Raw genomic sequence first — 62,841 nt, forward strand, 5'->3', positions numbered from 1 at the left:
CAGTCATTCCTTTGGTCAACTCCTGGACCTGAAGACGCAGCTCCTCAGATGGATCTTTATCCAGAGTCTGTGCATCAGCCTCCACAGGGATGGAAGGGAAAGACGTTGCTTCCTGGTGGTAGGTGATCGCTGGGCGCCTCAGGGGCACTGGACGGCTGTCAGTGGGTTCCTGCAGTACCCGTATAGCCCTGTCCTTAAAATCTGCAAAGTCCAGATCAAGGTCTTGCAGGGTTATGATGCGCAACTGTCCTCTGTATTGGATAGGAGTCCTTCAATGAACTGCTCCTTTAACAGCTTATCCTCCTCCTTCACACTGTCAGGATCAACTTGCTTAACTGCTCGCAGCGCCTCCTGCAGGTTGAGAGCATAGTCCCTTATACTGTCCTGCGCCTTCTGTTTACAGCCAAAGAACCTCATCTTGATTTCAGCTGCAGTGCGGGTGTCAAAGGTGCTTCTCAGCTTGGCCAGGATCTTTGCAACAGTCTCTTTATCAGTGTCCTGCCAGGCTTTCACCTCTCTCTGTGCTGCACCCATTAGCTGTCCAATCAGGATATTCACTTTCTGGCTTTCAGACAGAGGGTATACTTTAAACAAACTGCAAAGTCTCTCTTTAAATTCACTCAGGGTATGTGACTCCCCCGAGTACTGCGGTAGCCAGGCCACTGCCGGTATGTAGGGCATGTGGGTCTCCCCATCATCGCTGGCTTTGCCCAGGGCTGTGGGGGTACTCGGTACCAGGCAGGTGTCAGGGGGATGATGTGGTGTCACAGCAGCGGTGACCCGGTCCGTGGCCCTGGGCGCACAATATCAGTGGCGGTGATGTTTGTAATGTAGTTTAAAGTTCGTGACACCACCTGTCGTGTTTGGCAAGTAAGATGGTAAGCCAACGCTGCTTGCAGATCCTCTGGGGCTGATGGTGTGTTGCAGCTTAGATGGTGTAGCTCCCCACAGGTAGAGCTGTAGCCCCAGGGCAATGTAAAGGTGCGCTGGAGGAGGAGGGCATGGGATGGTGTAGATGTTGATACCCAAATGTAGCGGTGCTGATGCGGGAATGAATGGAGGACACCAGAGCTTGCAGTTTCAAAGCTTTACTCACAGTTCGTAGTGCACACAGGTGCCTGCTTCGGTACCGTGTCCTCCGGGACAGAGGCCCAGCCAACCTCCAGACAAGATAGGACTCTCCCCGCCAGCACCCCGCCAACATGTGCCTTCCTGAACGACTCCTCTATTGCGCCTTTTTAGTATGAAGAGCTCCAGTACCGTGGTTCTCTGAAGTTCCTGCTGTCAGATGTTCCTAACAACTCTCACTTGTATGACAGACAGCTGTAGCCTGCTTCGGAGACTCCCTTCTCCTTAATCCCGGCTCTCTATCAGTATGCTGTTGTGTCCCAAGTCTTTGATGGGAGTAGTGCATTTACAGCCAACTACTCCACCGATGTCTGCTGCAGAACCATAAGTGTCCATACAACCATGGGGACCGTGCCCCGGCCTTGCACTGAGAACCTATAGGCAAGGTTCCTATCCAACCCACTCCTCCTCTCTGTTCTCTCTCCACTTCGTTCCGTGCTTGTCTTTCTCTCTCTTATGGAAATGCAGGTTACAGTTCTACGTCTCTCCTTCTCTTTCCTTTCCCGTGCCAGCTGGCTCAGGTCACTGAGGCAGCTGCAGCACTCTTTCCTCCATCCCTTCTTCCAGGGACCTCTGGTACTCACCCCAGACCGACCTTCTGTCAGACTCGCCCCTAAGGGACTGAACTCAGACTCTCCTCCTGTCCCCCTCAGGGACTGACCCTTCTCAGGGACTGACCTGTAATTCTATCTTCCCCTTCTTTTTATACGAACTCCACCCACCTCCCAGCACATCTCGTGTTACAAAGCAGGGTTCCACAAAAGTTGCTCTGCTGCACCCTGAGCCTAAAGCTGCAATGTGGCCCTGCTGAACTATCCTGTGTGTGGGATGCGGTGTTGGAGTGTGGCAAGGAGTTCCCACCTTACCTGGATGGTGGAGCACTACACCTTAGGAGAAGGTGCAGTACCTCTGTGGTGACTGAGCCTCAGGGGTACCACATATGGACAGCGGCATTATGGGGACCACTGCGGCGGGCGCTCCTCCTTGCGGTGCTGCGGGGTTGGCAACGGCATCCGCCGCTGCATCGTTGTGTGGCGCGGACATTCTCTCCCCCCAGTTAATATTTGCCAGGGCCGGGGGTTGTATGAGCTCACCGGCGGCTGCTTCGCAGGCCCGATGCTCTGAGCTGTAGGCCTCAGCTCCTCCCTTTCTCGTGCACTGTCCTCTCTTCCGCGCGGCACTTCACTTCTTTGCGCTCTGTGGCAGGCTCCGCCCATGAAGGCCCGCCCCTCTTTCTTCCCACGCGTGCCAAGCAGGGCTGCAATGGCGGCACTTGGCGCCAATTTCACACACAGTCTTTTTCACAAACACAGTCTTTGGTACACAGGACTCGGGGGGTACCGGGCTCCGTAATCCTGTTCGTGATGCCAAATTGGGTCGCCCTCCCTGGGCTGTGGGGTACTCGGTACCGGGCTGGTGTCAGCGGGATGTGTCACAGCAGCGGTGACCCGGTCCGTGGCCCTAGGCGCCCAAGTAATGGGAGAATGTAATGGTGGAATGTAGTTAGATGAATAGTTCGTGACTCCACCTGTGGTGCTCGGCAAGGGAGGTGTTAAGTCAACGCTGCATGCAGATCCGCTGGGACTGATGGTATGGCGCATCAGAGATGTAAAAGCTCCCCACAGGTGAAGCTATAGTCCCAGGGCAGTGTAGATGTGGTTGGCACGGGGATGTAGCGGTGCCGGAAAGGTAGGAAACAGACAAGACACAGAGGGGTGCAGTTTCTGTACCTTTACTTGATAAATGCAGTCCAGGGTCCCTGATTACAGATGGTATCGGAGCAGGCTAACCTGGAAGCAGCTCAGGATTCTCTCTCAGCAGAAGGGCTGTGCAATCTCCTTCCTAGCGTTTATTTGGATGAAGTACTCCTAGTACTGAGTTACACTGAAGTTCCTCTCAATTCTCCTCTACTCTCACTCCTTGTATGGCAGACAGCTGTAGCCGCTATTCCTCTCCTGGCTCACTGCGTGCTGTTGTGCCTCCGAGTCTTATATGGAGGTAGGGCATTTACAGCCTCCTACTCCTCTGGTATCTGCCGTAGGACCATCAGTGTCCATACAGCCGTGGAGACCAGGCTCCAGATCATGCGACCTCACTGTGAGGGAGCTCTCTTTCCTCAGCTCAACCTCCAGCTTCTCTCTACACGTCTGCACACTTCACCCTCCGCAGACTAACTAACCACTCCTTCCTCTTGGCCCTCAGAGAGCACTCCTCCCCTTAATTTCGGTTCAGAGCTCCCCCTGCTGGCCTGGAGTGGAACTGTGTTGTATGCATAGGTAAACTGCGAGAGAGACCCTTCACTGCCTCCAAGCCTGGCATTACCCTCCCCTGGAGGAAGGCAAAGCCAGTGTAGCGACCTTACTCCTGGGGGCGCCACAATAGTATTGGGGAGAATTGGAAGCTCCCTAGAGATTTTAGGAGGCTGAACTATTATCTCAGGCCCACTATAGCTTACACCTCAATTTAACAGGCTGAAATTGGCTGGTGTAGGACAAAGTACAAGGTGTGTATATAGTATTGGGGAGAACTGGAAGCTCCCTAGAGATTTTAGGAGGCTGAACTATTATCTCAGGCCCACTATAGATTACAGCTCAATGAAACAGGCTGAAATTGGCTGGTGTATGGAAAAGTACATGGTGTGTATATAGTATTGGGGAGAATTGGAAGCTCCCTAGAAATTTTAGGAGGCTGAACTATTATCTCAGGCCCACTATAGATTACAGCTCAATGTAACAGGCTGAAATTGGCTGGTGTATGGAAAAGTACATGGTGTGTATATAGTATTGGGGAGAATTGGAAGCTCCCTAGAGATTTTAGGAGGCTGAACTATTATCTCCGGCCCACTATAGATTACACCTCAATTTAACAGGCTGAAATTGGCTGGTGTATGACAAAGTACAAGGTGTGTATATAGTATTGGGGAGAATTGGAAGCTCCCTAGAGATTTTAGGAGGCTGAACTATTATCTCAGGCCCACTCTAGATTACACCTCATAGGTACATATAGTTACATAGTTTTGAAGGCTGAAGGAAGACCTTATGTCCATCTAGTTCAGCCTATTTTTAGTGGAGCTGTTCTGCATTGTTGATCCTGGGGAAGGCAAAAAACCCACAGAGTAGCAGCCAATTATCTCCATAGGGAAAAAAGTTTCTTCCCCTAAGCTGGGTCAACCATCTACCTATAATATTCTGTTATTCGTAACCTTCTATACTGTTGCTCACAAGAAAAGCATCCATTCCTTTCTTAAATTCATTCAGTGTGTTGGCCATCACCACTTCCTCAGGAAGAGAATTCCAGAGCCTCACTGCTCTTACCGTGAAGAACCCTCTTCTATGCTGGTGCAGAAATTGTCTTTCCTCCAAACGAAGAGAATGCCCCCTTGTTCTTGTCACAGTCCTTGGTACAAAGAGTTCATTGGAGAGATCTCTGTATTGTCCTCTGATATACTTGTACATATATATTAGGTCTCCCCTAAGCCTTCTCTTTTCTAGAGTAAATAGACCTAATTTTGATAACCTTTCTGGGTATTGTAGTGAACCAACTCTATTTATCATTTAGAACCCTTTCAAGCTCAGTAATGTCTTTCTTGAGCACCGGCGTCCAAAATTGCACACAATTCTCCAAGTGTGGTCTGACGAGTGATTTGTACAGAGGGAGAATTATGTTTTCATCTCGTGTCCCTAGACCTCTTCTAATGCATCCCAAGGCCCTATTTGCTTTGGTGGCTGCTGCCTGACACTGGGCACTCCAATTTAGCTTCTTATTGACTAAGATGCCTAAGTCTTTTTCCATGTCTGATTTCCCCAGCAGTTCCCATTTAGTAAGTAATTGTAGCATCTGTTTCTCCTTCCCATGTGCATAACCTTACATTTATCTGTGTTAAACCTCATTTGCCATTTTTCAGCCCAATTCTCCAATTTACTCACATCTGTCTGTAGTTGCAAACTGTCCTCCTTTGTGTTAACTATCTTACATAGTTTTGTGTGATCTGCAAATACTGATATTTTACTGTGTAAGCCATCCACTAGATCATTAATAAATATATTAAATAGTAGGGGGTCCAATACAGAACCCTGTGGTACCCCACTAGTAATCCTGGCCCAATCTGAGTATGCCCCATTAATAACCACTCTTTGTTTTCTATCACTAAGCCAGCTACCTACCCATCTACACACATTTTCCCCTAGCCCAAGCTTTCTCATCTTACTTACCAATCTTTTATGTGGGACAGTGTCAAATGCTTTAGAGAAGTCGAGATAAATGACATCCAATGATTCTCCTTGGTCCATTTGAGAGCTTACATCCTCACAGAAGCTGATCACGTTAGTTTGACAGGAGCGATCCTTCATAAATCCATGTTGATATGGAGTTAAACATTTATTAACATTGAGATATTCCATAATGGTATCCCTTAGAAACCCTTCAAAAATGTTACTCACAACAGATGTTAAGCTTACCAGCCTATAGTTTCCAGGCTCCCTTTTACACCCCTTTTTGAATATTGGTACCACATTTACTTGCCGCCAATCAAAAGGAACAGACCCTGTTTCTATAGAGTCTTTAAATATAAGGAATAGAGGCGTGTCTATCACATTACTTAACTCCCTTAATACCCGAGGGTGAATGCCATCAAGGGCCTGGTGATTTGTTAATTTTAATCTTACTAAGGCGGTTCTGCACTTCTTCCTGGCTTAGGCAGGTAATACTTAATGGGGAGTTTACATTATCACTCTGCATTTCCCCTGGCAAATCCTCAATTTAACAGGCTGAAATTGGCTGCTGTATGACAAAGTACAAGGTGTGTATATAGTATTGGGGAGAATTGAAGCTCCCTAGAGATTTTAGGAGGCTTAACTATTATCTCAGGCCCTCTATAGATTACACCTCAATTTAACAGGCTGAAATTGGCTGCTCTATGACAAAGTACAAGGTGTGTAAATGTGGCGCCCCCAGGAGAATGGTCGCCACAGTGGCATTGCCTTCCTCCTAGGGAATGTGATGTCATGCTTGGAAGCAATAGGGGATCTCTCTAGCAGTTAACCACAACACACAACACAGTTTTCATTCCAGGTCAGCAGAGGGAGCTCTGAACCAAAACTGGGGGAGGAACTGCTCTCTCGGGGCCAGGAAGGAAGATTGGGGAGTTCGTGTGAGGAGGGCAATGTGTGTGGACGTGGAGGAGAAGAGCTGGGAGTTTGAGCAGGGAGTTCAGGCTCATTCCCAGCTATAGCGCATGATCTGGAGCCCGGTCTCTAAGGCTGTACGGACACTGATGGTCCTGCAACAGAAACCGGAGGAATAGGAAGCTGTAAATGCTCTATTCCCACATAAGACTCGGAGGCACAACAGCGACGTGTGAGCCAGAAGAGGAAGGCTACAGCTGTCTGCCATACGAGGGAGTTCTAAAGAGAATAAGCAAGTGGAACTTCAGTGTAACACAGTACTGCAAGTACCTAAAAATAAGCGCTAAGAAGGAGACTACACAACCCATCTGCATAGAGAGATTCCTAAGTTGCTTCCAGGCTAGCCAGCTCCTGTGCCATCCGCAATCTGGACCCTGGACTGCATTTTCCAAGCAAAGTAAAGGTAAAGAAACTGCACCCTGTTGTGTCCTTGCCTTCTTCCTGCAACACCCTCAGCACTGCTACATCTCTGTGCCTGACACTGCACTATCTACGTCTTTCCCCTTTATCTTCACCTACACTGCCCTGGGACTACTGCCCTACCTGTGGAGGGCCACAACAACATTGCTGCACCACACCATCTGTCCCAGAGGATCTGTCTGCAGCGTCGGCTTGACATCTTTATTGCCGAACACCACAGGTGGCGTCACGAATCATTCACTCATAAACTTTATTCCATCACTTAACCCCGGTACCGAGTACCCCACAGCCCTGGGAGGGTGACCCATTTTGGTGTCACGAACAGGATAAATGGAGCCTGGTGTTCCAGGGTCCTGTGTGCCAGAGACTGTGTTGTGTGCCACATACTGCCGGCGCCATCACCGCCATTGCCCCGCTGCTTGGCGCGCACGGGAAACCAAAGGGGCGGGCTGTCATGGGCGGAGCTAGCCGAAGAGCGCGAGAAAATGAAGCGCCGCGTGGGAAGAGGCCAGCGCGCGAGAAGGGAGAAGCAGAGGCCTGCAGCCCCGGCGTCCCCCGATCATCCAGCCGGTGGAGCGGTAAACGGTAAGCCAGCGCAACCCAGGGCCTGGCCCATGTTAACTAGGGGGAGAGAATGTCTGAAGCAAGAGCAGATGCAGTGGAGGACGCCACTGCAAACCCCACAGCGCCACAAGCTGCAGGGCCCAGTGCCGCTGCGGCTCCCATAGCGCTGCTGCATCCAGCGCCACAAGAATCAGCGCCCACCACAGCAGACCGCATAATGCCGCTGTCCATGCCTTATATACCGGGAGCAGCCTGGCTACCGCAGTACTCGGGTGAGTCATATACCCTGAATGAATTCAAAGAGAGTCTGTGCAGTTTGTTTGAGGTGTATCCTCTGTCTGAAAACCAAAAAGTGAACATCCTGATTGGGCAGCTAACTGGTGCAGCACAGAGGGAAGTAAAAGCCTGGCAGGACAGTGATAAAGACTGTTAAAAAGATTCTGGCCAAGCTAAAAAGCACCTTTGACACCCGCACTGCAGCTGAAATAAAAATGAGATTCTTTGGGTGTAAGCAGAGAGTGCAGGACAGTATACGGGACTATGCTCTTAACCTACAGGAGGCACTGCGAGCCATAAAGCAGATTGAACCAGACAGTGTGAAAGATGGAGACAGATTGTTAAAGGAGCAATTTATTGAGGGACTCCTATCCAGTACGCACAGAGCAAAGCTTTGCATCATAGCCCTACAAAACCCTGATCTAGACTTTGCAGACTTCAAAGACAGGGCTATTCGGGTGCTGCATGTGGGTCGCCCTCCCAGAGCGTGGGGTACTCGGTACCGGGCCGGTGTCAGCGGGATGTGTCACCGCAGCAGTGACCCGGTCCGTGGCCCTGGGCGCCCAAGTAATGGGGGAATTTGTATTGTAGTTTGTATGAATAGTTCGTGACGCCACCTGTGGTGTTCGGCAAGTGGGGATTGAAGCCGACGCTGCTTGCAGATCCTCTGGAGCTGGTGATGTGTGGCAGCCAAGATGGTGAAGCTCCCCACAGGTGGAGCTGTAGCCCCAGGGCAGTGTAGGTGTAATGGATGAGGAGAGGCGCAGGCACCGTAGGTGCTGGTACCCAGATGTAGCGGTGCTGAGGGTGTAGGCGCGATAATGAATGGAGGACACCGGGGCTTGTAGTTCCAAAGCTTTACTCAGTCTGTAGTGCACACAGGTGCCTGCCTCTGGGCCGTGTCCTCCGGGTCAGAGACTCAGTCAACCTCCAGGCAAGATGGTAGGCTCCTCTCCAACACTCCGCCAATATGTACCTCTCTGACCGTCTCCTCTATAGCGCCTTAAAGTGTGAAGATCTCCTAGTACTGAGTTACACTGGAGTTCCTCTCATCAGATGTTCCCAAGAACTCTACTTGTACGGCAGACAGCTGTAGCCTGCTTCGGGGACTCCCTTCTCCTGAGTCCCGGCTCTCTAACCAAATGCGGTTGTGCCCCAAGTCTTAGATGGGAGTAGTGCATTTACAGCCAACTACTCCACTGGTGTCTGCTGCAGAACCATAAGTGTCCATACAACCTCGGGGACCGGGCCCCGGCCTTGCGCTTAGAACCTATAGGCAGGGTGCTTCCTTTCAACCCACGTCCTCTCTGTTCTATTCTCCTTCGTTCTGTACTATTCTCTCTTTCTTATGGATGCTTAGGTTACAGGTCAATGTCCTTCTTCCTTCCTTCCTTTCCTGTGCCAGCTGGCTCAGGTCACTGATGCAGCTGCAGCACTCCTTCCTCCATCCCTTCTTCCAGGGATCCCCCACTCCTCTCCAAGTGGCTTCCTTCTCAGACTTCCCTGATGGACTCCCCCTGAGGGACTGACCTCTAATTCTAAACCTTCCCAGTCTTTTATCTATCCTAATGCCACCCACCTCCCAGCACATCCAGTGTTCCAAGCAGGGAACCACCAAAGGTGCTCTGCTACTCTTTAAGCACTGAGCCACAATGTGGTTGTGCAGAACTACCCTGGTGTGTGGAGTGTGAGTGTTGGAGTGTGGCGACCGAGCCTCAGGGGCGCCACACATGAACCAAATGTCAGCCGTCCAGCGCCCCCTAGGCGCCCAGCAATCCCATACCATCAAGAAGCAGCATCTTTCCCTCTCAGCCTTGTGGAGGCTGATGCACAGACTCTGGACAAAGACCCATCTGTCAAACTGCGTCTTCAGGTCCAGAAGCTGACCAAAAATATGGCTGCACCTGCCAAAACTGTGCAGACCCTGCAGGTATCATCAAAGGAGAAGATCCAGCTGGCCTCCAGTCCAGAGGATGCCCCATGGCTACGGAAGAAGAGAATCCCGCCACGCCGAGGGAGAGACAACGATCGCTATGACCAGAACGGACGTCCCATCTGTCGTCACTGCCACAAGGCAGGCCACATTGCAAGGTTCTGTTATTTAAATGAGCAACCCCTGGGGCAGAGGGCCAACCCCCAGGAGTAGGTCCACAAGGCCCAAAGAACTGGCGAGCCAAGTTTGTTGGAGGACGACCAGTCCTCCCAGTGGTGATTGATGACATCCCCATGAACACTTTGCTGGACACTGGCTCTCAGGTGATAGCTATGCCATATATCCTTTACAAGCAGTATTGGGCTGACTCTGAACTTACCCGTGGCCCAAGTGATGAACTGACAGTAGTTGCCAGCAATGGTCAGTCTTTGCCGCAAGTAGGATGTAAAGAGATTACTACTAAAGTAGGGCGAATAGAGTTAAAATCTCAAGGTCTGACAGTTGTAGACATTGATCGACGAGAATGTAACCCAATGATGACGCTAGGTACTAATGTGATTGAAAATTGTCTTGCCAAGGTTATTGTTTTGTTGCAACAGGTAGCCGAGACTACTGGTTCCAGTGAACAACGAGTCCTGCAGAAGGAGATCAAGGCCCTGATGCAGAGACAGCAGGTAGAACTGTCTGGTGGAGAAATTGGCAGCATCAGAGTGAGTGATTCTTTCCCCATTGCGATACCCCCCCAGATGTGAAATGTTGATTTGGTGTTGGGCAGCCATAGGCCTCAGAGGAAAAGATTACCAAGCATTGGTAGAGCCAGTGTTCTCTGATAGTCGGCCCACTGTCCTGACAACCAGAGGGGTAGTCGATGTCCACAAAGGGAGAGTACCTGTATGCCTCTTGAATTGTGGGGAAGAGGAGGCCACAATACCTCGGTATGCCACAGTTGCTAAGCTGCTTACTGTCAGTAACAATGCAATACAGGCAGCAGAGCTCTTGGTTTCATCCGATCAGGCAGGGGACAATGGCTCTGTAAAGCAGCTGGAGGAGTGGTGTCAGCAGCTGCAGGTGGGAACTGACTCCACCCCTTCATACCAAAAGAGTGGGGTTTACCGAGTGACTCAGGAGTACGAGCGGGTATTCAGTAAGCACCCCCTAGACTTTGGGAAGGCAAAAGGGGTTCAGCACCATATCCCCACAGGAGATCATCCCCCCATTAAAGAAAGGTACCGGCCTATACCCCTAACACAATACCAATGTGCCAAAAGTATGTTGCAGGAAATGAGGGAGGCTGGGGTGATCAGAGACAGTTGTAGCCCCTGGGCAGCCCCAATAGTCTTTGCAAAAAATAAAGATGGTACCATGAGAATGTGTGTTCATTACCAAAAAATTAACAGCATTACACATAAGGATGCCTACCCATTACCCAGAATTGAAGAGTCATTAGCCGCACTTAAAACTGCTAACTATTTTTCCACCTTAGATCTCACTAGTGGGTATTAGCAGGTTCCCGTGGCAGAGGCAGACAAGGAGAAAGCAGCATAAACTACACCAATGGGTCTCTGTGAGTTCAACTACATGCCATTCGGGCTCTGCACCGCCCCAGGGACATTTCAACGGCTAATGGAGTGCTGTCTTGGACACAAGAACTTCGAGACAGTCCTGTTGTACCTTGATGATGTCATTGTTTTCTCCAAGGCTTATGAAGACCATCTGAAGTACCCGGCTGAGGTGTTTGAAGCCTTGTCCAACTTTGGCCTGAAAGTGAAGCCTTCCAAATGCCACCTCCTGAAGCCCAAGGTGCAGTACCTCGGTCATGTAGTGAGTGCTGAAGGTGTGGCACCGGATCCTGACAAAGTCACTGTCATCTGAGACTGGCAGAAGCCCAGCAACCTCCATGAGGTACGCCAATTTCTCGTGTTGGTAGGCTACTACCGAAGGTTCATCAAAGGCTTCACTGAGATAGCCACGCCTATGCAAAATCTTCTGGTGGGCCAGCCCAAGAAAGCCAGGAAAAAGAGTCCTACATTTGAAAGAAATGAGGAACTGGAGAGGTCCTTCACTCGACTGAAGATGGCTCTCACAGGAGATGAAGTTCTGGCCTACCCAGATTATGACCAACCATTTGTTTTGTATACTGATGCCAGCAACGTGGGACTGGGAGCAGTACTGTCACAGGTACAGAATGGCAAAGAAAGAGTGATCTCCTACGCCAGCAGGAAGCTTTGTCCCACTGAAAGGAACCCTGACAACTACAGTTCCTTCAAACTGGAGTTCCTCACCATAGTCTGGGCTGTGACTGAATGATTCAAACATTACCTAGCTTCCGCCAAGTTTACCATCTTCACGGACAACAACCCGTTGACTCACTTGGAAACTGCCAAACTAGGTGCACTGGAGCAGCGATGGATGGCCCGGCTGTCTAACTACGAATTCACCATCAAGTACCAAGCAGGGCACAAGAATACCAATGCTGATGCGCTGTCCAGAATGCCTAATATGCCAGATGCAGGAGAAGACCCTGAGGCACTCGAAGAAATAGAGTTACCTGCCTTCAACCGGCCAATTGCGGCCCAACGTGCCCAAGGAGTGAGAAACAGACGGTCAATCGTGAAAGAGGCCACCCTAAATCCATTGCCTCATTTTGACTGGGCAGAAACGCAGGATAGCGACCCCGCAGTCCGCCTGGTAAAGGAGCTACTGTCACAAGCTGACTCACGCCTGGATCCAGATGCTCCTGAAGAAACCCAGCAGTTGTGGAAGGAAAGAGGCCGGCTGTTCATCTATGAGGGAAAGCTGTGTCGGAGGAGTATCAATGCCCGCACTCATGAGCTGGTCTGGCAGGTGGTAGTCCCAAAGAGGGAGGCATGATTGGTCTTGGAAGCATACCACAATGGAGCTGGACACTTTGGATGAGTTGGAGGCCTTGGTCCGGGAGAGATTCTACTGGGCTGGAATGAGGAAGGCCATTGAAAATTGGTGCCGGGAGTGTGGACAATGTAATCTGCGCAGAAAGGACCGTAACAGCCAGCGAGCTCCTTTGCAGCCAATAATAACCAAGCAACCACTTGAGTTGGTCGCCCTGGACCATGTGAAGCTGGTCCCAAGCCTTTCAGGCTACATTTATGCTCTTACCATCGTTGACCACTACTTGGGATTCCTGATAGTCGTGCCTGTCAAGGATCAAATAGCCAGGACAGCAGCCAGAGCATTCCAACAGCACTTTTGTAGACCACACGGATATCCCGAGCGAGTGCTTACAGATCAAGGTCCAGCCTTTGAGGCAGAAGTGTTCCAGGAATTCTGCAACTTGTACGGTTGCAAGAAGATCAGGACAACACCGTACCATCCACAGACCAATGGCATGTGTGAAAATATGAATCAGGTGGTGATCGATCTACTGAAGACCTTGCCTTTAGAAGAGAGGAATCTGTGGCCAGAGAAATTGCCAGATCTGGTAGACCTCTACAATCACATTCCTGTGAATTCCACCAACTGCACTCCAGCCTACCTAATGAGAGTGAGGCCTGGCATGCTGCCTATTGATTTGGATATGGGAGTCCTTACACCTGAGGTGACATCACCAGATGCTGATTGGGATACAGAGCGGCAGCAGCAGTACCATAGAGTACAAGAGTGTGTAGAAAAGAGTCTAGCTAAGGCGAGAAAATAACAGAAGAACTACAATCAACATGCACCTGCAGTTCCCTTGTCACCAGGAGAACAAGTCCTAAAGAGGAAAAGAAGGATGCATAAATTGGATGACCAATGGGAAGCTGAACCCTACACCATCTTACCATCAAACTTCGACAAAACCAAAGTGTGCCTTATCAGTAAGTATGGTGGAGAAACATCATCAGCAGTATTGAGGGATCATCTGAAACTGTGCCCTGACCAGCTAAAGGAAAGGATGGGAGAACAAAACAACCACCAACCCATAGAAGAGGAAGAAAAGGTCAGCACTGTACTCGGAGAATTTCCTGCAAACTGGACAAGAATGGATCAAGCCATCGTAGTTCCTGTCCTAATCTTTCCCCAGCCTACTGCGACTGAAGTAGCAGAGACTCAAGAGAACTCTGAAAACCAGGAAGTTCAGGCAGCAGATGTTACACCAGCAGTGGAGTCAGAGAATCTTTGCCCTGCCAGTGGTGAATCTGTCATGCCCACAGTGAGTCTAAGAGTTCGCAGACGGCTACTACCCAGTTTCTCCACACCAGTGCTACGTAGGTCTGTCCATAGTACCCAAGGTATTCCACCCCTAAGGTTCCGCATATAGATAAGTTTTGTAAATGTCAATCTGTAAATATGCAACGTTTCAAGTTTTGTGCCTATAAAGACTCTGTAAGACTTTTTGGATATTTTATTTTGTTTTAATGGACAATTGGACCACAGGACTATGTGTGGTCAAAACTCTACTTGTAAATAGTTTACCAACTTGCTCAGGAATTGGACATGGACATTGACGCTTGGACTAATCGTCATCAGGACTATTTTTGAGCTTTGGGAATTTTTTTGTGTTTTTGTATTTTTCACTTTTGGAAATCTTGTTATATTTATAATTGTTTATAAGATTACATGTTTTCTCTTCAGTCCGGGAGTACTGAATTGCACTAGGGGGGAATGTGGCGCCCCCTGGAGTATGGTCGCCACAGTGGCATTGCCTTCCTCCTAAGGAGGTTGATGTCATGCTTGGAAGCAATAGGGGATCTCTCTAGCAGTTAACAACAACACACAGCACAGTTTCCATTCCAGGTCAGCAGAGGGAGCTCTGAACCAAAACTGGGGGAGCTACTCTGTGGGGGCCAGGAAGGAAGATTGGGGAGTTCGGGTGAGGAGGGCAACGTGTGTGGATATGGAGAAGAGCTGGGAGATTGAGCAGGGAGTTCAGGTTCATTCCCAGCTATAGCGCATGATCTGGAGCCCGGTCTCCAAGGCTGTACGGACACTGATGGTCCTGCAACAGAAACCGGAGGAGTAGGAAGCTGTAAATGCTCTATTCCCACATAAGACTCGGAGGCACAACAGCGACGTGTGAGCCAGAAGAGGAAGGCTACAGCTGTCTGCCATACGAGGGAGTTCTAAAGAGAATAAGCAAGTGGAACTTCAGTGTAACACAGTACTGCAAGTACCTAAAAATAAGCGCTAAGAAGGAGACTACACAACCCATCTGCATAGAGAGATTCCTAAGTTGCTTCCTGGCTAGCCAGCTCCTGTGCCATCTGTAATCTGGACCCTGGACTGCATTTGCCAAGCAAAGTAAAGGTAAAGAAACTGCACCTTGTTGTGTCCTTGCCTTCTTCCTGCAACACCCTCAGCACTGCTACATCTCTGTGCCTGACATTGCACCATCTACGTCTCTCCCCTATCTCTTCACCTACACTGCCCTGGGACTACTGCCCTACCTTTGGAGGGCCACAACATCATTGCTGCACCACACCATCTGTCCCAGAGGATCTGTCTGAAGCGTCGGCTTAACATCTTTATTGCCGAACACCACAGGTGGCGTCACAAATCATTCACTCATAAACTTTATTCCATCACTTAGCCCCTTTAACATGGGTGCCCAGGGCCACGGACCGGGTCACCGCTGCTGTGACATTCCCGTTTGAGAGACCAGCCCGGTACCGAGTACCCCACAGCCCTGGGAGGGCGACTCATATATAGTATTGGGGAGAATTGGAAGCTCCCTAGAGATTTTAGGAGGCTGAACTATTATCTCCGGCCCACTATAGATTACACCTCAATTTAACAGGCTGAAATTGGCTGGTGTATGACAAGATACAAGGTGTATATAGTATTGGGGAGAATTGGAAGCTCCCTAGAGATTTTAGGAGGCTGACAATGATGCTCTCAGTCCAAGTATGGACGCAGGCAGCCTAATAAGCAGGACTGCTGCACACAAAAGTGTGGAAAAATGAACGTTTGGTAACTGTGCAGAAAAGAGGAAGAAAAGTATTTTTGCTTTTAAAAAGCAGTTTGCACAGCAGTGTACAAACAGCAATGCAGCTATCAGGGAGCCTTATAAGGCAGCCTAATAACCAACAGAGCTGATGCACAAAAATAGAGCCTCCCCTGTCACTGCACAAAAACTGTTGTGTTGTACAGTGGAAATCGCTGCCAGCAGAAGCAGTTTTTTGGTTCTTCTTCCCTGCCTAACGCTCTCCCTTATTCAGAATCAGCAGCTGCAACCTCTCCCTAATGCTAATATCGGCAGAAGTATGATGGCGGTCGGCGTGCACGCTCTTTTATAGCCCCTGTGATGCCACACAAAGCCAGCCAATCACTTGCATGCCCTTCTTAAAGATGGTGGTGACCGATGCCTATGTCATTGCGTTGCCCACAGTGTGCTTCCTCCATCATTGGCTGAAAAAGGGCGCTGGAAGCATCTTTTGAAACGCGACTTTGGCGCTCTGGTCGCCGACCTCGTGGCCGACCTCACACTATGGTCGGGTTTCGTTTCATGAAACCCGACTTCAGCGAAAGTCGGCGACTTATGAATTTGACCGACTCGTTTCGCTCAACTCTAGTGGTCAGTTTTTCTTCAATGGAAGTCTTCAAACAGAGTCTGGGCAGACATCTGTCTGAGATGTTTTAGTGAATCCTGCATTGAACATTGGTTTGGACATGATGACTCTGGAGGTCCCTTCCAATTCTAACATTCTATGATTCTATGAAATATTGTTACTTGTTGATTTTTGTGATTCTGACCTCATGAACACCCAGAAAGTCTTGCACAATATGGAAGTAAAAACTGTAAAAGTAGCTTTAGAGCACATAAACTTTAGATTCTGATTTTTCACAGTATCAATGTTCCGGCATTATGGATGAGCATCTGCAAAAGCAAAGGCTGTGGAGAAAATCTACATTCAAAACTGTTTTGTCCTCTGCATTTTACATATTCAAAATGTCAATTTATTTTTACTTTTCAGTGTGCAGCAAATATGCAGCATTTGAACTCTTTCAGATGTTTCATTTTTCACATAGATGTTCTATCTGCTATTTTCACAAATATAATGCAAACCCATTATATTCTATTTACCTGTATATTTTTTCATTAGTAAGGCTGGGTTCATATTGCATTATGGCGCTGCGTTTAACGCATCTGTTACATAGTGGCATTAACGCTATGTAACGGATGCGTTAACGCAGCCATAGACTGCCATAATGTAGCACATCGCTAACGCATGTCATAATTGGCATGCGTTAGCGATGTGCCGTCACTCTGTGATGGACCCTCGGACACGGTCTGCAGCGTTCCAGGGTCCGTCACTGCTAGCGCAGATGAAGCATCTGCGCTAGCGCGATCACATAACGTGATCATAAAAAGAAGCTAAGTTAGAGCAGTCCGTTTAACGCATATGTTGGCTAGGAATATACGGACTGCTCTAACGCAATGTGAACCTAGCCCAATCGCTGACACCAATAACAGCTGATCGGCGGGGTTTCCAGATGTTGGACCCGGCCAATCGGACTTTGATGATCTCTCCTAAGGATAAGTCATCAATTAAAAAGTAGTAGACAACCTCTTTAAATTTTCAGTTTCTTTAATGATAGTTTCTTAATGCATCCTCTGATTTATCCTTAGGGTCATCGGAAAACAGACGGGAAACCATCAATGTTTATGAAAATGTAAAGGTAAGTGACAATGAACAAGTGACCGCTGCATTGCTTTCATAGGAACATATTTTGAATGAGAACTTTTATTATTTTAGAACCTGACACCCCAACTTTGGGGAAAATGTTATAGATATCAAGAACTAGCTGAATTAATGATGCTTATATGGACAAAATTAATGGGATATTCACTCCCATTGCCCCCGATGTATAACATCTGGACCCTGGTGTATAATATCTGGCCCCGGTGTGCAACCCCCAGCCCATCGCCTCCACTGTACAACCTCTGGCTCCTTGCCATGCCATCTGTCTTTACTAACGTGACAGAAAGGCCGGTGTTGCAGTCCTGTTACCGGAGCCACTGGTGTAACAAGTCCGTTCATGACATTTCTTCCTCCTAAATCTTCCCCCATCACCTGCGACTGATATTATTGAGAAGTGTAAGAAACCACAGCAACTTGGCCACAAAGTGGAGACAGAGTAATGTTACAGAGTGGGGGGCCGAGTGCTGGGGAGCAGAGGGCAGAAAAGTCTCCACGGCCCTGCTGACCCCATTACTGCAGAGTCCAGACCTCCTCTGGTATAACATCAGCACAAACACTGCGCCCCTGCCGGGAACTTCATGGCCAAGCAGCTGCATGCAGCCTTACATTACCAAGCACAATGCTGAGCATTGGATGGAGTGATGTAAAGCTGCCACCACTGGTCTCTGGAGGAGACGTGTTCTGTGCAGTGATGGATCTCACTCCTCTGCCTGGCGTCTGATGGAGGAGTCTGGGTTTGGTGAATGAAAGGAGAAAAAAAACCCTCTCTGCATTGTGCCCGCTGCACAGCTTGGTGGAGGAAGTATAATGCTATAGGCTGTTTTCAGGGGTTGGTCTCAGCCACTTAGATCCAGAGAAGGGAAATCTTAATCCTTCAGCACAAGACATTGTGGACAATTGCAGCTTCCAGCATTGTGGTAACAGTTTGAGGAAGACCTTTCTTCTGTCCCCCATGACTGTGCCCAGCGCACAAGCTCCATACAGACATGGAGGAGAAAGCTTAGTGGAAGAACATGACCGTTACACACAGCACCCGGTCCAACACCTTTGAAATAAACTAGAGTGGAGGGGTTGACTTAAAAGATAAATGCTTTTCTAGATGAAAGGATATCTTCCTGGCTGTTTGCGGATTCCTTGGTATTAGACTTTGTCACTACGGAATTTTGTCTGCTACCTGACTACCGTCTTCTAGGACCTCTTCTATGTGCCCACTTGCAACTTTCAGGACATCTTCCTGGCTGCCAGCCTTTGTCATGGTATTAAACTTTTTTTTTTTTCTCTCCAGAGTTCTGTCTGCTACCTATCTGCGTCTCCATGAAGCCTCATGTTTGCCTACATTCTTCTGTAACTCTGCTATCTGTCCAGAGTTTTCAGTAGTTGTAATCTGTCTGTGGTTTCCAGGACTTTGCATTATACATGTCCATGTTCTGCGTGCTCCATCTGGCAGCTGCACTGCCGTGTACCCATCCGGACCTTGGGCTTAGAGAATCCACCCTACTTAGATAGTCCAAATTTGTAACAATATGTGTGATCTCATCACTGTGTAACATTCATGTACATCTTCAAAACTTATGGACACCAAAGTTCTGGTATCTCAATGTGTTCTTCAAGTGTGTATGAGTTCTGATGGTAGCTCAGAGCCAGATATTCTTGGAGCAACCATCATGAGACACAGCTGGGGACCTTAAGGTGAAGACATAAGTTTGTTATTGCTTCTATCTTCTACTTCACCAGCTAGATAGTCAACACTATAAAATGGATTTAAGCCTTGGCAATGCCAGAAGAAAAATCCTACTGAAAGTAAGTAATACAATTCATCAATTGTAGCCAGAGTGTTCACTTTTTACATTATTACTATAAGAACTGCTGACTGTAATAGCGATAACCCTTGTTCTATAGCCAGAGGTGGCCATCGTAGAGAAGGCTGAAAGGAAGTTGAAAGGAAATTCTCTATCTAAGGAAACATCCTCTTCTGATAGCACCACAGCACAATATGTCTTAGAGGATAACACGGCATCACCAGTTATTCCCATCAGTAAGTCCTGCAGAAAGAGAAATATCTAATATCTAGCAGAGCCTGAGGGAAACCTAAAGCCGAGGAATCAGCCATGAGAGCCGGTTTGATAGCAGGTAATGTTTTATATGATAGAAGTCTTGTTTTTGTATAGAAACAGCCAATCTGGGGTTCTTAAGCTGATTTCTAAGGAACTCTTGCATATGTTGGGTCCCATTTACCTAAAATATCCATTTTGACCTTCATTCCAATGTACGGATCAAAAGGGTTTATAGGTAAAACCTACCATCTTTTAGTAAGCATAGAAAAGATTCTTCCCTGGTGTTGTAGATGTTTGTTAAACTATTTTTCATCATCGCTTCTAGAAGTCTTAATATGTTTTTATTTTCTGTGTTTTTCACTTTCAGTTTTAATCCTCCACATCCACCTGGTCATTGGAAAAATAATGATTGAGTTGCTGCCTGAGTATCCGATAGCCAAGGAATCGGTCACCTTGAGTGTTACTGGAATTAAAGGAAACATTATTTTTTTCAAATGGTTTAAAGGACCAAATGCAACCACGAAGTATCACATATTCACATACACCAGTGGTACGCTGATTGTTGGGGAACAGTTTAACTCTCGTGTCAACGCTTTCTCTAATGGATCATTACAGATCAGAGATCTTCAGGTTGAGGATCGGGGGAATTACATAGTGAAGGTACAAACAAACATGCAAAAAGATGTGGACATTGACCTACAAGTTTACGGTGAGTACCCATGTTGTAATCCTAAGTCAATTTTTGCAATGCTATTCGACATCTTTGTAGGGGTTTCGACAGCAGGACCATCACTTTCGATGGAAAGAATAGAGAAGTATTTTAGTGAAATCCTGATAAGTCATTAATCACTTGAGGCATAACAAATGGATCAATGGCACTGCAGATCTTCCATCAGGGCTTCTGTCATAAAAAAAGAGATATCAAGCTACTAATTTGAAATACCCGATGATGGAATTTGACATTAGGTCCGTCATTTGTATCTTGCGTCAATAAATTAGGACCTAGGTTTCTAGAAGTTCACAAGAACCTGATGTCAAGTTTTAAAGGGTAACTATTGTTTAAAATGATTTTTGATATATTGTAAATGTGCTGCCGATCATTCGGTATCTGGTTCCTGAGACCTGCGCATATCGTACACTGCTCTGAAGAGCTTATGTCTGCCAACAGTACCACTCGGATCCTACACAAGTCTAAACAGGGCAGTGTACTGGCTCAACAAAAAGTCTGTGCCCGCGATTCATAAAAGCATTCACTCTAGAATAAAAGTTTTGAATAGTCGCAAAATTTAGGCGAAGCTGGGGCAGGGGCGAAACAGAGGCAGGGCACCATGGCACATCATGAATTAGATTACATCCATATGTCAGAAATCTCACTACAGCACCTGACTGATTTCTGACACAGTGAATGAAGGCGCACGAAACTCGACAGACACCTTCTGACTCCAGCAAGCCCACTTTTTGAAACCAGCATATGCAACGCCAGTGTTGATAAATTGGGTCTGTGCAAGCAGTCATGCACCAGTTCGGCACTCTAGCTTGCACAAATGATCTCTTGTGTTTTGTGCAACAAGTGAGAGTCTCAGGACCTCCACATATAGGCAACATGTTCTTACTGGATAACTTCTTTAATGGCTTCTTTCTGTAATTTATTATTTCATCTTGTCTGCAGAGACTGTCGGTAAACCGGTGATCACAGCATCTCATTCCAAAATCAAAGAAAATGACTTTGCCTCCCTTACCTGTGCCTCAGCCAATGCTGACCGGATCATATGGATGAAATCGAGATCCAAAATAATAAAAGTTAAAAATGGAAACATTGTAATGCATGAGAATGGGACCATCATATTTTCTAACATCAAAAATAGTGACGAAGGAAAATATGAGTGCCGAGCGGAGAATCTGGTCAGCAGAAGCTCCAGTGAAGTCTATACTCTGTCATTATCACGTGAGTAATGTCATACTTAAAATACTAAACAACTGCATTATATAAGGGCACATAGTCATTATAAAAATACTCATCTAAAATTATCCCCCTTGGGGCTCACAAGTTGTGTCCCTGACATTGATGCCGGCTCACATGCCGAGCCCGCATCTTTTCTGACTTACCTTTCTAGAATTATTCAGTCATCATGTGGCTCTAACAGTCGCTGTTAAATGCAGCTGTAAGGCTACTTTAAGATTTGCGTTCGGAGGCGCAGCGCAGGGACGCGGCTAAGCTCTGCCCTCTGCTGCGCCTCCTCCAGTCAGCTCCTCCTCTGATCGCATGACACTGCATGCAAATCAGCGTACATTATAGTTAGCGTTGGGTACGCTGGCCGTGCACTGGGCTGATTTTGCCGGCGCTTGCCCCCTTTTGGGGCTGCGCCTAGCACATAAAAATGCAACACAGTGCAAGCGCTGGCAAAATCAGCCCAGCGCACGGCTGGCGTACCCAACGCTAACTATAGGGTATGCTGATCGCATGCAGTGTCATGCGATCAGAGAAGGAGCTGACCGGAGGAGGCGCTGCCTGGGGCGGAGCTTAGAGGCGGCCCTGCAGTGCGCCTCCGAACGCAAATCTGAAAGTAGCCTTAATCTCTGACAGCGATATTACATGTGATGTGATCGTGGGGTGCTGAGAAGTTGCTATTACATCCTGGGGTCTGCTGAAGACCCCCATGCCTGTCATTACAATCCTCCTGTGAAAGCCAACATTTAGCTGGCATTCATAGGAAAATGTCATTTTCACTATACTTCGCATTACTGATACATTGCTATGATAGTACAAGCGATTGGATGATCCCACCCAAAGAGAACTAACAAATATAGTAAAAAAAAGTTTTTACAAAATATAAAAAATGCAAAAAATACAGAAGTTCATAGCACCCCTGTTTTGCCCCATTAAAAAAATAAGAAAATTTAAAAAATACACATATTTAGTATCGTTAAAGTCCCATCTATCAAAATATAAAATAAACTGATCCAATTGGTAAACCTTGTAACGATTAAAGAAAAAACTAAACAAACTCCAGAATTACTTTTTTTAGCCTTTGCATCATTGCAATAAAATGCAATAAGAAGAGATCAAAACATCATGTCTCCCCCAAAATGGTATCAGTAAAGGCAAAAACATCAGCTCAGGGAGCAAAAAAAAAGCTCTCGTAAAGCACTATAACCGAAAAAATTAAAAATGTGACGGACCTTGGAAATTGCGACAGAAGCAAAATTGTTATTTTTCTTACATATTTCTTATTTTTTTTCACCACTTAAACAAAAAAGAAAAAACTGTAAATGTTTGGTTTCTGAATAATCATACTGACCTGGACAATCATATTGCCAGGTTAGTTTTACCCTATGTTGGACATAGTAAATTAAAAATAATTGTGGAATTGCACTTTTTTGTACACTGCTCAAAAAAATAAAGGGAACACTTAAACAACAGAATATAACTCCAAGTAACTCAACTGTCCATTTAGGAAGCATCACTGATTCACAATCAATTTCACATGCTGTTGTGCAAATGGAGTAGACAACAGATGGAAATTATTGGCAATTATCAAGACACCCTCAATAAAGGAATGGTTCTGCAGGTGGGGACCACAGACCACAACTCAGTACCAATGCTTTCTGGCTGATGTTTTGGTCACTTTTGAATGTTGGTTGTGCTTTCACACTCATGGTAGCATGAGACGGACTCTACAACCCACACAAGTGGCTCAGGTAGTGCAGCTCATCCAGGATGGCCCATCAAAGCGAGCTGTGGAAAAAAGGTTTGCTGAGTCTGTCAGCGTAGTGTCCAGAGGCTGGAGACTTGCCAGAACACCAGGAGACATGGAGGGGGCCGTAGGAGGGCAACAACCCAGATGCCAGACCACTACCTCTGCCTTTGTGAAAGGCGGAATAGGAGAAGCACTGCCAGAGCCCTGCAAAATGACCTCCAGCATGCCACAAATGTGCATTTGTCTGCACAAATGGTTAGAAACCGACTCCATGAAGATGGTCTGAGTGCCCAACGTCCACAGATGGGGGTTGTACTCACAGCCCAACACCATGCGGCCTTCCAAAGAAATGCCACCCCACACCATTACTGACCCACTGTCAAACCGGTTATGCTGAAGGAAGTTGCAGGCAGCAGATCACTCTCCACGGCATCTCCAGACTCTGTCACATGTGCTCAGTGTGAACCTGCGTTCATCTGTGATGAGCACAGGGCGCCAGTGGCGAATTTGCCAATTCTGGTGTTCTGTGGCAAATGCCAAACGTCCTGCACGGTGTTGGACTGTGAGCACAACCCCCTTCTGTGGATGTCGGGCCCTCAGACCATCTTCATGGATGTGGAAGTGCATCACAATGTCACGTTCAAGATACCTACAACACAGGTTTCTTTTTATCATTTTATGCACTGAAAAGCAGGAAAAATTGATTAACCAAGTTTGGTTTCAGCCACATGCAACTGCTGCATTGATAGATGCTCAGCCTATACATCTCTCATCTGATTTCAGGTGATGAAAATGAACCAATTGCCACTGAACCATATGGATCCACCACTGCAACACAATACATGACTGCAACATCAGACTCTAAACATGCAAGTACTGTACATGAGCCAAAAATTCATTTATTTGGGTTTTTCCCCAATAGGCTATATGAACACAATGTCTTTAATCTGACCGGAGTTTTCTTAATCTATATTTTTCAGTATAGTTAGTTAAACAGTCAAAGATTATACAAAATCAGAGTCCAGATGTTGTTTTGTGCTTATGCCGCGTAGCTAGTCCTGTAAGCTGCTTGGTAAATGAAGGAATGTTGAATTGCTATATATGAATTTTATTCCATTTTATTCTAGTCTAAAATGAGATATTGAGATATTTAATGATATTTAATGATATTTAATGATATTTAATATTCCATTTGGCAAATATGCCAAAAAGCATCCAAAAAGTTAGACATGTATAAAGAGGAACTGAAAAATATTTATCAATACATCATCAATGAATAAATCCATGATTTTGGGGGCATTGGAGAGACAAAAATGTACAGTATGTGATATGTATAAGTGTAGAAAGGCACAAAAAAATTAGCTTTACTCATCCTTCCCGGATCCAGCACTGAGTTTTCCCCATTGCTCCTGGTGTCTGTTATTGGTTGCAACATTGCTTTAACATTAACAGCACTGCCACCAGTCATTGAGCTCCAGTGGCGTAACTAAACTCCGATGGACCTGGGCACCTCCCATGTATGTTGGTCAGATGTATGGGTTCTAGTAGCGTTCTAAATCCTATAAAGACATGCATGTGTGGCGCCCCCGGAGTATGGTCGCCACAGTGGCATTGCCTTCCTCCAGGGAGGGTGATGTCATGCTTGGAAGCAAGGAAGGGTCTCTCTATCAGTTAATCATTTTCATGCAACACAGTTCCCACTCCAGGCCAGCAGAGGGAGCTCTGAACCAGGATTGGGGGAGGAGTGCGCTCTGAGGGCCAGGAGGGGAAATAGTTAGTTAGTGTGAGGGGGGCAACGAGCTCCCTCCCGGTGAAAGCGCATGATCTGGAGCCTGGTCTCCACAGTTGTATGGATACTGAAGGTCCTGCAACAGAAACCAGAGGGATAGGAAGCTGTAAATGCTCTATTCCCAACTAAAGCTCGGAGGCACAACAGCGACTGGTGAGCCAAGAGAGATAGAAGGCTACAGCTGTCTGCCATATGAGGTAGTTCTAAGAGAAGATAACGAGGAACTTCAGTGTAACATTGTACTGCATGTACCTCAAGCCAGCGCTAGGAAGGAGACTACACAACCCATCTGATAGAGATATCCCTGAGTTGCTTCCAGGCTAGCCTGCTCCTGTGCCATCTGTAATCAGGACCCTGGACTGCGTTTGCCAAGTAAGGTAAAGAAACTGCACCCTGTTGTGTCCTTGCCTCCTTCCTGCAACATCCTCCGCACTGCTACATCTCTGTGCCAAACACTGCACCTTCTTCCTAAACATTCCGCTACACTGCCCTAGGACTACAGCCCTGCCTGTGGAGGGCTATAACATCACTGCTGCACCCCACCATCTGTCCCAGAGGATCTGTCTGCAGCGTCGGCTTAACATCTTCATTGCCGAACACCACAGGTGGCATCACAAATCATTCATAAACTTTATTGCCATCACTCAATCCCCTTTTTCATTGGTGCCCAGGGCCACGGACCGGGTCACCGCTGCTGTGACAATCCCCTCTGAGAGACCGGCCCGGTACCGAGTACCCCACAGCCCTGGGAGGGTGACCCACATGTTTGTGCCCATCACTTCATTATGTATTAATGTCCCCCATCCTGTACTAATGCCCTCTATCCTGGGACACCTTCCAAGTATATATGTTAGTTCATCCTGGGCCTCTTCAGGTACATAAATCCCCATATTGGGCCCTTTCCTGGTATATATGTCTCCTAATCTGGGCCCCTTCCTGTTACATATGTCCCCCATCCTGGAATGTGAGACCCCCATCCTGGGTCCCTTCCAGGTGTATATGTCACCAATCAAGAGCCTCTTCCTGGTATATATGTCCCCCATCCTGGTATATATGGTTCCTCTTCTTGTATATCGGCCCCCCATCATGCTAAATATGTCCCTCATCCTCTGCTCCTTACAGGTACATATGCCCCCCATCCTGGGCCCCTTCCTATTATATATGTACCCCATCCTGGTATACATGTCCCTCTTTCTAATATATGTCACCCACCCTGGTTTATATGTCTCCCATCCTGGCAAATATGCCCCCCATTCTTGCTCCCTTCTGGTATTTATGTATTTTGCTCTGCATCTACATGAAAACATAAAAAATACATTCTTCTCACCTTCTTACGATCCCACGATGTGTAGCATCCTTTTCTGTAGCAGGCACAGAAACTGGCAGCTGACATTGGCATGTCTGCTGTGGTGAAGCACATCCAGGTGAAGGAGGCACTAGGGTCAGCAAGCCCCCCTTCAGCATGAGCCCAGTTGCGGCCGCACCACCCGGTGACTGCGATTGTTACACCCCTGTGCAGCTCGTGTACTGTAAAATAATGCATATCCTGTAAAATACTCAGGACTAGTTACCAGATAAAAATATAGTGGTTTATTTGGATTCTTCCATCAAAGAAAGGTTATTACAGAAAAACAGGTGAATAAAAATAAGTGAAAGAGATATTGTCCATTGTTCATAGCAAAGCAGCATGTATTCTTCTTTCTCTCCGGGATCTCACATGGCAAATGGCGTCTGTCTCTCAGTTCGGCTTCTTCGTACTAAAGTAACATACCAGCTGTTGAGTTATGTCATCTTGCGTCTGTGTCTCATGATGGTGAGGGAAGAAGACCGCACCCTCTACAGTTAGCCATGAATTATATACGTCTCTTGAAACACGTGATCTCGGTATATATGGAGTTTGACATTTACCTCAAGGCTAAACTTAAATATGTAGTGAGCTGACATTTCTACCATGAGCCAAGCTTAAAAATAGCCTATGTCATGTAAGCTAAAGCATTCTACAGAACTGGGTGTAATAAGAAATTAACGGATTATTAATATTTAACAATTCCCCCTTTTGAGGGAGACAGACATTAATTGGAACCCTCAAAATATAACAAGATCTTTTTTTCTTCTTTTCTTCTTCTTTGACAAAATAATTTAATATCAATAACAATAATAATATCAGATTACCGTTATAAGTACTCAATGACATAATTGATGTGAATTCATGTTATGGTAAGCCGTGAACAATATTCATATAAAATATGTATAATTATACTTCCCTAAGTCTAAATTGAGGCATCTCAGGTCCAGTCATCATCATCTGATGTCATCTGGTCTTCATTTTGATGTCTTCTATCTTCCTCTTGATTCTTTTAAAAACACAGTTTTTCTATAGCATATAGATGTTGTAGAAATCGTGTTGTGTAAAAATTAAAGTTCATAAATTCAAATGTTGATAAGAAACAAAGTCTATAGATGAAATGCAGCTTTAATATCTGTGCAGTGTCACCTTTAAAAACCTGGGCTTACATTGGCTCGCCTTGGATATTCTGGAATCCTCCATCGGCACTGGTCCTTGAACAGGTGTGACGTCTTTGGTCAGCAAAGCAAGGGTTAAAATGACTCTTCCTTGCTAAACATAGCACCATAACCAGTCCTTGTCCTAATGCACAGGACATATGTCAGGGTTAATTACCTTCATTGTTCACCAGCTTTACATTGAAGCTTTTCAGGTGATTGAAAACCTCTGGAACTTGATAAGAACGTGATAACACAGTTCACATCAGCATCATAGGATCATCATCCTCTGGTTGTCAGGTTAGACACTTTAATCGTGACTGTCAGTGGTGGATACTGCACTTGTGACTGTCAGTGGTGGATACTGCACTTGTGACTGTCAGTGGTGGATACTGCACTTGTAATTATCACAGTTCATTTCTCAGAAATCATAGCTTTGTTACCTTCTGGGACTTCTGGATAGCGGCATTCTTCTTCTTGCAACTGATAAGAATCAATTTTAATATGAAAAGTCTTTATTAACGTAATTTCAGTATCTTGCTTGAAGTCTTCATTCTCTATTCTATACCAAATCTGGTAATTTTCCTATCCTATAATATCACAGCGTACCATAGCAATCAGTAATATCCATAAAATTATTATCAGAATTTGTACCATATATGGATTTCAATGTTTGAAATAATAAACCAATAATAAGTGATAATACATTATTATCCATTTTTTTCATGTGATAGAACATTTTTGTCATAGGTGTAATTACCTTTTTCAACCCATAGGTGTCACTGTGTTTTATGTAACCAGTGTTATCATCTTTATTAATAAGGAATATATTTATTATACTAATAATATGTAGGAATGTATAGCCATGAACCAAAATAAGAATATATGAGTGAGCGAATGAATGAATAAAAGAATTGTTGCATATAACTCAGAAGTGAAACATTTTCCTTAGTAAAAGAACCATATAATTGCTATATTTAATGAAGCAATATTCTCAGTAGATATTACTTTACTAAATATTGGTGAAAGAATTAAAAATAATGAAAAATAAGAATAAAAATAAAAATAAGAATAAGGCCTTTATGTTGATGCAGAGTAGTTATGTCTTCAGTAACATATACCCTTAATATTTCCATGATCTGGATTATTTCATAATTGTCATAAACTTGTGTTATCAAAATATTCAAATCATGCAACTTTGCATGTAATTCCTCTTAGTGTAAGGAAATGACTCTTCATAATACTTATTATTATACCCAATACTTATACCATTGTACCTTATTAATATTTTTTTCCTATTAAAATGTGTGAAGAAGAGGTATTAATCAAATGTGATGATGTAGTCAGGATCAAAAACATATTTTCCCCCTTAATACCAAAAAATATTGTTCTATGAAATAATTCATTTATCAAAACCAAAATTAAAAATAATTAATTTATAAATTGTGTAAATATTATACTTGCTTATACCATTATTTGTCTGAAGATGTGTAACCATCAAAATTAATTTGAATATCATAAAATTATCCTTTGGAAAAATTAATTTGCATAAACCATTTTGATGTGCGATTGCACTTTGCACTTATCCACTATTAACTAAATCAAGAAATAATAATTACTATAGAAATATAGAAATATATGTTGTATAGATAATATTTCATTATGTATCTTAATATTCTATTAATTTAACTGATCTGCATATTTCTCCTAAAGATAAAAGCTTTTGGGGTTTTTTTTTTTTTTCCTTTCTCTCATGCATTCAGGATCCTGAGGCCTCACAAACATATCACATTACTCGCTCAGCAGCTGCTCATACACTCAGTCACTGTCACTCAGACTGTGTCACATATTAAGTTTAAACCAAATACCTCACATACGAAGGTGTGATGAATACACGTATTTTAACCCAAATTATCCTAATTATCAATGCATTGTAAACTATTCCAATTTAGTCTCTTAATATTTCTTTGAATATTCCCCAAATACACATCATAAATATATGTATATGTATAGCTATACTTGACATTTAGGCCTGGAAAAAAAATTCCATTGGTTTGCAAAAGTTGAGACCCCCTTAAAAATTCTTTCCCTAAGGAACAGGGACATAGTATACTGGTCTGGTATACTTGTTTTATTAGAACAAGGTTCAAATTTCCCTGCTGTGGTTGTCATTCGAACCATGCAGAAAAGCATACACCCAGAAACCATTTTGAAATGCAATTAGTTATTTCCTTTTAAGGGTTAGATATATAAAATCATGCAATTATTGCAACTTCCTGTGTAAATAAAGGCATAAATCCTTGGAAGAGAATTTTTCCCGATTAAGTCCTGCTTTGAAATGAAAATTCTAAGGAAACATAAAAAATAAGGTTAATATCATATTCATAATTCTAAGTATTATTACTGATGTAGATTTTAATTTTCATTAAAAAAAAATACAGTTCTACTATTTCCACTTCTACAAACACTCTATATATACTGTATGACTATGTATATATCCACAAACCATAAAACTACAGGATTATACTCTATAAAATAATTACATATAACTCACTAATTGTATAACACTGTTACACAATATATATTACTTTTTTCCTAGCCAATTCCTACACCCATACTTATTTCTCTGCAAAAAATATCCTGAAAGGTTCTTGCCATTTTAAAGCTGATAGATTCTTGGAGCAGAGTATTCAGTTTACAGGCCATGATGTCACTCACCACCTGTTTCTGTCTGTTAAATTCGGCCATCTTGGTTACAGAAAGAAAATCAGAACTCATCATTTTTCTTAATTCAATTTGTGTCTTTTCGGTGTTCTTTTGCATCATTCCATATGGCTTATAACAAACATGTGATCTCCTTTGTACTTCATATATTTGGGGAAAACTCATTTTAGAAGGCTTTGCTAATACAAGCTTCTGATAAGATTTTACTCTGCCTGTCTTTCCAAAATTAGCACAATTTACTTTCCTTTCACGATTCTCGTGTTTTCTGGCAAAATCAAGAGATTGCGCACATTCAAACAATGAATCTTTTTGTGACGCAATAACACGAGATGCAGGATTTAGAAACCAAAATTTGCTTACAAAACTCCTTATGAGGGACGGTGTTTTGACATTCTCACTCAGCATTCTATACAAACGTTCATATATGGACATGAACGTAAAAATACATTCCTTCCGACCAATCCTTAATTTTTGAAGAATATCAATATCTGGATGATTTTCATTTGATGAACAAAAAATGAGAATTTTTAATCTGTCCTTATCAGTTAAATTCTCATGTGTCTCACCAGATAACTTTAAAGTCAATCTCCTAGCAAAGTTTACAGGGATCCACATTTTGAACAACTGATTCTTCTCCTCGTTAGATAAATCAAATTTATCAACACAACTTTCAAAAATCTCAGAGTTTCTACAAACATCTATTTTGTTGTCATAAGCAGGAATTATTTGGCATATTTTTATCAAATTCTTCCTCACGCTACTTCGGATTTGGGCCTGTGAGTCTTCTATTTTTAGTGGTACGTCTTTCCCTTGTACGTCCTCTACGTCAGTTCTGAAGTCTCCTCCTACTTCTCCATCTTGTTCCACGTCTCCAAGGTCACCTTCAATGACTGCTACAGACACTTGATTACAGTCAATCTCCCTAACTTTACAGCCAATCTCGAGAACATCACAACAATCATTTTTGGATTTCTCTGACACAGATCTATGAAATATATCTACCATCTGTAGAATATTTTTTAATCTCTCTCTTTCTCTATTGAAAAACTTAGAATCTAACCTCTGATTCTCGAGTTCACACTCGGCATATAAACTTAACCATAAAACTTCTGAATTAGAATTGTCTACAGACTTAAATTTCAATTTACTCTGCTTAGCAAGACAATTAATGACATCCATTTTATCTTACCTTGAAATGTCTCAGCTTGTTCCTTTGATGGACAACGCTGGGCTCTTGTCTTGGTTTCAGCACGTCTAGCACTTTGGCACTTGTAGTACTTCTCAATCTATCTGGCAATTCTTACTTCTAGGTTCTGTGTGATTCTTGTAAGTAGTGGAATTCCCGATAACTTGCACATATGATTTGACGTTAGCAAAGTCCAATCCCCCGTGTGGGCAAGTTGAGGGAAATCCGCAAAAAAGTACAAAAATTCAGATCTGGCTGGCTCTCCAATGTAAAATAATGCATATCCTGTAAAATACTCAGGACTAGTTACCAGATAAAAATATAGTGGTTTATTTGGATTCTTCCATCAAAGAAAGGTTATTACAGAAAAACAGGTGAATAAAAATAAGTGAAAGAGATATTGTCCATTGTTCATAGCAAAGCAGCATGTATTCTTCTTTCTCTCCGGGATCTCACATGGCAAATGGCGTCTGTCTCTCAGTTCGGCTTCTTCGTACTAAAGTAACATACCAGCTGTTGAGTTACGTCATCTTGCGTCTGTGTCTCATGATGGTGAGGGAAGAAGACCGCACCCTCTACAGTTAGCCATGAATTATATACGTCTCTTGAAACACGTGATCTCGGTATATATGGAGTTTGACATTTACCTCAAGGCTAAACTTAAATATGTAGTGAGCTGACATTTCTACCATGAGCCAAGCTTAAAAATAGCCTATGTCATGTAAGCTAAAGCATTCTACAGAACTGGGTGTAATAAGAAATTAACGGATTATTAATATTTAACATGTACCCAGGCTGGAACCAAGGGGACCGTCTTCTAGGTTCCTGGGGTATCTGTTTCCAGGGAGCAGAGCTGGGGGATGGACCGCTGAGACTGACAGGGCAGTTGGGGAAGGAGTCCAGAAAAGAGGGGCGGAGAGGGCCAGACTGTGTGAGTCAGCAGAACGAGGGAGAAGGAGGTGGAGACTTGGTGAGGACCAGAGAGGGAGAGCCACGAGCAGCTACCAGAGAGGAGGACAGTGACAGGAGAGAGACTCTCGGTGGACCGCAGGGAGACGGCGCCGAGCTTACCGACAAAAGAAGACTGCTGCCTCACTCCAGCTCTCGGCTGCGGCCTATTCGCAGCCGTCCGCAGCTGACGCCGCCTCACTCCAGCTCGCGGCTGCGGCCTCCTCGCTACTGCCCGCAGCCACCTCCGCTTCACTCCTGACCACGGCGGTGACTCCTCCCATGCCGCCCGCAGTTGCCACCGCCCCACTCCAGTCCACGGTAGAGACTGGGCCTGTGCCCGCTGTGGATCCTCCAGTGCGGCCTCAGACTGCGCCTGTGGCCTATCAACCACCACTTATCACCGCCGCTGCCAGTCTCTGTCAGGGAGTTGAGACCTGCACTCTCCAACTCCCAGGCGGTATCCCGCTGCCTCCACTGGGGGACATCCCGCCAAAGAACTCTCTGCGGGCCTGTTGTGCCCCTGCTCCTCCTGGGCATCGGAACGCCCGAAGACTACGCCAGATCTTCAGTGGCTGGGCCCAGTGGCTGCGACGCCGACACACCGTTGAACAGGACGCCGAGAGTCGTCAGGACGGATAAGTGACACATAGTAACTAAGGAACCGTAGTTGGCCACTCCTCGGCCCTATAGTGACCGGTCTTTGCCGGAGTAGACGTGTTCTCCCATAACTTGTTAATGTGTATTTGCTCCCTGCGAGTACAACTACTGTTATACTGTTGGTTGCTTAAAATAGCCCTAACGGCGTTTATCTATAAAAGTTACTATTTAAAGTTTTATCTGTCTCGCGTCTCGTCACTGCATCCTGCGTACCTGCTATTACCACATTTGGCGTAGTCAGCAGGATGCAGTCTCCGAGCGCGGACAGCGGCACCCCAGGCCTGAGCGGGGCCATAGACACAGCAGACAACCAGGGCCCCCGGTCCAGCATTTCTCTGGGGGCTATGCTAAACAACCTGCCCAGGTTCTCAGGCTTCAACACCATGCTGTGGAGCTGGGCAGAGCGAATGCGAGGTCTCTTCCGAATGCATCCGATGACCCCTGACCTGGAAGCCGAGGTAGCTCTAATGGCATTAGAAGGGGAGGCCTGGGATTCAGTAATGTTGAGGCCCCCGGGACACCGAAACACCTTTGCTAGGGTCTTGCGGATACTGGAAGAGACCCATAGGGATCCGACAGATGTGGGAGAGTTGAGGACCCGGTTGTTCAGTCGAATGCAGGGAGAGGGGGAGACTATCACCCAGTATATGAATGTCCTCCAAGAGTTATACACGGCCATCGAGCGGAAGGATGGCGCAGGGGTAGGACCCATCGACATTACCCTACGCGACCTGTTAGTGACTGGACTCCGAGACCCGTTGATAAAGCAGGCACTACGCAAGCAGGTCCGAGTGGACCCACATTTAGCTTTCTCTGAGGTGGGGAGTCAGGCACATGCACGAGAGCAGGAGCAGGGAATGACGGTCCCCGTGGATAGAGCCCCAATGTATAGAAGAGATGAAACAAGAGCTGAAGAACATTAGGGGTGAGTTGGCCGAAGTGAATAGAAGAACCGAGTAGAGATGAGCGACTGCCTTTTTTTGGGTCGAGTCGGGTTTCATGAAACCCGACTTTCTCAAAAGTCGAGTCGAACGCAATCGGCCGATTATCGTGAAAAGTCGAAGGCCAACTGAAGCACGAAACCCAATGCAAGTCAATGGGGAACCAAGGTCGGCAGTGAGTGGAGGACAGGAAACACACCTACAGTGCCCATTTTAATGCCAAAAACATCAATTCTTTTTATTTAAGCTTGTCAACCTTAATTTACTTTATAATAATAGATAGGCATTGAAAAGTGGAGGTTATTTGGCTAAAGTAGTGGGAGGGTAGGGATGGCTCCAGATTTTCGTGGGCCCTGGGCCAAAGAGTGTCCCTGGGCTCCTGCCACGATTCATGATCCTCTGATACGGCAGAGAAGTAGCGGTATAGTACAATGAAAAATACTTCACTTCTTACATCTCATGACTGATATCCATTTTAAATTCTCCAATAGCTCCAAAAACGGACAGTATATTACTCCATACAGTATTATGGCCACCGCATAATGCGCTATACAGAGTAATGAGGCTCATATATTTCTCCATACAGAATCATTGGTCCCATATAATGTTCCATACAGTATGTGATGAGGTCCACATAATGCTACAGTATATGTTGGTCCCCATGGATGAAGCTCCACTGTCTTATGGGCCCAAATAATGCTCCATGTATAATGGGCCCCATTTCTAATGTTCCAGCGTATAATTGGCCCTGTAAATGCTGCTCCAGTGTCTGATGTCCACCTTGGAGCAGGGAGAGGTAAGTATTTCAACTTTGCAAGTGCTGTGATCCTGAGCAAGCAGGGAGGGTCCACTCGTTGGCGACGGCACTGGCACAGGGCCCCTCATAGTACTGCGGTGTGTCTGACGGCGGGTGGGCCCTCCCACCGGCAGAGACACTTTTGCGTACCGGCAGAGACACTTTTGCGTACTATGAGGGGCCCTGTGCCAGTGCCATCGCCCATGAGTATTCCACCCCACCTGCTCAAGGAACCTGCACTTTCATCTGCACCTTCCTCTTTGTCACCGTGTAAGGTGGTATAGTATGCGGGAAGGGGAACCTGAGTTTCATCAGGGTCTGATTCTGCCTCTGTACACTGCGAGGACAATGTAGTGCTCTGAGTGACCGTACCAGCAGAAAAATCTAGCAGTAGCTGTGCATCAGTGCACTCCATGTCAGATTCATCTTGGACTGGGGAATTCACGATTTGACTTGCCAACTCAGGCATGGTATGTGAAAAGAGCTCCATAGAGTAATCTGTAGTGTGGCCTGCCGCATCCTTCACTTTTGGTAGGGGTGAAGGACACAAGGAAAGGTGTTGTTCCTGACCAGGAGCCTCCACTGACGACTCAGTGGTTTTATTTTTTTGAAACTTCAGAAGAGGAGGCTAGAGAGCTGGAGGCTGTGTCAGCAATGTAAGCCAAAACTTGTTCCTGAAGCTCCGGCTTTAAAAGCGGTTTACCTACTCCCAGAAAAGGGAGCCTTCGAGGCCTTGTGGAGCCAGACGATGACGCAGGCTCAACACCTCCTGCCTTAGGTGCTATTGTGCTTTTGCCACTACCAACAGATGCACCACCAACACCACCACCATCAGGACCAGCTGGCAACCCCCGCCCACTTCCACGGCCTCTTCCACCATACTTCCTCATTTTTGTGAAAATGTACCCAAAATATCATCAGCTATATGGTACTGTAAACCAAGGTAGAAGGTGTGTATAGTATTGGTGAGAATTTTAATCTAACTAGAGATTTGAGGACGCTGAACTATTGTCTCAGGCCCAGTAGAGATTACACCTCAATGTAACAGGCTGAAATTGGATGGTATATGACAAGGTGGAGGGTGTATGTAGTATTGGTGAGAATTTGAATCTCACTAGAGATTTGAGGACGCTGAACTATTGTCTCAGACCCAGTAGAGATTGCACCTCAATGTATCAGTCTGAAATTGGATGGTGTATGACAAGGTGGAGGGTGTATATAGTATTGGTGAGAATTTGAATCTCTCTAGAGATTTGAGGACGCTGAACTATTGTCTCAGGCCCAGTAGAGATTACACCTCAATGTAACAGGCTGAAATTGGATGGTGTATGACAAGGTGGAGGGTGTATGTAGTATTGGTGAGAATTTGAATCTCACTAGAGATTTGAGGACGCTGAACTATTGTCTCAGGCCCAGTAGAGATTACACCTCAATGTAACAGGCTGAAATTGGATGGTATATGACAAGGTGGAGGGTGTATGTAGTATTGGTGAGAATTTGAATCTCACTAGAGATTTGAGGACGCTGAACTATTGTCTCAGACCCAGTAGAGATTGCACCTCAATGTAACAGGCTGAAATTGGATGGTGTATGACAAGGTGGAGGGTTTATATAGTATTGGTGAGAATTTGAATCTCACTAGAGATTTGAGGACGCTGAACTATTGTCTCAGGCCCAGTAGAGATTACACCTCAATGTAACAGGCTGAAATTGGATGGTGTATGACAAGGTGGAGGGTGTATGTAGTATTGGTGAGAATTTGAATCTCACTAGAGATTTGAGGACGCTGAACTATTGTCTCAGACCCAGTAGAGATTACACCTCATGTTAGGAATCTGGTTTCTACCATGCCTATGCAGCAATCCAGATCCTCACATTTGTCTCCAGAGGCTAAGTCCTTCTTCCCAGCTTCTGAGCATGCCCATGGGACGAGCTCCCATTGGAGTTCAGGAGTCAGGTGCTCAGGTCCTGCTCCTGATTCCATTGGTTCTGCTCAAGGCTCTGGAGATTTCCGGCAGGTCCTGTACGCTATAAAAAGTGCGCATGGCCGTTCCACCATGCGCTAGTATTTCATACTTGCTGCTGTGTGTTTGCTGATGGATGCTTGGACTGGTGAATGACTCATTAAATACCCCCTTCCTTGGTTATTACGTTTGTGTGAGTGTTTGAGTTCAGCCAGTATTAGCGCCAGCGCCAGCGCGCCCAAGCTTCAGCTTTGCCAGCAGCTAAGCGTCCTGCATCGCGCTGCCAGCATAGCGGTGTCTCTTCTGTGGCTCAGTTCACGCCTCGCTGCGGTAGCAGCTGTTCGGGCGCTCGCAGTTGTGACGTCCCATATCCTATTTTCTACGGTAGGTCTAGAGGGGATAGTCCTGGTGTTTAAGGCTATTTCTGTGACCTTTTAATACCGTGTCCACATCGCTGAAGTCTGTGACCCTATACAGACTCAGCGTTATTTAGGTTTTTGTTGGCAGCTCTGTGCATAAAACAGAGTCTGCTTTAGTGCCCTGGGTGCAGCTAAAACCCTGTGCACATTACCGCCTGAGTGTCCTGCCTCTTTTAGCAGCGGTTACTCCATCTACCGCACGGTGGACCCCGAGCGGTGAACACACTTTATTTTAATTTTATTTAGTGCGTTCCACCGCTCATAACACCTCAATGTAACAGGCTGAAATTGGATGGTGTATGACAAGGTGGAGGGTGTATATAGTATTGGTGAGAATTTGGATCTCACTAGAGATTTTAGGAGGCTGACAATGATGCTCTCAGTCCAAGTATGGACGCAGGCAGCCTAATTACCAGGACTGCTGCACACAAAAGGGTGGAAAAATGAACGCTTGGTAACTGTGCAGAAAAGAGGAAGAAAAGTATTTTTGCTTTTAAAAAAGCAGTTTGCACAGCAGTGTACAAACAGCAATGCAGCTATCAGGGAGCCTTATAAGGCAGCCTAATAACCAACAGAGCTGATGCACAAAAATATAGCCTCCCTTGTCACTGCACACAAACTGTTTTGTTGTACAGTGGAAATTGCTAACAGCAGAAGCAGTTTTTTGGTTCTTCTTCCCTGCCTAACGCTCTCCCTTATTCTGAATCAGCAGCAGCAACCTCTCCCTAATGCTAAGATCGGCAGAAGTAAGATGGCGGTCGGCGTGCACGTCCTTTTATAGCCCCTGTGACGCCACACAAAGCCAGCCAATCACTTGCATGCCCTTCTCAAAGATGGTGGTGACCGATGCCTAAGTCATCGTGTTTCCCACAGTGTGCGTCCTCCATCATTGGCTGAAAAAGGGCGCTGGAAGCATCATTTGAAACGCGACTTTGGCGCTTGGGTCGCCGACCTCGTGGCCGACCTCACGCTATGGTCGGGTTTCATTTCATGAAACCCAACTTCAGCGAAAGTCACCGACTTTTGAATTTGACCGACCCGTTTCGCTCAACTCTAGAACCGAGGTCACGTCTGGGCGGCCTAGTTTCAATCCCGGGCCCTGGGGGCCTTGTAATGCTCGGAGCGGCCGTCCCTCACAGCCCCAGTGCTATGAGTGCCGGGAGCTGGGCCACTTCGCACGAGAGTGTCCGCGGCGTGGGAGGCGCCCACCCCGGCCGCCATTAAACTAGAGGGCTCCGGGCTGGGGGGACGCCGTTCAGAGCCAGAAGCCACGACATGGGGTGGTGGAAGTCCCGAAGATCTGGTCGCAAAGTGTCCAGTGGTATGGGCAGAAGTTGAGGGCCGTGCCGTACGGTGCCTAGTGGACACGGGGTCGCAAGTAACGACCATGCCTGCAACTTACTTTCGGCAGCATTTCCCTGAGGCAGTGAGACCCCAGTGGGGACCTATGATAAAACTGGTAGCCGCCAATAAATTACCGGTCCCTGTCACCGGGGTGGTGCAGATGACGCTGTGTGGCAAATCTCACGGACACCGGGGAGTGGTCCTGACTCATGGAGAAACCAATGACAAACATCCAGTTATCCTGGGCATGAACATCCTGCGGGAGTTTGGCAATTTACTCCTCAATGAGCCCACGCAAGAGACTCTGAACCAGTGGGGTTCCTGCATGCCCCAAGGGCAGGTCTTCCAGCAATTGGTGCGGGAGGCGTGAGTTCTCCAGGACTGCCAGGAGGGCGAGGCACTGGGCAAAGTTATTGCGCCAGTGGCTGCCCAGCTCATTCTGCCCCCCGGGCAGACAGTGGTGGCCCTGCCCATCTGGGCCCCGGTGCCTTTGGAGGGCATGGAGATGCAGGTGGAGCCATGCTACTCAGAACGCCTGCCTCCTGGCATACTGGTGGCCCGCTCCCTGGCCACTGTGCGGAGAGGGACTGTCTTGGTGTGCTGTGTCAACCTAGAAGATCAAGACATCGTCTTAAAGCACCGGGTCGAGATGGCCAAGCTGGTGAGGCCGTTGGAAGAGGTGCTGCCAGCCCCTATGGTCCAATTGAAGGTGCAACCCGAGGACCCTTGGGCAGTGACTATTCGAACTCTGCAGGCTGCCGAGCCCTCGACTCAGGAAAAGGTCCGAAACATCCTGGAAAGAATGCGGGCTGAACTCTCTGGGCTGGCTCCTGCCCAACTTCTCTAGGTAGAAACACTACTAGGACAGTATCACGGGGTATTCGCTAGCCACGAGGATGATTTTGGATGCACCACAGCCATCACGCAAGGAATTCCCATGGCAGGAACGGCCCCCATACGGGAACAATACAGTCAAATTCCCCCACAACTATACCAGGAGGTAAAAACTTTACTGGCCCAAATGCTGCGGAAGGGGGTCATACGAGAGAGACAGAGCCCTGGGCGGCTCCCATCGTGTTGGTCTGCAAAAAGGATGGCACCCTGCGGTTCTGCGTGGACTATAGAAAGCTGAATGCCTGTACCATCAAAGACTCGTATCCGTTGCCTCGTATAGAAGAATCCCTGTCCGCCTTGGGGAAGGCGAAGTACTTTTCAACGTTAGATCTGGCCAGCGGGTATTGGCAGGTGCCGATGTCGGAAGAAGACAGGGCTAAGACGGTGTTCATGCTTCCTACAGGACTGTTCGAGTTCAATCGAATGCCGTTTGGGCTGGCCAATGCCCCGGGGACCTTTCAGCGGCTGATGGAGCAGTATCTGAGGGATCTCAACTTCGAGGCCACGCTGATATACCTGGACGACATAATGATCTATGCCGCCACATTTGAGGACCACCTACGGCGGTTGGGGCAGGTGCTCAGTCGGCTGCAGAAGTACAGGTTGAAGGTGAGGCCCCAGAAATGCCACCTGTTTCACACCCAGATCAAATATCTGGGGCATGTCTTCTCGGCCGAGGGTGTTAGACCATCCCAGGAAAAGGTTGCTGCCGTTCAGGGATGGCCTACCCCCGAGACGATAAAAGACGTGCGGGCCTTCCTGGGGCTGACTGGATACTACCGTCATTTCGTAATGAATTTTGCACGCCGGGCCCAAGCCCTGCAGGACCTGCTAAAGGGGGCTCTTGCCGGGGCGAATGGATAGAAAATCCAGTGGCAACAACCACAAGAAGAGGCCTTCCAAGACCTTAAGGCTGCGCTCTCGGGTGCCCAGTGTTGGCTTATGCGGATTTCTCGCAACCGTTCATACTACACACCAACGGGAGCCTCCACGGGCTAGGGGCTGTATTGTCACAAGTTCAGGACAGCCGGGAGAGAGTGATCGCGTATGGTAGCCGATCACTTCATGACTCCGAGCGAAACCCTGACAATTACAGCTCCTTTAAGCTCAAGCTCCTCGCGGTGGTGTGGGCCATGACGGAGCGGTTCGCACAGTACCTGGCGGGCTCCGAAGTGGTGGTGCGGACAACAACAACCCGTTGGCCCACTTGGAAAATGCCAAATTGGGGGCTCTGGAGCAGTGATGGGAGGCCCGGATGGCCAAGTTTAACTACAAGATAATCGAAAATGTGCACGCAGATGCCCTCTCCAGGATCCGGCACACAACGCCAGGGAAAAGTCATGACGACGAATTGTAAGGAGAAGAGACACCGTATGCCCTCACCGCCTCCGTGCTCACGGCTGCCACGCAAGAAGGACCCCTAAGGGGTGTGCTGGAGCAATCACGTGACAGATGGATCTAATAGAAGCAAGAAGATGAGGAAATTGGGCTCCTACGCTGATGGGTGACCACCGGCAGACTACCCACCGACACTCAGAGACAGACTTCGTCTCAGGATATGTTGCTGATGCTACGCCAATGGGAGAAACTAGTCATCAAGAAAGGACTGTTGTATCGTAAGATAGTATCACGGGCGATGTCTACAACAATTTGGCAGGTAGTCGTGCCCAGAGCCCAACTCAGTGAACTGGCACGGGAAGCCCACGAAAAGTGGGCTCACTTCGGAGTCCAGAAAACTTTTCAAAGGTTGCAGCAGATAGTTTAACATCCGCGCTTGCACGCTGCTGTGGAAGAAGCTTGCCGGGCCTGCAACCTATGCGAACTAGCTAAACCACCCGCACAATGGTGCAAACGATAGTGACATCAGCACCCCTCAAGCTCTTGATGGTGGACTATGTGACCATTGGCCCTGCATACCAGGGGTATTAACATTGTCTCGTCATGGTGGATCACTTCACCAAATTTGCTGTGGTAACCCTCACCCGAGATCAAACTGCGGAGTCAGCCGCCTATGCAATCTGCAAGAACGTTATCCAAGTGTACGGCTGCCCTCAACGGATACATTCAGATCAGGGAGCATGCTTCCTGGGGAAGGTCATGGAGGAGCTGCATCATCTCTATGGTATCAATAAATCTCGGACCACACCATACCACCCACATGGAAACGGGGCCTGCGAGCACTTTAATCGGACACTAATTAATTCAAATGTTATGTACTCTGGAGAGTGACTGGAAGGCCCGCTGGCCTGAGTATGTCCCTGAACTAGTGTGGATCTATAACAACCGGGTGCACCAAGTTACCGGCTATACCCCCTACTCACTGCTATTTGGGCGAGAAGGCAAAGGGATCACGGAGGTAGAACAAAACACGGAGGAACCCCAACCCTGGTCTGGAGTGTCATCATGGGTCCGAAACCGCCGACACCGCCTACAGACCCTTCATCGCATCGTCCAGACAAAACTCCAGGACCTAGAGCACCCAGGGGGGGACTCTACCTCCACCCACCGACTTTCAGATTGGGGATCGAGTACTCGTACTAGGTCAGCGCCCCCAGAACAAGCTAGAACCCCGGTGGGAAGAGAGTCCTTACCGAGTATTGCGCCGAATAAGCCCCGATGGGCCTGTGTACGAGATACGACTTGAAAGGGACGGGGCACTTCTCATTCCTACTGTGCACCGTAATATGTTGCGGCCCTGTACACCCAACGATCCCGTGCGACCCGAACACACTCCTCAGGCCCCCGAACCAATGCCCATGGTCTGGGACCTAGATGACGAAGAAGATAGTCCAGCTGTACAAGCGGGCCATCCAAGGAACAATATCAAAGCAAGTCACGCCAGCCCACCAGAATCGGCCAGTCCACCACCGGCCACCACCCCAGAAAGCTCCACCACTGTCGAACCAAGACGCTCCGAGCGGTCAACTGCCGGCAAACCCCCGAATGCTACGCACAGGATCAGTTCATATGGCAACAGGAACTTTTGTCTCAAAAGGCCAACCCGAGCCTACCAAGACCCTCGCCCGAGGACTGGCGAGCATACAGGATGGGGGAGTGTAGGAGGGGAGGCCTCCGCCGAGTACCCGGGCCGGAACCAAGGGGACCGTCTTCTAGGTTCCTGGGGTATCTGTTTCCAGGGAGCAGAGCTGGGGGATGGACCGCTGAGACTGACTTGGCAGTTGGGGGTGGAGTCCAGAGAAGTGGGGCGGAGAGGGCCAGACTGTGTGTCAGCAGAACGAGGGAGAAGGAGGTGGAGAATTGGTGAGGACCAGAGAGGGAGAGCCACGAGCAGCTACCAGAGAGGAGGACAGCGACAGGAGGGAGATTCTCAGTGGACCACAGGGAGACTGCGCCGAGCTTACCGACAAAAGAAGACTGCTGCCTCACTCCAGCTCTCAGCTGCGGCCTACTCGCAGCCGACCGCAGCCGACGCCGCCTCACTCCAGCTCGCGGCCTCCTCGCTGCTGCCCGCAGCCACCTCCGCTTCACTCCCAACCATGGCGGTGACTCCTCCCTTGCCGCCCACAGCTGCCACCGCCCTGCTCCAGTCCACAGTAGAGACTGGGCCTGTGCCCACTGCGGATCCTCCAGTGCGGCCTCAGTCTGCGCCTGTGGCCTATCAACTGCCACTTATCACCGCCGCTGCCAGTCTCTGTCAGGGAGTTGAGACCTCCACTCTCCCACTCCCAGGCGGTATCCCGCTGCCTCCGCTGGGGGACATCCCGCCAAAGAACTCTCCACGGGCCTGTTGTGCCCCTACTCCTCCTGGGCGTCGGAATGCCCGAAGACTATGCCAGATCATCAGTGACTGGGCACAATGGCTGCGACGCCGACACACCGTTGAACAGGACGCCGAGGGACGTCAGGATGGATAAATGACACATAGTAACTAAGGACCCGTAGTCGGCCATTCCACGGCCCTATAGTGACTGGTCTTTGCCAGAGTAGTCGTGTTCTCCCAAAACTTGTTTATGTGTATTTGCTCCCTGCGAGGACATTTACTGTTATTCTGTTGGTTGCTTAAAATAGCTCTAACGGCATTTATCTATAAAAGTTACTGTTTAAAGTTTTATCTGTTTCGCGTCTCGTCACTGCATCCTGCGTACCTGCTATTACCACACTCAGAAGCTCTTCCCGAGGAGAAAGAGCCCCGCATGCAGAGCTGCTGTCCTTACTGATTGGCTGATGCACTGTCGATGTGGCATCAGCGCTGCAGTCAATAACTAACACAAGTAAAATCTGCAGAGACTAAACATTGGACCTGGAAAGGGTGAATAAAGCAAAGCTAACAAACTGCACCTGCGGACCTGAAATGGGACAACCACTTAAGTTTCTGTCTAAATCTTTTCCACTTTTATCTCTACTGATCAATAGAGTTGAGCGATACCGTCCGATACTTCAAAGTATCGTATCGGATGGTATCGGCCGATCTTTAAAAAAAGTATCGGTATCACCGATTCCGATACCGGAAGTCCCATTCAAGTCTATGGGACTTCCGGTATCGGAATAAGAAAAACCCTTTCCTGCCCTTGTACAGCCTCTCTGGGGTCTGTACGGGCCTTTCGGGGGGCTGTGCCGGCCTGCCAGGGGGTCTGTGCAGGCTCCGGTGGTCTGTGCCGGCCTGCCGGGGGGCTGTGCCGGCCTGCCGGGGGGGCTGTGCAGGCTCCGGGGGGCTGTGCCGGCCTGCTGGGGGGCTGTGCCGGCCTGCCGGGGGGCTGTGCAGGCTCCGGGGGGCTGTGCCGGCCTGCCGGGGGGCTGTGCCGGCCTGCCGGTGGTCTGTGCAGGCTCCGGGGGGCTGTGCCGGCCTGCCGGGGGGCTGTGCCGGCCTGCCGGTGGTCTGTGCAGGCTTCGTGGGTCTGTGCAGGCATCGTCCGATGGGACTACAAGTCCCATCGGGCGATGCCTGCTACCATGACAGTGATTGACACATTAGCCAATGATGGGACAGTAGTAGTCCTATCATCCGGCTAATGTGTTGAATGTAAAAAAAAAAATAAAAAATTACATGCTACATACATACAACATGCATACTACATACATGCTACATTCATACTACATACTACATACATGCTACATACATGCTACATTCATACTACATAAATACTACATGCAACATACATACTACATATATACTACATACATACTACATATATACTACATGCATGCTACATACATACTGCATGCTACATACATACTACATGCTACATACATACCACATATATACTACATACATACTACATACATACTACATGCATGCTACATGCATGCTACATGCTACATACATAACACATATATACTACATGCATGCTACATACATAGTACATGCTACATGCATGCTACATACATACTACATGCTACATACTACATATATACTACATGCATGCTACATACATACTACATGCTACATACTACATATATACTACATGCATGCTACATACATACTACATGCTACATACATACTACATATATACTACATGCATGCTACATACATACTACATGCTACATACATACTACATATATACTACATGCATGCTACATACATACTACATGCTACATACATACTGCGTATATACTACATGCATGCTACATACATACTACATGCTACATACATACCACATACATACTACATACATACTACATACATGCTACATATATACTACATATATACTACATGCATGCTACATACATACTACATACATACTACATGTATACTACATACATACTACATACATACTACATGCTACATACATACTACATATATACTACATGCATGCTACATACATACTACATGCTACATACATACCACATACATACTACATACATGCTACATGCTACATATATACTACATGCATGCTACATACATACTACATGCTACATACATAATACATATATACTACATACATACTACATACATACTACATGCATGCTACATACATACTACATACATACTACATGCTACATACATACCACATACATACTACATACATACTACATGCTACATACATTCATACATATATACTACATGCATGCTACATACATACTACATATATACTACATGCATGCTACATACATACTGCATGCTACATGCATGCTACATACATACTACATGCTACATACATACCACATACATACTACATACATGCTACATACTACATATATACTACATGCATGCTACATACATACTACATGCTACATACATACTACATATATACTACATACATACTACATACATACTACATGCATGCTACATACATACTACATACATACTACATGCTACATACATACCACAAACATACTACATACATACTACATGCTACATACATTCATACATATATACTACATGCATGCTACATACATACTACATATATACTACATGCATGCTACATACATACTGCATGCTACATGCATGCTACATACATACTACATACATACTACATGCTACATACATACCACATATATACTACATACATACAATACATTCATACAATACATACATAGACATACAGTACATATAACATAGAGTAACATACTTACCAATACTTGTCACATTGTTCCCCGAAGCCAAGTGGCGGAGGAATACAGTGCGGAAGGATACCTACCTTCCGTCATTGGATTCCTGCAGCCCGTAGAGAACGGCAGCATCATCTGATGCTGCAGTTCTCTACCCAAGATCGTCGTGGGACACACTCGTGGACTGCTTCGGATCGTGGGTGAGTATTTTTGTGTTTTGTTATGTTAATATTTATTCCGGAAAAGACAATGGCTTCGGGGAACAATGTGACAAGTATTGGTAAGTATGTTACTCTATGTTATATGTACTGTATGTCTATGTATGTATTGTATGAATGTATTGTATGTATGTAGTATATATGTGGTATGTATGTAGCATGTAGTATGTATGTAGTATGTATGTAGCATGCATGTAGCATGCAGTATGTATGTAGCATGCATGTAGTATATATGCAGTATGTATGTAGCATGCATGTAGTATATATGTAGTATGTATGTATCATGTATGTGGTATGTATGTAGCATGTAGTATGTATGTAGCATGCATGTAGTATATATGTAGTATGTATGTAGCATGTAGTATGTATGTAGTATGTATGTAGTATGTATGTGGTATGTATGTAGCATGTAGTATGTATGTAGCATGCATGTAGTATGTATGTAGTATGCATGTAGTATGCATGTAGTATGTATGTAGCATGTATGTGGTATGTATGTGGTATGTATGTAGCATGTAGTATGTATGTAGCATGCATGTAGTATATATGTAGTATGTATGTAGCATGTAGTATGTATGTAGTATGTATGTAGTATGTATGTGGTATGTATGTAGCATGTAGTATGTATGTAGCATGCATGTAGTATGTATGTAGTATGCATGTAGTATGCATGTAGTATGTATGTAGCATGTATGTGGTATGTATGTGGTATGTATGTAGCATGTAGTATGTATGTAGCATGCATGTAGTATATATTAGTATGTATGTAGCATGTAGTATGTATGTAGTATGTATGTAGTATGTATGTGGTATGTATGTAGCATGTAGTATGTATGTAGCATGCATGTAGTATGTATGTAGTATGTATGTAGTATATATGTAGTATGTATGTAGCATGTATGTGGTATGTATGTAGCATGTAATATGTATGTAGCATGTAGTATGTATGTAGCATGCATGTAGTATATATGTAGTATGTAGTATGTATGTAGTATGTATGTGGTATGTATGTAGCATGTAGTATGTATGTAGCATGCATGTAGTATGTATGTAGCATGCATGTAGTATGTATGTAGTATGCATGTAGTATGTATGTAGTATGTATGTAGTATAAATGTAGTATATATGTAGTATGTATGTAGCATGTATGTGGTATGTATGTAGCATGTAGTATGTATGTAGCATGCATGTAGTATATATGTATTATGTAGTATGTATGTGGTATGTATGTAGCATGTAGCATGCATGTAGCATGCATGTAGTATGTATGTAGTATGTATGTAGCATGCAGCATGTATGTAGCATGTATGTAGCATGTATGTAGTATATATGTAGTATGTATGTAGCATGTAGTATGTATGTAGCATGTAGTATGTATGTAGTATTTTTTTTTTTTAACATTTAACACATTAGCCGGATGATGGGACTACTACTGTCCCATCATTGGCTAATGTGTCAATCACTGTCATGGTAGCAGGCATCGCCAGATGGGACTTGTAGTCCCATCGGACGATGCTTGCACAGACCCCCGGACATCAGCACAGCCCCCCGGCAGGCCGGCACAGCCCCCCGGCAGGCCGGTACAGACCCCCACAGGGTGCACAGACCACCGGCAGGCCGGCACAGCCCCCCGGCAGGCCGGTACAGACCCCTACAGGGTGCACAGACCACCGGCAGGCCGGCACAGCCCCCCGGCAGGCCGGTACAGACCCCGGGCAGTCCACACAGCCCCCCGGCAGGCCGGCACAGCCCCCCGGCAGGCCGGCAGAGACCCCCGGAAGGCCCGAAATGATGGCGCATCATGATGCGCACACCCCGCGCATCATGATGACGTCAGTCTGTCAATCAACTGAACTTCCGATTCCGATGCCGAATTCCGATATTGAAAAAATATCGGAAGTCGGTATCGGAATTCCGATACAGCAAGTATCGGCCGATACCCGATACTTGCGGTATCGGAATGCTCAACACTACTGATCAAGTGTGAGCAGATCAAAGTTTTACTATTTTTCTATTTTTTCTTGCTTATTTCATTGTGCGAAAACTTACAAGTTATGATATTTTCATTGACATTGCTAAACTCCTTTAGTCTTTCATCAACATAAAAACCCATGATTTATTACTATAGATTTTTTTCCTTTTATGTCTTTTTTTCTTTTCTCAGATTTTCATAAATCATCCTTTTATAAAAGTGCAGGAGTTACAGCAGGAATTATATCTGGGACAGTCCTGGGAATTCTATTACTCATTATTGTAAGCTTTCTTTTTTATAAGCGATGTAGACTTCATCGAAAAAAGAAGAGGGCAGGTAAGGAGCAAACAGATGTAATTTAGCTATTTTTTTCTCATCAGAACCCAGACCATAAGAAAGGTAATATGTAAAAAATGCAATAAAGAAAAATAATTGTGATGCTCACCTCTAACGCAAAATAACTCACCCTCCGCTCAACTCTGTGGCCCTTCCGCTATTCACCGTCACCCATATGGTCCCTGACGCATCTTCTGATTCCCCTCCACTTATCGTATATACTCGAGTATAAGCCAACCCAAGTATAAGCCGAGGCACCTAATTTTGCCACGGAAAACTGGGTAAGCTTATTGACTCGAATATAAGCCAGGTATGCATTGTCCCCTCATCCCTGTCCTGCTATGTGTGGCTCCCCCTGTCCTGTTCTGTGTGGCTCCCACTGTCCTGTCTGTGTGGCTCCCCCTGTCCTGTCCTACTATGTATGGCGCCTCCAGTTGTATGCATGGCTCTCCCGTCATCCCCCTTGTATGCATGGCTCGCGTCCTCCCCCGTGTATGCATGGCTCCCCCGTACTCCCCCTTGTTTGCATGCCTTGCGTCCTCCCCCGTGTATGCATGGCTCCCCCGTACTCCCCCGTGAATGCATGGCTCCCATACTCCCCCATGTATGCATGGCTCCCCCATACTCCCCCCGTGTATGCTTGGCTCCCCCGTACTCCCCCATGTATGCATTGCTCCCCCATACTCCCCCGTGTATGCATGGCTCCCCTGTGTATGCATGGTTCCCCTGTGTATGCATGGCTCCCCCGTCCTCCCTCTTGTATGCATTGCATGGCTCGGCTTCCCCATCCTCCCCCATCATACTCACCCCCTCCTGGCGCGATCTCTGCACTTCCCTGCTTCTCTGTTGTCCCAGGGTCGGCAGCTTCTTCCTGTGCAGAGTGGTAGCGCTCCTTAAGGTAATGAATATGCGCTACATGCCTATGGAGTGGAGACGCATGCATATTCATTACTTTAATGAGTGGTACCACGTGACCGCTCTGCACAGGAAGAAGCTGCTGGCGCCGGACAACGGAGATGCAGGGATGGAGATCGAGCTACAGAGGGTGAGTATTGATGTGTGACAGCCGAGGGGGGCATTTTCAGTACAAAAAAAGTCCTGCAAATCTCGGCTTATATAAGAGTATATACGGTATGTTGGAATTTTCGGTCCTCTCCCACTGTGCTGAACTTCTGGCTGTCATGGTATCATGTAGGGTTCTGTGCAGGAGGTCAACAGTGTCATGACACCACAACGCGCGCCATGACCATTTTGGTCAGATGTGCAGAATCATCCCAGGCACTGTGACAGTTAGAGGTACGGCACAGTGTGGCAGGCCCAAAAATTCTAACGTGAGTGGACAGGTAGCGATGAGAAGCAGAGGAGCCGGAGAGGCAGGTGGTGAAGAGAGAAAAAGGATTTATTTTATTTAACATTTGGATGGCCCATAAAAATTCATCAAAAAAGTCTGAATCCGCGTGGAAGCGAATTACAAAAAAAATCAGCATTTTGGCGAATGCGGAATTTTGTACATTTTGAGTGGATTTCAATTACACTCACGTTTATCTGCTCATTTCTAGCTGTAAGTTTACGCTGACAAAATAGGAACTGATCAACTTTTTTAATAGAGAAAAATTAGTAGTTAATCCCTTTCCGACACTGGGTGTAATAATACGCCCACATCGGACTCCCTCCCTTTGATGTGGGCTCCGGCGCTGAGTCCACATCTTTCCCAGTACATGTCAGCTGTTTGAACAGCTTATGAAGAGGAGGATGAATGAACTCATGGAGATCAACATCCGACACTGCGGAGACACCATCACGTGTTTCTCAACGCAGTGATTCTAGAGCACTGCCCCCATCCCTTATGGGAAATATGCAAAACATACAAAACAGAAGCCGCGGAGACACCATCACGTGTTTCTCAACGCAAGCAATGACCAGCCAGGTCTTTGTCCGGGAAGGAACAACCACGGGAAGGGCAGTCTCCAATGAAGGAAACCACCTATGCCAAAACATGGTATCCATCCACATACAGCTGTTTCGGGGTATTGCCCCTCATCAGTGTGGAGTAGGAAACTGGCTGGTAGGAGCAATGCCTAGTAAAAAGACTATGAAGAGGAGGAGGAATGAACTCATGGAGATCAACATCCGACACTGCGGAGACACCATCACGTGTTTCTCAACGCAGTGATTCTAGAGCACTGCCCCCATCCCTTATGGGAAATATGTAAAACATGCAAAACAGAAGCCGCGGAGACACCATCACGTATTTCTCAATGCAAGCAATGACCTATGCCAAAACATGGTATCCATCCTACCAGCCAGTTTCCTACTCCACACTGATGAGGGGCAATACCCCGAAACAGCTGTATGTGGATGGATACCATGTTTTGGCATAGGTGGTTTCCTTCATTGGAGACTGCCCTTCCCGTGGTTGTTCCTTCCCGGGCAAAGACCTGGCTGGTCATTGCTTGCGTTGAGAAACACGTGATGCTGTCTCCGCGGCTTCTGTTTTGCATGTTTTACATATTTCCCATAAGGGATGGGGGCAGTGCTCTAGAATCACTGCGTTGAGAAACACGTGATGGTGTCTCCGCAGTGTCGGATGTTGATCTCCATGAGTTCATTCATCCTCCTCTTCATAGTCTTTTTACTAGGCATTGCTCCTACCAGCCAGTTTCCTACTCCACACTGATGAGGGGCAATACCCCGAAACAGCTGTATGTGGATGGATACCATGTTTTGGCATAGGTGGTTTCCTTCATTGGAGACTGCCCTTCCCGTGGTTGCTCCTTCCCGGGCAAAGACCTGACTGGTCATTGCTTGCGTTGAGAAACACGTGATGGTGCCTCCGCGGCTTCTGTTTTGCATGTTTTACATATTTCCCATAAGGGATGGGGGCAGTGCTCTAGAATCACTGCATTGAGAAACACGTCATGGTGTCTCCACAGTGTCGGATGTTGATCTCCATGAGTTCATTCATCCTCCTCTTCATAGTCTTTTTACTAGGCATTGCTCCTACCAGCCAGTTTCCTACTCCACACTGATGAGGGGCAATACCCCGAAACAGCTGTATGTGGATGGATACCATGTTTTGGCATAGGTGGTTTCCTTCATTGGAGACTGCCCTTCCCGTGGTTGTTCCTTCCCGGGCAAAGACCTGGCTGGCCATTGCTTGCGTTGAGAAACACGTGATGCTGTCTCCGCGGCTTCTGTTTTGCATGTTTTACATATTTCCCATAAGGGATGGGGGCAGTGCTCTAGAATCACTGCGTTGAGAAACACGTGATGGTGTCTCCGCAGTGTCGGATGTTGATCTCCATGAGTTCATTCATCCTCCTCTTCATAGTCTTTTTACTAGGCATTGCTCCTACCAGCCAGTTTCCTACTCCACACTGATGAGGGGCAATACCCCGAAACAGCTGTATGTGGATGGATACCATGTTTTGGCATAGGTGGTTTCCTTCATTGGAGACTGCCCTTCCCGTGGTTGTTCCTTCCCGGGCAAAGACCTGGCTGGCCATTGCTTGCGTTGAGAAACACGTGATGCTGTCTCCGCGGCTTCTGTTTTGCATGTTTTACATATTTCCCATAAGGGATGGGGGCAGTGCTCTAGAATCACTGCGTTGAGAAACACGTGATGGTGTCTCCGCAGTGTCGGATGTTGATCTCCATGAGTTCATTCATCCTCCTCTTCATAGTCTTTTTACTAGGCATTGCTCCTACCAGCCAGTTTCCTACTCCACACTGATGAGGGGCAATACCCCGAAACAGCTGTATGTGGATGGATACCATGTTTTGGCATAGGTGGTTTCCTTCATTGGAGACTGCCCTTCCCGTGGTTGTTCCTTCCCGGGCAAAGACCTGGCTGGTCATTGCTTGCGTTGAGAAACACGTGATGGTGTCTCCGCGGCTTCTGTTTTGCCTGTTTGAACAGCTGACATGTGCCTCTAACAGTCATTGGTGGAATCACAATCTACCCATGACTGTTAACCCGTTAAATGCTGCTGTTAATCTCTGACAGTGGCATTTAGCGCACGTTTCCAGTAAGTGCGCCGGAAATCCCACTCATCGGTAACCCCGTCAAATGATTGCGGGTCACCGATGGGTTGGTATGACAACCTGAGGTCTCCATCAGACCTCTATGGTTGTCATAGCCAAATTGTTATGTGTGCCGCCTGGTGGTTGGCACTCATAGCATTTCTTCTACAGTACATACAGGCGATCTGATCATTGCCTGTGTTAGCAGAGCCGACCGGACAACTGCAGCTTCTAACCTCTATTCTCTAGTTTCTAGTCACTATTGAAGCATGCAAAAAGTAAAAAATAAATGTTTTTAAAAATATTTAAAAAATAAAAAATATATAGAAGTTTATATCACCCCCTTTCGCCCAATTCAAAATAAAACAATAAAAAAATTAAACATACACATATTTGGTATCTCCGCATTCAGAATCACCTGATCTGTCAATTTAAAAAAAGAATTAACCCAATCGGTCAACGGATAGCAAGAAAAAAATTCAGAACGCCAGAATTAAGTTTTTTGGTCTCCACTACATTGCAATAAAATGCAATAACAAGCGATCAAAAGATTGTATATACACCAAAATGATATAAATAAAAAAGTCAGCTCAGTTCGCAAAAAATAAGCCCTTGCCCAGCTCCAAATCACAAAAAATGGAGACCCTACAGGTCTCAGAAAAAAGTGCCATATTTATTTATTTATTTATTTTACCAGAGTTTGGATTATTTTTTTTACCACTTAAATAAAAAAGAACCTAGACATGTTTGGTGCCTATGAACTCGTAATGACCTGGAGAATCATAATGTCAGGTCAGTTTTAGCATTTAGTGAACATGGTAAAAAAAATAGTGTGGAATTGCACTTTTTTTTGCAATTTCACCACACTTGGATTTTTTCCTATTTTACAGAACATAATATGTTAAAACTAATGATGTCGTTCAAAAGTACCACTTGTCCTGCCAAAATCAAGCCCTCATATGGCCATTATGACTGAAAAATGAAAAAGTTATGGCTCTGAGAAGAAGGAAAGCAAAAAACAAAAACGCATAAACAAAAATACCTCTAGTCATTAAGGGGTTAAGCTTGACCCACAAAATTGCTTTCTCATTTCTCAGATTACTGATAAAACGCTTATATTTGGCAAAGTCCAATTACTTTACAAGTTTATAATTATCACTTATTTCTTTTCAAATTAATTAGGGCCACCAATAGACGGACCAGGACAATATGCCATATACAACAACATACTGGACCCAGCAACAGTGAGTGATACATAAAGAACTGTGTGGTATGACCTGATTGTTGAAGTAAGGCCGGGGTCACACTAGCATATTACACGGACGAGTGCTATGCGAGAAAACATTGCATAGCACTCGGCCCCATTTTTAATCTATGGGGCAGATCATATCTGCGACTTTTCTCATGCCGAATCAGCATGTGAGAACTATCGCAGCATGTTGCGATTGGCACCAAGACTCGGCCGAGTCTCGGCTCACTTGCACCCATATAAGTCTATGGGTGTGAGTGACACAACGCACATCACTCGGATATCATCCGAGTGTGGTGCGATATACGCCAACGCCGGCAGTGGAGGAGATGGAGAAATTAGTTTCTCTGTCTCCTCCACAGCTGTGCTCTGATCCTCTGTGCGAGAGGCTCGGAGCACAGTAGTGTAGGTAGGGGCAACCGACAGGGGGGTGGTCCGTTACTGGCCACAGACAAACTCAAGACAGAGACAGGATCGTGTCCAACAGGTCTTCTTTATTGATCGTATTTTCCATGACCCACAGCTCCACAGAGTAGCTGTGCAATGCACTCCACAGCTCCACACGACAGCTGCTCGACAGGCTCCGCAGCTTCACACAGCAGCTGCTCGACTAACCCCGCAGGTTCACACAGCAGCTGCTCGACTAACTCCGCAGCTTCACACAGCAGCTGCTCGATTCCGCTCACAGGCCCGGGTACCTTCACTCTCTTCCTTTAGCTACTTAACGTCCCTCGTGGCTCTTCCACTGTGGCTGCCCTAAGCCCAACACCACAGCGTTTTACCAGTCTGAGTCCGTTCTTCTTATGGTACCCCAGTCTGTCTCTGTCTGCAGCCCCTCCTGTCCGGGCCACCCCCCGTGACCTATTTCAGCTGTCAGTCCCCTCCGGAGCTTCTTCTCTGTCCTCTCTCCTCAGCAGACCTTTCTGTCTCCTGTGCTCCGCTCGCTGACTGACCTTTCCACAACCTTCTCTCAGCCTTTTATCCCTCACGTTCTGGTAATCCCACCCCCCATGACTTGACAGTTTCTTTAGCCAATGGCAGTTGTTCAGTCCCTACCTCACACTCTCCACTGCCCTCTAATGGTCAAACTCCAATACTACACTCTTCCTCTCCATCTCTATCTGTCTCCCATCTCTCCCCACAACAGTCCACCCACAACACACTACACCTCTGCCTTCCCACTGCAGACAGGTCCGCCCATCAGTCCACCTTCCCTACAGTAGCATGACACTTGTCTCCCACTCGCAGCAGAGCAGGAGCCAAGGGTCATTAGCATATTGCATCTGATGGTCTCGCTAGTATGACCCAGGCCTAAGGGCAATAATTGCACTTAAACCTCTTGTCCTTGTGGGATAAAGTATGCACTTAAGTATATGCAGAGTCTACTACAAATTTATACACCAGTGCCAGTGTGTTATAATTGTAGCTCAATGTATCACCAATACAGATCAGGTCGAGTGCATATGAACTTTAACCCACATATGATTAGGAATTCACAGAGAAACCATACTATAAAGGGTCTCAATGTTAGTAACAGTCATTCAGAGGCCATATGCAGAAGTTAGTTCCAGTTCAAGTTGGTATCCAATGGGTATCAGACTTTTTCCAGTCAAAATAGGGAATCCACACACATAACAGGTGCACTTGTTCAAGCGTTGCCAGAAAATCTGTACCTTACAATGTATAGGTGTTAGTAATAGTCATTTCAGAAATTGTAAGAGATATAAAAAAAGGTCATTTACCGTTACTGCGGCAGGTATGGTGTCCCAATGATATGCTTACTAGAGTGATGATCAAATGCTTCACAGAGATATAGCTGTCTAGGTAGATAGACTGGTAGGAGTGCTGTCCTGGCTGGTGACAGCTGCTCCGTGCGCCTGCTCCAGCGGTCAGTGGGGATCCGGTCACTCTGGTCACGTCCTGCCCTCTTGCTGCATGCGGCCAGTGCAGGACCTGTGTACGTCGCTGAGCACGTGACGTCCGCGTGACTATTGCTTAGTACGAGGTGTAGAGAGGACCAATTTTCCTTCCAACGTGTTTTGGAAACTCTGGTTTCCTTCCTCAGGGATGGTCCTGCTTGTGGTAAAGAGACTTTAAATAGCTTTCTTGATGTTAGGCCAGTGTGGGTTAATAGAAACCAAACAATTCAACTTCGCTATTCAACCCCCTAGGGATCAAAGCGTTCAATATAAATATCCACCAGCTTTCTGCTCGTGACATTAATTTGATATAACTCCCTTTTCGCCAATGCTGTTGAACAATTTCCATACCATTTACCGCCATATAGTGCACAGAGCCTGCATGATGTTCCACGAAATGCTTGGATAAAGGGTGACCTAAAACTTTTTTCTTTACGTTTCTGATATGTTCATTAATTCTAACGTTTAGCGGACGTTTTGTACTCCCTACATAGAGTTTATTGCAAGGACATTTAATTGTATATATGACACCCAGGGTGGTGCACGTAAGAAAATCCCGACTCATGTATACTGTGTCTCCTTTACCAATTCCCAATTGTTTTTTGGTATGTGTCTGTTGGCACATTTTGCATTTACGACAGGGGAAAAAACCTGTCAAGTTATTCTGGAAAAATGTTGAAGGTCTTTTTGAGAGATTTGTTTGAACTGTAGGGGCAATAATATTTTCTAGGTTTCAAGCTTTTTATACAGTATATGAACCTAGGAAGTGCAGGAATTTGCTCACCTAAGATTTTATCATCATTTAATATGTCCCTATGTTTTTTTTACTATTCTTGACAAAAAGAATAGAGTTGTATTGAGTAACAATAGGAATAAAATGGATCTTTAGTTTTGTTATTTCCATTAAGGATATCTTGGTGGAGTTTCAACTCCACAGATTTCTTGGCTGTGACAAGCATGTGTTTATTGCAAACCTTTTCCAAAAATTTTTTTCTCAATACTTCCGCCTCTCTATTAAAATCTTGACGTTTAGAGCAGTTACGAATAATAAACTGACTTTTAGGGACATTCAACGGTCAACTAGGTAAATGGCAACTGTCGATTGGAATGTAGCTTTTTGAATCTGTGGGTTTTTGGAAGCATGGGTATGAATATTAAGGTCCCCTATAAATATATTTAAATCTAAAAAGTTTATAGTATCAGCACTGGTAGTAGAAGTAAATTTTAAAAAATATTCATTTTTATTAATCTCAATTATAAACTCTTTGAGTGATTATGGGCCACCTGACCAAATAAATATTACATCATCAATAAAACATTGCCAGAAAACCAGGTTTGCGCGCAGCTCGCTCCCAGGGAAGATGGTATCTTCTTCCAATCTGACCACATACAGGTCAGCGTAACTTGGCGCAAACCTGGCCCCCATGGCAGTGCCCCACCGCTGGGTGGAGTAGTCCGCCTCAAATTTAAAACAATTGTGGGTTAAAATAAAAAACATACTGTGAGGGACAAGGGAGAATCCATTTTGGATTATAAGTTCAGGACATCTCTGTCCACTCCAGGAATGTGCCCCCTCCCTTGGCATTCCCGAAGGCCATAAAAAGCCATGCAATGTTTATCTTTATTTAAAAAGCTAGGAAGAAACTCTTTGAAGCTCAGGCAGCTAGCAATTAGCACCAAGGTGTGAGCTGCCTGCAGCTTCACAGCAAACAAGATCCCTTTGTGTGTGACTGAAGCACATGGAGACAGCACGTACAACAAGTCACAGCAGGCTCTGAGGTATTGAATCTGGAAAATTACCTATAATAACAGAATGCAATATCTCCGAGCCTAGCCGAGCACATTATGGGAATCGGCATTACTTTCCCCATGCGCCCATATTATTTAGCCACCTGTAGCACTCTGCGTTATTGAGTTATAAAGCATAGCTAACAGGAAGTACATATGGTAGGCATATTTAGTCTCTATGCGCAGATAAAATTCAGCAGAACCCATTGGCGGTGCCACCGACCCATTCAGAGCATCAGGCGGAAAGTACATGCGGTAGGTATATTAAGTCTCTATGCGCAGATAAAATTCAGCGGAACCCATTGGCGGCGTCACCGACCCATTCAGAGCTTCAGGCAGAAAGTTATGAGTCATCCATGATTCTGGGCAGAAAATCATATTGTCAGACGTGGGAGCAGGGGGGCAGCCCAGCCCAAGGGAGACAGCAGTCCCTCATTTTGAACTTAGTTTTCTAATGGCTGGAGGATACTTTAGCTGATGTAGCCAGGAAAGTCTGTAACTAAAGCCCCCTTCACAAATAGCGAGATCACTAGCGATCTCTCTAAAGCGTCACCAATTTTGTGACGCAACAGCGATATCGCTAGCGATGTCGCTACATGTGACACGTACCTGCGACCCGCCCCCCCGTTGGATATCGGTGATCGCGCAAGAACGTCCAGGCCCATTTTCTTCTCGCTGGCGTCCCGCTGGCGCCAACGAGTGACGCATGGACGCAGGCAGAAGACGTCATCATCGCTGCGTCTGACAGGTAAGTAACGACCGCCGGCGGGCTGCTGCATCACTAGTGAGATATGCCTGTTTGGCAGCTCACTAGCGACCATTTAGCGATGCACCAGTGATTCTGACCGGGTCGTATCATTGTCGGGATCACTGGTGCATCGCTAAATGTAACGGGACCTTTAGATTTGGACCTGTGATTCATTAGCGCCTCCCTGTTGCCACATACTATATAACACGGTAATTGCAACTTATCTATACCCTATCCTTGTACTACACTTGTGACTGTATATCTGAATATTGTTCTTGTAAATATATACCTGTATATTTCTAGTGCACCTTTTCGGTAATTAAATATAAAATTAATCTTGGGCTGGTCGTTTATCTCGATTCACGAATCCCCACTTTTGCACGTTCGGTTGATCAATTGTACGCTACCCGGGTTGGTTTCTGACCCGATATAAGTCTGTTGTCGGACGGGGCTTATGTCGAACGAGGAACTGGTGGCAGAATACCATGTTGCTTTAGTGAGGAACTCTGGCAGTGACGGCTGGGAGGTTTAAATATATATCCCCAGCCTGGACTGGTGATATATAACCTCCTCACTGGGAGCACCTCACTAACTCGTACCTATAAGGGAAGCCTTTCCGGCGACTATTTGCCCCCAGTGCAGTTCCCTGACTGACCTGGGGCAAGTGGTGGCACCAGAGTGCCCATCCCTACAGGGTTCTTCTCTTTCCTCCCATTCTCCTGTGAGATCCCTCACACATACATTCCTTTAAAAAATCTATTTGCTCCCTAGGAAGTAATGCAGATTTATTTAAAAAAATGTCACTGCTTCACATCCTCTATCGTGCTCAATTATCGTGTAGAGCGATGTGATGTCGAAAGTGCCAAGAACATAATGATCACGCCATTGTATATTTTTAAGTAATTGTAGCACATGGATGCTATCTTTCAGATAGGCAGGCAATAGAGGTATAAGCTTTTGCAGATGGCAATCTACACATTTTGACATATTTGCTGTGAGGCACTGAATGCCTGATATTATGGGACGTCCCGCTGGGTTCTTTTCTGGATTTTTGGCAAGTGGTAAAAATAGCCATCCTGGGATAAGTGATATTAAGAAATTTATATTCATTTTTATTTAAAAATCCCATATTCAGTCCTCTGTTAGTAAGAATTTTCATTTCCTTGTTAAACCTCTCAGTAGGTCTACATTTATTTTCTTGTATGTGCGTGTGTTGCTTAAAAGACGTAAAAAGCCTCTTTGCGATATTGGTCCTGGTCCAACATTATGATCCCCCCCTTATCTGCTGGACGAATTACTATTTTTTATTTTCCTGTAATGATATAATAGCTTTTCTTTCAGGAAATGTTAAATTATATTTATATTTAGAGCATCTCCTATCGCTAATTTTATGCATGGCATCTATTACATTCTTTTGAAATGTTTCAAATGGTTCCGGGTATTCATTAAGGGGATGAAAGTGGGATTTATTACATAGGTTGGTGTGTACGTAAGGATTAACTAGAGCTTGTTGATTTGGTCCTTTATTAGAATTTTTTAAGAAATGTTTTCTGATGGCCAGTTTTTGCATAAAGAGTTTTATCCCTATAAAGAGTTGAAATTTGTTGAATTTACTGGCAGGGGCATATTTGAGGCCTGTATTCCGCAGAGCTATTTCATTCTGATCTAGAGTTTTCTTACTGAAGTGGATTGTTCATTTGAGTTATTAGTACTTAATTTCTTTTCTTTTGGGAGAGTTTCCCCCCTCTGCAGCGCCTCCTACATGTCTTTTTGGGCCTATTTGAAAAAAAACTACTTTGCAGTGTAGATGTGAATCAAGTTCTGGGTTGAGATAAAAGACTTGTTAGAAAGCTTAGTACAATATTTCTGAGTCTCCCTCTGCTTCTCAGTTTGTATCTTCCTTCCCCTTCTCTGCAGAAGAGATGAGAGATGTAACCTGACTCCTCACTGTGTTGGCAGTTTGTCTGGTCTAACACAAGTCTGAGTTGAACTGTTTTTTTTCTGAATGGGTAGTGATGCCAATGACATACCATGCCAATGATAAAATTTGTGCTGTTTCTGGGGAAAAAAAATGAACTTTTCTCTAATCCTAGACAACCCATTAAATTAAATAAAAAAAAAATGCATATAATATTATACACAATTTTTCTTAAACCATTTTTATCTTTTTTTATAGGGTCTGGAGCCAAAAGATGAACCTTTGTATATGGTAAGATCAATAATTCATTCATGTAAAGGTGGTTGCATCAACTTGAAAACCCCTTTATGACATTGAATCAGGACATTTTAAGCATTTTAGTTTTAATAACATTGAAAACGCAAAAATAATACTTTTTTTAACCTCCTACAGTGTCTTGAGTTTGCTTCAGAAGGGACATACATTGAATTGCAGAAATGAACCTGCGGCACCAATGAAATGTAGTCTTCTGTCTAGTAACCCTCAGGTCTTATGGAGTGATCATAGGATACGTCATTTTGACAAACAATAGCCATTCCCCTGAAAAGACATTGGCGAAACACAAGCTCAATGCTATGATAATGTCCATTGAAGTCATATCCTTGCAGTATGTTATAACTAGTTGAAGTGAGAAACCTCTTTCAAAGTATCAAAAATTCAAAATGTTTTTGCTTTTTTTTCTAAAAAATTTTGGATACAAATTTTTGGATAATAATAAAGCAAATCGATTTTTCACTTTGTCTGGTTTATTTTCTTCCTGAATTCTATTCAAAATGGTTGCTCCGAATGATATGCTAGAGGTTCTCCACTAAGACTTACACTATCGATGACTGGTCAAGTCTAAAGATTCAACACCATAGACTTTCTTAGAAGAAAAACAAAACTTTTTTACAAATTCGTTCACACATACATGGAGGAATCTGAGAATATGTTATTAACTGGTTTTGAGTCTAAGGATAACGACACACAGTACAGTTTTAATGCAGTTTTGGTCAGTCCAAAACAGTAATTTTATAATGTATTCATTGAGTTGAAGCCAAGTTGAAGTTTTTGCCATTGACCACTAGACAGTATGACGGTGCGGTGGGGTTCTGCTCTGTATTCAGTTCACACTTGGCCACTGCCCGAGCTAATAACAGCTAATAGTTGGGGGTGCTGAGTGTCGGACTCCCACCAATGTGATATTGATCACGCATCCCAGGAGTAGACAAGTAGTGGAAAACCCCTTTAACTACTGTATATTGTCTGTTTTTTTTTTTTATAAAACTTCATATTTGGTAAGATAGTCATTGTACCGACCTCACAAAACGAGAAGTGTAGTATTATATTTTATACTGGTGGGAATCACTAGAAAATATGTTGAGCCTTTAGGCTTTAGCCTTATATGTCAATTTGTCATGGTGCTACCCATTTTTCTAGGAAATATAATTTTTTTCTATAAAAAAAATTGTGATAATATTTTGTTGTTGTTTTCACAAATAGAAATAAAAGATAACAAAAGATCATAAAAATTAGTAAGGAGAAATTTTACAAAATCCCTCCACCTGTGAAGGTGGCTCTTCTGCTTACTGATCCCCAGGAAAGCCAAAATATTAACTTTTATAAATATGTCCCCATACCTGTAATACGTCCCATAGGTATGGTGCATCCCCCAGTAGCAGCCACCTCCCCACCGTCAATCATGCCCGCCCTGCGCCGCCTCCTAATGCCTTGCTGTCGCGTTTTTCAGGCTCCAGGTTCTCAGCCCCGCAGTGTGAATATATCATAACACAATGCGGGGCAGGATCTGGCACCTGCGAAACACGCAGGCGCGATAGCCTGATGTAAGTTCCCGTGCAGCGTGCACCGCGCATGCCCGAGAACTGTTTCAGCGGGCGCCATGTAACGGCGATAGCAAGGCAGGAGGCGTCGCAGGGCGGGCATGATTGACGGTGGGAAGGCGGCTACTACTGGTGGACGCACCATACCTGTCATGATCCGAAGTGGATCTTACAGTTTTAAATGCATAAAGTGAACTTTTTTTCCTTTGGCTTGGTGCCAAAGTGATGTGATTGCCCCCGATGGCCATTAGAATTATTACACGTGGTGTCATTCATTCTAAGTTGCCCCGGTGGTGGTGAGTGGTATCGCACCTTAGTTTTAGGTTTAATGTGCACCCAATTATAAATCAGGTGTGAGGCTCTATAAATTAGTCTCAGGGTTGTTCTATCACTGTTGGTGATATTGTGAGTTATTTTCAAGTAAGCCTGGGTGAAGGAAGGAGCTGAACATGAGTCCTGTGCAGCGCAGCCAGAGGGGTTGAGTCAGCTATGGAGTCTGCAAGGAGTGCTGGCATGGATTGGTGGAGTTCATCGTTGGTGTCTGCAAGAAGGGCTGGCATGGCGTGGTGGAGTCGCAGTTTATGGTGTCAGCAGGAAGTGCTTGCATGGCTTGGTGGAGTCGCGACTATGGTGACAGTTGCACTCAGCATGCTGGACTTGGTTGCTGAAAGCTGGACTCAAGCATGCTTGACTTCTTGGCAGAAAAGTTGGACTCGAGCATGCTGGACTTTTTGGCAGAGGCTGGACTCATCCTTGGGACTCTGTTTACTGGACAGTGGCAACTGGTGGTGGACTCTGCTCCAAGGCTGCACTATGGTGATGGATCCGGGTGGAGGAGAAGATGCACGCAGGTGGTGGGCTCTGTTGCTAGGAGCGTACGCAACAGAGCAAAGCTAAGTGGTGTTTCCCCTGTTTTGTCACCTTTCCTCATGTGTGTTTTAGTGCAGTGGTGGGATTAGTTTCCGCACTGACCAATTCCCTAGTGAGGGTTTAGGTAAGGGCGAGCTAGGGTTTTTAGGTTCCTGTGCGCGCCTGGTGCGGAACCGGCATAGGGAACGTTAGGAGTGCAGGGACACTGGCTCAGGGGAACTCAGGAGGTCTCCACTTCCCTATTCCCTATCGCAGGGCCCACCATTGTTAATATTTCCCAGGTTTCCCTTGTTTAAATTCGCCTTACTGGAGGCGGGGTTTCCAGACTTGTATATACGTGTAATGTCTAA

At 45.9% G+C, this 62,841-nt stretch overlaps 1 protein-coding gene across 1 annotated transcript; it reads left to right on the forward strand.

Annotated features, from left to right (window-relative positions):
- Nucleotides 1-19,066: 19,066 nt before the first annotated feature.
- On the forward strand, nucleotides 19,067-60,536 carry LOC141085434 (cell adhesion molecule CEACAM15-like). Its single transcript, XM_073570797.1, has 8 exons — nucleotides 19,067-19,292; nucleotides 19,584-19,925; nucleotides 20,886-21,161; nucleotides 23,698-23,787; nucleotides 47,974-48,117; nucleotides 53,323-53,384; nucleotides 60,021-60,053; nucleotides 60,195-60,536. The coding sequence occupies exons 1-8, from the start codon at nucleotides 19,271-19,273 to the stop codon at nucleotides 60,240-60,242; spliced, it is 1,017 nt and encodes a 338-aa protein (XP_073426898.1). The 5' UTR covers nucleotides 19,067-19,270; the 3' UTR covers nucleotides 60,243-60,536.
- The last annotated feature ends 2,305 nt before the right edge of the window (nucleotides 60,537-62,841 follow it).

The sequence above is a fragment of the Dendrobates tinctorius genome, unplaced genomic scaffold, assembly GCF_039654945.1.
Source record: "Dendrobates tinctorius isolate UK_male_01 unplaced genomic scaffold, ASM3965494v1 ptg000028l, whole genome shotgun sequence".
Lineage (NCBI taxonomy): Eukaryota > Metazoa > Chordata > Amphibia > Anura > Dendrobatidae > Dendrobates > Dendrobates tinctorius.

Bases quoted from the DNA above. Each gene is read 5' to 3' on its own strand.
- LOC141085434 (XM_073570797.1), top strand. From the start codon at position 19,271: ATGAGAGCCGGTTTGATAGCAG. The intron at 19,926-20,885 runs GTGAGTACCCAT...TCTTGTCTGCAG, and splicing joins CATTGACCTACAAGTTTACG to AGACTGTCGGTAAACCGGTG. The intron at 21,162-23,697 runs GTGAGTAATGTC...ATCTGATTTCAG, and splicing joins CTATACTCTGTCATTATCAC to GTGATGAAAATGAACCAATT.